The following is a 72,089-nucleotide window of genomic DNA, read 5'->3' on the forward strand; positions in this document are numbered from 1 at the left end:
TTTTCTATTCTTTAGACCAATCCCTCACTACTTTCAGGCTCTTTTATGCACTTTGTTTCATAAAGCTCTTATGGCCTCTCTCTAAATATTGTTTTGTTTTTATTGTCCTTAGTATTTCTCCCATCCAACAGGACTCTGATTTATCTGATTTTTGTCTGTATTTCTTCATTAGTATGTAAAGTAAATGAAAGCAGAGATTTAATGAGTCATATTCAATAGATACTTAGTGAATCAAAACTTTTTTTATAAGAAATGATTGTGATTTTCATTTTGTGTTTCAGATGTCTTCTTTTCTGCTCTAGTCCTCCTGTTTCTCAGAGGATTGTTGGTTTGGGAGTCCTGTATTGTGTGCTGGCCTGGATGATTTACTAAACTTTGTATCATGGCTGGGAAATGGGTTGCTGATCTGGGAGACAAATATCAAAAGGAGAAAAGCTTTATTGGGCTGCTTATTTAATCTTAGAAGCCTTAGCACCCCCAAATAGTCTGATTCATTTAATTCTAACAGATCTTTGGTTATTTTTTTTCTACACGGTGTGATTTTAAGCAATTGTGCTTCATCCTTGAATATACACAAAATGTCAGATCCATTGGCTTTTTCAAGTTGGACCAGAATTACATAATTAACTAGTCTTTAGGAGATTGGGAATGCCAAGAAACCTACAGAGCCTGAGAAACTCCATGGAGCACGTGCCTTTTTAAAATCTGTATCTAATTTCTTCTTTTTTATATTCCTGCTTAATTAGGGCCATATACTGCTGTGAAGCTCCAATCCTATTGACACAGCTGGGATTATCAGAGGAACTGAAATACTGCAGCCATCCAGCAGTTTATTCTATATTCAAACAAATAAAGCAAATTTCTTTGGAATAGCTTATCAAAGAGAAATTGCTTAAGGAAGTGTTGGAGTCACTTAGTACTGTGATGCCCTTGTCTCCATTATTAGGAAATGACAGGGACTGGCTCTATGATTAGATCTCATTTACCATCCCATTTTCTGCTCATAACTGTTTTATAATCCATGTGCAGTAACAAACTCTGGTGTATTTTAATACTATGCCTCTTCACAGTCTCTTCACACAAATGAAATCATCTTTTTATTTAGTCTATATGGGAACCCCACTGAAGAATAGCAGTGTGGGGACAGTAGGACTAATCGAGAGTAGATGGTCTCTATATGTGAGACAAAGTCTTGAATTGTTATTTATCAATAAAGCAATAATATTGTATTGTATTAAGTTTAGTAAGTGGACCCTATCTAATCTAATTTTTCCAATTTTTTATTGCTTCAAGCTGAACATGAATAAAAGGATACAAGAATATTATGCTACTATGTTATATTTCATTACCTTATTTTCTGTTAAAAACCACACCACAACCTCTCAGTTCCTTTACTTCCCTCTCATAGGAAACTAGATTAACAATGTTTTATAGTCATTAGGGCACTTATTTCCAAACAGTAAATCAGACCTCTCCCATTGAAACTTACATAAGAAAAGCCTCAGTTATATTATATTCAGAGGAATACATTTTCTTTTATATATCTAATATATGATGGCTTGGTATGGATTTTAGATGTGTGCAATTAAGGATATAATGCACATTATTTCACTATATATGTAGTTTAATAATTTCCTCACAAACTTATGAATATTGTGAATTATCATCAAATCCTCATATTGTGGAATAAAAAGTCATTGTTCACCACAAATACTTTGAAAAACATAACAGAATTGTATCTAAACAGTTAATTTATATTTTATACTTACAGGTTAAAAGGATAATTAAAAGAAGTGAGGTGAACAGAGAAGAGTCTTGTTGGCTAAGTAAAGACAGTGTGCAACAATAGAATACTTAAAAGCAGTGAATAATAAAGGAAAAACAATCTTGGACTGAAGAGAAACTGAGAGGAACAAAGGAAGGAAAAACAAAGCAAGAGATTGTTGATTGAATGCAGATTGGGTCACTGGGCCTATTTCTGTGCTAGATGTGCTGCATTCAAAGAATGATCATTATGATCCCACCACCAGACACAACAACTAGGCACTATGTTACATATAAAATGATGCTTAAAAACTGCTCTTGCCTCCTAAGAGAGGGTTAAACCATTTCTTACTAAAGGCTTGCTGATTCCTTTTGAAAAAGTTCATCAGTACTTCAAAACAACAACAATAACAGCAACATCTAATTTGCATCTGCACCCATGCACATTATGCATAAACCTGATTTTCTGTTTTTCAATCATTTGACGCAAACTTTTTGAGTTTTTACCCCAAAGTGCCATTGGATTATATTACTCTTTTTGTCAAAAGCATTAAATGGCTCAGATGTTCTTCAGAACAAACTTTCATCTCTTTATTGATGTTGTTTGTGAGGTATTGCAGAAAGTGATTCAAGCCTTTCTTTCAAGTCATGTGTTCTTCATTTCCCAATGCCAACTTCACACATTTCTACTTAGAGATCCCAAAGATACAATATACATCTGAGCTGAGGTCCCTACTAAAGAGTTTTATTTTACTCAGAATCTGAGCAATAGACAAAATGTCTTTCCTCTTCTACTATCTTTTGTCTTTGTATATCATATCATATCAGTGCACATGTGACTTTCTTTATGTTTCTTTCTTCATTCTGTAGACAGAAAGTTCTGCATATATTAAATTTAGAGATGTGTGGCATCTACCTCTGCTCTATATAAAAAGCTAATATTATGAACCTTAAGATCAGATAAACGTGAGTTTGCTATCTTGCTCTACCACTAAATCCTGTGTCATCAGGGGATCCCTGGGTGGCGCAGCGGTTTGGTGCCTGCCTTTGGCCCAGGGCGTGATCCTGGAGACCAGGGATCGAATCCCACATTGGGCTCCCAGTGCATGGAGCCTGCTTCTCCCTCTGCCTATGTCTCTGCCTCTCTCTCTCTCTCTGTGTGTGTGACTATCATAAATAAATAAAAAAAATAATAATGAAAAAAATCCTGTGTCATCAGGCAAGTTAATTAACCTTTCAGATATTGCTTTATCCTCTTGCCGTCATCAGAGAGTTGTGGGTTTTTTAAAAGATTTTATTTATTTATTCATGAGAGATAGAGAGAGAGAGAGGGAGGGAGAGAGAGAGAGAGGAAGAGAGACAGAGGCAGAAACACAGGCAGAGGGAGAAGCAGGCTCCATGCAAGGAGCCCAGTGTGGGACTTGATCCGAGGTCTCCAGGATCACACCCTGGGTTGAAGGCAGCGCTAAACTGCTAAGCCACTGAGGCTGCCCCAGAGAGTTGTTCTAATATAGAATATATTAATTCTTATGAATTCCTCATCAAACTGTCATTCTGTGTATGTTCATTAAATCATAATTACCTTTGCACATATCTTATCACACTTTTTTTTTTATACTTCCAGTAATCCCACTGCTACTTACTTGCAATTATTTCAAAAAATATTCTCTCTTCCTTACTAGATTGTTGGTTCTTTATTGGTAAACTATATATTTAATTTTTTATATTTAATTTTTTATTGAATGAGTAAACAATAGATGTTTGCACACAGGTGGAATCCATAAGATTCTCACAAGTGATTGAAAACTTGAATAGAGTAGATCCACTGGAGTCTTGCAAAAGTCCCTAACTAGAATATTTGTATTGCTCTAAATGTCTCACATTTACTTTGGATCATCACAGTTACTATTTAACTTAACATTTACAATTCCCTGTATTGAATATAAGAGATATATTACTCTAATTTTACAGATAATATAAAATAGAAGTTGCAGGTCAACTCTCTATCTAAAGGACTTCAAAGTAACAAAACTTCTAATATGTAGCTTTTGAAGGAGATGTAATTCCAGCTTACTGAACTTCAGAAGGACAGTTTGATAAATATACCATCTTCCTTCAACTTACCTTCTAGATGTTTCTAGGAAGACATGGAACTACTTACTAAGCAACTGAAAACGTTTAAATTTCTAGAGAAAACCCATGTAAGACATTCTTCCTAGTCATCTGTGATTTCAACTTGCAATCCCTCCAGGATATCCAGTCCCTAGTCTTTAATTATAGTAATGTACATCATCACCTACTTTTTTCTCCTAAGTCCTTATATAAAATTAGTTCTCTACTTTGAAAATGTGAATATTAATACTATTTGAGATCAAAATAAAATGCACTTACTTTCTAGATTATAGTATAACCTCTATTTCTCCCTGTATCTCTTCCCTCATTCATATATTTGACTCTATTTGAAATCTTTTTTTGAAATTATTTTTGTAATTTCAAAGTATGTCACTACTAACTCCATAAGATTAAATGACAAACAGGCAGACAGTTTTCTGATTCTAAAATAAAATGAATAGAGATACTCATTGAGATTTGGGCTTGATTACCACTAAGTAGAACTCCGTTAAAATTCGCTAATTATTTCCAAATTTATTATTCAAGTGATTCCATTTGGGGAGTCATTTGACTAGAGATTTCTACACTGGAGATTTCAACACAATTTTAATTTCTTTCCTTTATTTGAACATTTGCTATTTGCGGTTACTCTATTTGGATTCTATTACTGGTTATCTCTGGATTATCTCCAAATACTAGTACTTGGTTAATTTTTCCTTTGTGGATAATTAGACTCCTCCAGATTTTCAGACTTGTCCTTCCATTTGTTTTTGTTTTTGTTATTTTGGTTCACGTTTATAATCACTGATATACATCTTCATTTAATACATCTTCATTTAATATTGTTTTCTAAATTCCAGGTGCTACCAAATGTTCCTATTTGTATTGTTTTGATATTCCTTTCACATCTTAAATTTATCATGTCCAGTCCTAAGCCATTACTTTCCTATGAACCTACTATTCACTTAATGTTGACTTCAGCTTCTAGGTAATGCTTAGTCTTGTTGCTGGGTCGTAGGGCAGGTCTATTTTTAACTCTTTGAGGAACATCCACACAGTTTTCCAGAGTGGCTGCATCAGTTCACATTCCCACCAACAGTGCAAGAGGGTTCCCTTTTCTCCGAATCCTCTCCAACATTTGTTGTTTCCTGCCACCCCACCCCAAAGATTCAGATGCAATGAAATGCTGGGACACCTGCACCCCGATGTTTCTAGCAGCAATGTCCACAATAGCCAAACTGTGGAAGGAGCCTCGGGGTCCATCGAAAGACGAATGGATAAAGAAGATGTGGTTTATGTATACAATGGAATATTACTCAGCCATTAGAAACGACAAATACCCACCATTTGCTTCAATGTGGATGGAACTGGAGGGTATTATGCTGAGTGCAGTAAGTCAATCGGAGAAGGACAAACAGTGTATGTTCTCATTCATTTGGGGAATATAAATAATAGTGAAAGGGAATATAAGGGAAGGGAGAAGAAATGTGTGGGAAATATAAGGAAGGGAGACAGAACATAAAGACTCCTAACTCTGGGAAACGAACTAGGGGTGATGGAAGGGGAGGAGGGCGGGGGGTGGGGGTGAATGGGTGACGGGCACTGAGGGGGGCACTTGACGGGAGAGCACTGGGTATTATTCTGTACGTTGGCAAATTGAACACTAATAAAAAATTAATTTATTAAAAAGATGCTTCATCCTGTTAATGATGTTCTCCACTTAGGAGTTATATAGGATAGAAAGAAACAATATCCTAGAAGGAAGATGTCTGAAATTTCAAAAATTTCATCCAATTGTATGCAGGAATATTTGGCAGGATTTTATATTTTCACTAGCTATGCAAAGAGAAAGAGCATTTTCCTTCATTACCTTGTCAAAATCATTTGTTTTTGCTTTTTTTTTTTTTTTTTGAGTTTTTGAACCTGGAGTGCCTGAGTAGCTCAATTGATTAAGTGGCACGGTTTTGATCAGGTCATGTTCTCAGAGTCCTGAGATAGAGCACTGTGTCTGGATCCTTGCTCAATGGAGAGTCTGCTTGAGATTCTCTCTCTCCCTCTCGCTCTGCCCCTGCTCCCACTTGTCATTTGTGCTCTCTTTATCTCTCTAAAATAAATAAAATAAATCTTTAAAAAGAAATTTGTGAACCTATTCGTAAGAAATGGTTTATCAGTCTTTCATTAATATGCATTTTTTATGGATTTAGACTGCTGTCTTGTATATTTACTGGCCATTCCAATATGCTTTTCAATGAATTGCATTAAAAGTCTTTAACATATCTCTTCTCGAAGCAAACTAATAGTATGATTTCATATTTTTATATAGATTTTCCAATTTTCACAAAATTATGTCTTGCATTGGACTCGTTCTACAGTGATTTATAATGCCATTTAATATTTTTCCTATCCCCATACATGGAATTATCTATTTGAAGTCATTATTTTAATTAATTAATTTATTACTGAATTACCTGTTTTTTTATTCTATGGCTTACAAATAATTCTTGATGTCATTAAAAATGTCATCTATTGTTTATTTTATTTTTAATTTAAGATTTATTAGGAAATGCTTATTTTATATTCCATTGCAAACTGCTTAAATCAAGACATTGTTATTAAAAATAAATAATTTGTGGTTAAATCACTTGCTTTGAGGAACCTGTTTTTTTTTTTTTTTGAGGAACCTGTTATTCATACCCATAAGCCAATTTGAAGTTATTTGCATGTTCTTATTTAGATATTTCTGAGAATTTACTTTTTTTTTTTTTTTTTTTTGTTAGGAGAATTTACTTTTGTTTAAGTGATCATGAACACAATTGCTCAATCCTAAAGGTAAATTAATTGATGCCAGGAGACTGCACCCAAAGATGCCAACATCCAACTATGTTATAAATGACAATTTGGAAAATTTTTATCTGCCCACATTCATTGCACCATTTAACATTATTTAGCCTCTGAAGTCTTGCATTCTATTTAACAGAGTGCTACTCTATTGTTATCTAATTTTTGTTTCTCTTATTCTTTTTTTAAAGATTTATTTATTTATTCATGAGAGACACAGTGAGAGGCAGAGACACCGGCAGAGGGAGAAGTAGGCTCCACACAGGGAGCCCGATGTAGGACTCGATTCTGGGTCTCCAGGATCACACCCTGAGCTGAAGGCGGCACTAAACCACTGAGACACTGGGGCTGCCCTATTTCTCTGATTCTTAATTAAAATAAAGCCTTCTCAATGATATGTAGAAATTTCTTAAACATTTTAGATTACATAATTTTGTTTGTTTTTTGGCATGTAGATTATCTTCTTTCAGTCTGTATCATTGTGTTAACTTTGGCCACGATGTCTTTTACAAGTATTCATAATTTTAACATAATTAAATATGATTTTCTTAATCTTTTGTTGAATAAATCTGTCCATTCCTTATAAGAAGTAGATTATTTTGTGTTATTTTCAAATAATTCGATAATATAACGTTCCTTATAGAATATTTTAAGCAATCAGGGGTCATTTTTCTGTATCTATTTCAATAGGACTATAAATTTATTTTTCTCCTTGTATTGAACAAGTTAATAGTCATTTTTGTACTTTTTAAAATATTTTATTTATTTATTCATGAGAGACACAAAGAGAGGCAGAGACATAGAGGGAAAAGCAGGGTCCCTGTGGGGAGCCTGATGCAGAACTCGATCCCAGGACCCTAGGATCATGACCTGAGCCAAAGGCAGGACACTCAACCACTGAGCCACCCAGGTACCCCAGTTTTTGTACTTTTAATATATAATTTCTCCTTTATCAGATTTTAAGATTCTATATACTCTGAGTTGAGTTTTGAGATCAATAGTTTCCAAATGGTTTATTTGTATATAGTTATGATTTACCACTAATTAATATTAGATCTGTAAAATAAATATTAAAATATATTCCTGAAGAGAATCAACATTGTTGTAATATTGTGGTGCCATCCTTGAACACAGAATATATATTCTAATCATTTTTCATGTCCTTTATTTTATCCATATAGGATATGTTTTGTATTTTAAGTCACATTAAAATACGTATTTTATAATTACTTTTCATTGTGACTAGTATTTTATTTTCCCTAAATCACCATTGTTGATGTAGCAGAAATGCTAAGGAATTTTGTAGACTGATCTTGATGAATTTTCTTTTTAGGTTAATAAAAGTATCTGTTGATGTTAATTTTTCTAGTTAGATGATTATTTCTTTGAAAAACAGCAGTTTTTGCTCTATCTATATGAACCTTAGTTTTTAAAAATATATTATTTATTTGAGAGTGAGAGGGGAAGAGCACAGAAGCAGGGGGTAGTGACAGAGGCAGAGGAAGAAGTGGATTCCTCTGATCAATGCGTCAGATGTGGGGCTCAATCCAAGGACCCTGGGATTATGACCTGAGCTGAAGGCAAACGCTCAACTAGCTGAGCCACCCAGGCATCCCAGGGTGTTGAGTTTTATATGTTCTTCATATATTTTGGATGCTAACCCTTTATCAGAAGTGTCATTTGCAAATATCATCTCCCATTCTGCAGATTGCCTTTTAGGTTTGTTGATTATTTCCATTGCTGTTCAGAAGATTTTTATTTTGATGAAGTCCTTATAGCTTATTTTTGCCTTTGTTTCCTTAATTTCAGGAGACATATCTGGAAAGAAGTTGCTGTGCCTGATGTCAAAGATGTCGTTGCCTGTGTTATCCTCTAGGATTTTGATGGATTCGTATCTCACATTTATTTATTTTTATTTTTTTTTAAATTTTTTATTTTATTATTTATGATAGTCACACACACACAGAGAGAGAGAGAGAGAGAGAGAGAGAGAGAGAGAGAGAGAGAGAGAGAGAGGCAGAGACATAGGCAGAGGGAGAGGGAGAAGCAGGCTCCATGCACCGGGAGCCCGACGTGGGATTCGATCCTGCTTCTCCAGGATCGCGCCCTGGGCCAAAGGCAGGCGCTAAACCACTAGCGCCACCCACGGATCCCTCGTATCTCACATTTAGACCTTTTATTAATTTTGAATGTGTTTTTGTGTATGCTGTAAGAAATTGGTCCAGTTTCATTCTTCTGTATGTTACTGCCCAGTTTTCTCAACACCATTTCTCAAGACCATATACTGTCTTTTTCCATTGGATATTTTTTCCTCCTTTGTCAAAGATTAGTTGACCATAAAGTTGTTGGTTCATTTCCAGCTTTTCTATTCTGCTCTATTGCTCTATTTGCTTACTTTGTGCCATTATCATATTGTCTTGATCACTACAGCTTTGTAATATAACTTGAATTCTGTACATGTGATGCCTACAGCTTTGCTTTTCATTTTCAAGGTTGCTTTTCAAGGTCTATGGTGGTTTCAAATAAATGTTAGGATTGTTTATTCTAGGTCTGTGAAAATTCTGGTGGCATTTTGATGGGTGTTGCACTAAATGCATAGATTGCACTGGTTAATTTTAATGATATTTGTTCTTCTAATCTATGAGCATATAATGTTTATTTTTTCCCATTTCTTTGTGTCTTTTTCAATTGCTTTCATCAGTGTTCATCACAGAACATACATTCAAACTTTTTGTTAAGGCTTATTCCTAAGTATCTTATAGTTTTTATGAGATTATAGATGGGAATGATTCTTGATTCCTCTTTCAGCTGCTTCATTTTGGGTGTGTAGAAATACAACAGATTTCTATACATTGATTTTGTATCCTGCAACTCTAAATCCATGTATCAGTTCTAGCAATGTTTTGGTGCAGTGTTTTGGGTTTTTTATATCCTGTCATTTACAAATAGTGAAAGTTTGACTTCTTGCCAATTTGGATGCCATTTATTTATTTATTTTTGTTTCTGACTATTGTGGCTACAACTTCCAATATTATGATGTATAACAATGGTGAGAGTGGATATTCCTGTTTTGTCCCTGACCATCAAAGAAAATTTCTCATTTGTTCCCCATTGAGGATGACATTAGCTATGGGATCTTTGTATATGGACTTTATTATGTTGAGATACATTCCCTTTAACATTCATTTTTCAAGGCTTTTATTATGAATGAATGTTATACTTTGTCAAATGCTTTTTTTGTATCTATTAAAAGTATCATATGTTTCTTATCCTTTCTTTTGTTAACCTGGTGTATCATGTTGATTGATTTGCAAATATTGAACCACTTTGCATTCCAGCAATAAATTGTATTGGATTATGGTGAATGATTCTTTTAATGTACCGCTAGATTCAATTTGCCAGTGTTTTGTTGAGAATTTTTGCATCCATGCACATCAGGATTATTGGCCTGTGGTTCTATTATTCAGTGGAGTCTTTGGATTTAGTTATCAGGGTAATGCTGACCTCATAGAATGAGTTTGGAAGTTCTCTTTTCATCTCTGTTTTTTTGGAACAGTCAGAGAAGAATCACTATTAATTCTTTTTATGTTTTTTAATTTTTATAAATTTATTTTTATTGGTGTTCAATTTGCCAACATATAGAATAACACCCAGCGCTCATCCTGTCAAGTGCCCACCTCAGTGCCCATCACCCAGTCACCCCCACCCCCCGCCCACCTCCCCTTCCACCACCCCTAGTTCGTTTCCCAGAGTTAGGAGACAGAACATGAAAGACTATTAATTCTTTTTCAAACGTTTGATAAAATTTGCCAGTGAAGCCATCCAGCTCTGTACTTTTATTTGTTAAGAAATTTTTGATTACTGATACAAAAAAAAAAAAAAAAAAAAAAAAAAAAAAAAAAAGAAATTTTTGATTACTGATTCAATTTCTTTACCAATTATTGGTCTGTTCAAGTTTTCTATGTTTTTTTGTTTCAGAAAAGCTGTAAAGCTTTAAATATTATTTAAATAATAATTATAAAATTATATTAATATTAAATATTATAATTTAAATATAAATGGATTATGCACCTAAGTGGCTCAGTGGTTGAGAATCTCCCTTTGGATAAGGGCTGATCTGGGGGTCTGGGATCGAGTCCCATATCAGGCTCACTGGAAGGAGCCTGCTTCTCCCTTTGCCTATGGCTCTGCCTCTCTCTCTCTCTCTGTAAATAATAAATCTTAATAAATAAAATCTTTAAAAAATATATTTTTTTTTCTTTATGGTCAGCATGGACTAAAGGGAATTATTCAGTAATGTATTAGCCTTTCTTTTTTTTAAGATTTTATTTATTTATTCTTGAGAGACACAGAGAGAGAGAGAGGCAGAGACACAGGCAGAGACAGAAGCAGGCCCCACGCAGGGAGCCCAATGTGGGACTCAGAGTGGGACTAGATCTTGGGACTCCATCCTGGGACTCAGTCCTGGGACTCCAGGATCACACCCTGGGCCAAAGGCAGGCGCTTAACCACTGAGAAACCTAGGTGTCCCTGGATTAGGCATTCTTAAAGACATGTTTGCCCTTTGCCCTCAGGTCCTGTGTTGTGATTTATAAGCCCTTCAAATGTCTTGCTTCATAAGTTTATTTGTTTTTCTTGGTCCTTGGTCCACTTGATATATTGTATCCCTTGGGTAATTTGGATCTGTAGCCCTTTTGTTGTGATAAAACATAACCATTGGCTAAAGGCTTTTCTGAATTCTGTGAATATTTCTAGCAAATTATTGAAACTGAGCATGGTTTGTGGGACCCTTAAACTTTCAGTTGGCATCAGAAGTGAAGATGGTCTTGAGATGTTCATATACCATATAGGAACAGACCTTTTATAAAATAAAAAAAGGTTTTTAGATTACTTGAATTTTGTGAAAATCAGGATGAAAAGTCTTTATTCCAAACTCAGTTTATTTATTACAAAATAAGTAGAGAGAAAATCCAAGGACTCAGAGAGTGAGGTCCTGAAGTATTCCCAGGCCACAATATCCAGTCCTAATAGATCATCCATACAGAAAAATAAGTAAGCAAATCAATAACATGAACATGAACATCACTGTAGACTAAATGTACTTAATGATCATATATAGAACATTCCACCCAAAAGCAGAAGAATATACATTTTTCTCAAACACACATGCAACATTCTCCAAGATAGATTATGTTAGGTTAAAGAACAAGTTTTAACAAATTTGAGAACATTGAAATCATATAAAATATATTTTTCTACCACAATAAAATAAAGCTAAAAATTAATAATAAAAGAAAAAAGTCAATATTTGGCAATTAATATACTCTTTTACAGTCAATAGGACAAAAATAATCAAATTTGCAATCAGTAAAATCTTGTAAAAATAAAAATGTAACAATAAGTAAAGACAAAAATGTAACACAACATAGTAAAACTTTTTTCTAAAGATTTTATTTATTTATTCATGAGAGATACAAAGACATAGGCAGAAGGAGAAGCAGGCTCCCTGGAGGGAGTTTGATACAGGACTTGATCCCTGGACTCTGGGGTCATGCCATGAGCTAAAGGCAAATGCTCAACCACTTAGTCACCCAGGCATCCCACAACATAGTAAAACTTATGTGACTCAGAAAAAGCAGTACTTAGAAGGAACTTTATAGTAATAATATCTATATTAAAAGACCTAAGTTTAGGCCTAGAGGCCAAGATAATGTTTTTTAAAGTACAAATTGAACCCAAAGTAGGGAGAAAACCATAGAAATGAAAGCACAAATAAATACTAGAAAAATAGACAACCTCATATATTTCTATTTTTTTTAATAAATTAATTTTTTTTGGTGTTCAATTTGTCAACATATAGAATAACACCCAGGGCTCATCCCGTTTTTTTTAAAGATTTTATTTATTTAAAAAGAAAGAGAGCACAAGTGGGGACAAGGTTGAGGGGCACTGAGAGAGGGAGAAGCAGGCTCCTCAGTGAGCAGAGAGCCTGACACCAGGCTTGATCACAGGACACTGGAATCATGACTCCAGCTGAAGGCAGATGCTTAACCGATTGAGCCACTCAGGCACCCTCATATATCTTTAAACCAGGGCATCATCTGTAAAATGTGGGAACATTATTATGCATGAGGTTATGGAAGAGTTGATAATGCATTGCAAGGCTTTGCACAATTCATGCCACTGTATGTTACATGTGGCTTAGAATATGTACAGTGACCATAATGCTAATAATAAATGCATGGACAACAGGCATTCAGAACCTCACATTTCATCCTTTCAGTCAGGAAGATGTAGATAATTTCTAGTACTTAATGGCATTATCATTAATCTCCCCTTCCTAAAGTGTGGGTGGATTGCCCACCTCTCCCTTTGACAGCAAATGTGGCCATGTGACTTATTTGGTAAAAAAAAAAAATGCACAGAAATGACTGGTAGTGATATAAGGAACTCATGTGCACTTTTCTACATTTTCCTTCTCCCTGTGACTGAGTTTTGACTATGGGATTCTGTTTTCCATTCTCAATTTTATGTCATTTTAAAACAATAAAAATACTGCCATGACTCTGTTTTCATATGTACATCAAAACTTTTTTTATATGAGTTCCATATCTTTGTTATTGTGATGTCAAAATGTATGTTTGGATCTCTTTTCAAATATATACCTTACTTTGTTTGCTATTAGAACCTATTTTCAAAGTGCATACTTGGATTGCTTTTTAATATTTTTATGTTTGTCTCCTTGAGAGTTCAAGGGTTTCCACTGTGGAGGTCAAAACCTCCTGCAAGGTGTCCAAGGACTACCTTAAATTCTATCCATATTAATGAAATAACTCACAAAGCTGATATTTTCAGGTCAGTAGTAGTAGTAGTTACTTGGTTTCTGATTGGAGAATATTCCCACTTTTTCTATTTGATTTTTCTTAAGAAAATGCTTAAAACTCATATTTCAATGAGACTATTATGTTCTTTTTTTAAAGTTTTTATTTATTTATTTATGAGACACACACACACAGAGGCAGAGACACAGGCAGAGGGAGAATCAGGCTCCATGCAGGGAGCCCGATGTGGGACTCGATTCCCGGTCCCCAGGATCAGGCGAAAAGCGGCGCTAAACCGCTGAGCCACCCGGGCTGCCCCAACTATTATTTTCAATGGATCTGTCAAATGAATCCAATTCAGAGAGCTCCCTGATGGCTTCCATTTAGCCTATGCTAGGAGCAAGAAGTAAATCTTCGTTGTATTAATATACTAAAACTTTGGAGTTGCTAATTTTTGCAGTACAAGCTACTAAATAATGGCTAATATTATTGACAATAAAGATAAATATTTTAATGACACTAACAGAAAGCAAAATAGCATTCTTTTTACTTGTCAGTGGTCTTAATGGATGCCCATGTGAAAGTGGGGAAAAACCATTTTCCATTCCTTAATCAACCTAGCAAATAACGTTTAAAGCATAATCAGGTAAATGTATCCTTAAGCCACTTGAACACATTTTTAGCAAAATTTTGGTGTGATAAGAAGTATAATGTATTTACATTTCCCTTGCCCTATGAACAAGCTATGTAAAATATTTCTGATCCTCTCATGCATGACTCCATACTCCTACCAAATTCACTTCTCTTTTCACAACTATACTGCATTCATATTTTATGGTATTCAAAAGAAACTATATTTTTTCATACTTATTTTTGAGTGATTGTGACCATTTCTTCTATACTACTGTTTAGTACTAGGTTTATAAATATTTAAATAGTAAACAAATACAAAACAGGGCTTAATATAAAATACTTCTAGAGATAACTTTTTTGGGGTATTTTTGGACTAAATTTTTAGGGAGTGCTTCTAATCTGTCAAAGCATAAATAGAGAGTTCTTATTTGTAATGCCAGATTCTTTACTCAGTGCAATATTCAGATAATCCAACATCTTCAGAAATGAAATTATATTGATAAATGATATATTTTAGTGACATTATAGATTAAATATATGTCAGTTATTTTTGTACAATTCCAATCAATTTCTCAATTTATTGCTGAAAACATGAATTTTATTCAATAGTTTAGAGTGAACCTCAGCAATTTCCTGTACATTTCCTGAATAAACATTCTCTTCATTTTATTAATGGCTTATTTTATTTGTTCATTTCTAAGACTGTAGATAATAGGGTTGAGGAGCGGAGGGATTATGGAATTAGAAAACAGAAAAGATCATGTCCTGCATTATGGAAGAGTTTTCAGATGGTCTCAGATATACAAAAAAGCCTGACAGACACCACAATGATGTGAGGGACAGAGGCAGAAAAAGCCTTTTTTCTGTCTGCTCCACTTGGAAATTTGAGAACAGTAGAAAATATGTGAATGTAAAACCTGATGATAAAGATGAAACAGCCAGAAGACGAGATCAGCATCTTATTGCAGAAAGTGCCAGAGCAGGAGAGCTTTAGAAGAGAGGGAATATCACAAGAAAAATGATGGATAACATTGGATTGACAAAAGGGGAGCCGGAATGTGTTGCCAGTGTGCACACCTGCAAAAATGAGACCACTGAGTATGGATGCCAGAGTCATTTGGATGCAGATTTGAGGGTTCATGATCACAGGGTAGTGAAGAGGTTGGCAGATAGCCACATGATAGTCATGGGCCATGATAGAAACAGAAGCTCCACATATACAAAGAAAACCACTAGCAAGACCTGAACTACACACCCAGCCTTTGAAATGGTGCTGCTGTTAAGCAGAGAATTGATACATGAGTTAGGAACTGTTACAAAAATGTAGCAGACCTCCAAGATGGACAGATTTCTAAGGAAGAAGTACATGGGTATGTGAAGACTCCTGTCAAGGGTGGTGACAGTAACAATGAGAACGTTCCCCATCAGAGTGACTACATACATTATAGAGAAGGTTATGGCATAAAAAACTTGTAGTTCCCATACATCAGAAAACTTTGTAGGAGAAATCCCATCATTATGGTGGAATTTGACATCATTATGGTGGGTAATACAATTTGTACCTGAAAAGTAAGAAGTGAAGTCCTGAGCTCAAGAAGAAACAAATTATGGAAATATAGTTCTTAAATATTTTAATCTTGATCCCTACCTAATTCTAATTTATATCGAAACCTGATTCTAATTTAGTTTTAAAAGAAAATTTAGTTGTCCTTCTTTAGTCTACATATTATTTTTTACATGGTATTATTATTTTTTCTAATAGCAATGTCTCAATTTCTTTTCTTTTGTATATTTTTTATTGGCGTTCCATTTGCCAACATATAGTATCACACCCAGTGCTCATCCCATCAAGGGCCCCCCTCAGGGCCCACCACCCAGTCACCCCATACCCCTGCCAACCTCCCCTTCCCACTACCCCTTGTTATTATTTTATTCTTACTGCAGTAATGGAGTGACAGTTCCAACCTATAATAAACATAAAAGTCCAATACATATTTCTACACATTTCCTTTGGAAGATGTGATTTTCTTATGGTTAATCAAATATAAATATAGGTATAGATTATATAAATACAGTGGTATTTGAATGAAATTTTGGAGATAATATTGCTGAACACTGGATAATTAGAATAAAATATTTGGTTGTTTTCAAATTTACATTTTTATTGGAGAGTACAGACAATATGAGGAAAAATAATTCTAGGAATAATGTTCTATGGATAATAGTGTCAAAATTTTCTGCTCCTGTGACAAAATATTAATATGAAACTTTACATACTCCAATACCTCAAATGGAGTATAATCTCATTAGCTGATACATTTAGCTCCACTGACTTTACTCCTAATTTTTTGTTACATATTTATACTTCAAATTATTTATTTTAGTCATTTCTCTCTTTATTTATTTATTTATTTATTTATTTATTTATTTATTTAATGAATTAATATTTTATTGGTGTTCAATTTACCAACATACAGAATAATACCTGGTGCTCATCCCATCAAGTGCCCCCCTCAGTGCCCGTCACCCATTCACCCCCACCCCCCCGCCCTCCTCCCCTTCCACCACCCCTAGTTCGTTTCCCCGAGTTAGGAGTCTTTTTCTTCTCCCTTCCCTTATATTCCCTTTCACTGTTATTTATATTCCCCAAATGAATGAGAACATACGCTGTTTGTCCTTCTCCGATTGACTTACTTCACTTAGCATAATACCCTCCAGTTCCATCTGCGTCGAGGCAAATGGTGTGTATTTGTCGTTTCTAATGGCTGAGTAATGGATAAAGAAGATGTGGTTTATGTATACAATGGAATATTACTCAGCCATTCTCTCTTCTTTTAAAGAGAGATTGAATGAGCCAAGTATTATTATTTCCTGAGTACCCCTTTAACCTACCCCTGTTCCTTCTTTATCATCTTTGATTTTCCAGCTTTTCATAACTTCTTTGATTCTACTAGCTGAAAAACAAAACAACAAAATTATAGCCCAATATCTTACAATACTAATTTAGTTTTTTTCTGTTAAATTACAGATTTTGTTTTTCTCTCTTTTATCTTCAGCTGTTGGGGCAGCCTAGGTGGCTCAGCAGTTTAGCGCCGCCTTCAGTCCAGGGTGTGATCCTGGAGACCCAGGATCTAGTCCCACTTCAGCCTCCCTACTTGGAGCCTGCTTCTCCCTCTGCCTGTGTCTCTGCCTCTCTCTCTCTCTCCCCGCTCTCTCTTTCTGTCTCTCTCTCCCATGAATAAATAAAATCTTTTTTAAAAAAGAAAAAATAATCTTCAGCTGTTCACCGCTTTTCTAAAATTTCTTCTTTTGATTCTACATCACTTAATAAATTGTTGGTCATTGCACCACACATTTATTGCTTATGTTATCAGTCCTCTGTTTTATTCATCATTGGATATATTAACCAACTTTCATCTTGACTTACCTGGGGTACCTATATTTACCTGGATCTCTTCTATTATTCTTTTTTTTAAAGATTTTATTTATTTACTCATGAGAGACACAGAGAGAGGGGCAGAGACATTGGCAGAGGAAGAAGCAGGCTCACTGCAGGGAGTCCAATGCAGGACTTGATCCCAGGACCCCAGATTCATGACCTGAGCCAATGGCAGTGGCTCAATCACTGAAACACCCAGGTGCGCCTGTCAGACATTTTCTAATTAAAATTTATACATCAGTTTTAAGTCTCTCAAAGGTAGTATTTGTTTCCTGTAAATATCCGTATTTTACAGACACAAAAATCCTGCCTAAGTTTACCAGCTGTTGTTTCATTGCAAAAACTGTTTCTCACATGTTTCTCAAACACAAGCTACATTAAAGAGACAGATGGGAATTGGCCAGTTCAATGCCTCTATAGGTTTCCAAAAGAATGCCTGTACACTCTTATAATAATGCACTAATTATAATTTTGCTTATGTAAGTTTTATATATGATTACATTAGGCATATATAGCATGTATCCAAAATTCGCTTATGGAATAGTCACTAGGACCTTGGCTCCAGAATGAATAGGTTTGAGAAATATCACCACCACTTACCAGGCCTGTGAAATTGGAAATATACTTCACCTAACATGTATTTCCTTTATCTGTAAAAACAGGATAATGATGTCAATGTTATAGTATTTTAAATAATATTTTTATTCAAATTTGTATACATCAAGAGTTTTGTGAATAAAAATAAAACAACTAAGTCCCTACTCCCATGAGTACTCCCATAAGTCCCTACTTCATCCTGTTAGGAGCTAAAATTTGATGAAAAATTAAATATTTCAGTTAATTTTAAGAGTTTTGATGAAAATTCATAGGATAATATGATATGTGAGAAAGTGTGTGATTTCAGGAAGTGATCTGGCATTGGTCAGTTAAATGAAATTATTTGGAAGCCAGTAAACAGCTATAGAAATAAAGACATATATTTTTACTTTCCCCACCAGACTTATGTTTTTCCATTTTCTTGTGCATAGAGAAACTCAGTATATATCTCATGAATTGATTTTATAAATAAGATTAACACTTACTTTTTCCAGACAAGATAATAGTTTGCATATTTTCTAGCTTGATTTTTCCCACTCATTGGTTTGATATTTTGTTAACATATAATTTGAGGATATGCAAACATTTGTTTCTATTTTTATTTTTTAAGATCTTATTTATTTATTCATGACACACAGAGAAAGAGAGAGGGAGGGAGAGAGAGGCAGAGACACAGGCAGAGGGAGAAGCAGGCTTCCTGCAGGGAGCCTGATGTGGGACTCATTCCCAGATACTGGGGTTGCGCCCCGAGCTGAAGGCAGATGCTCAACCACTGAGCAACCCAGTCATCATTTTTTTTATTTTTAATATTATTTTGTTTTATTTCATACAACTGTTCCATTATAATAAATCTAAACAATCCATATATTTTTTCTGTTGAAGACCACAAATTTTTAATCAGTCAAAATCTGAATATTGAAAAGTATTTGTATATTCACAGGTAGGACACATAAAATCTTTTCTAAAGGTGCGTGAGTGGCCCAGTGGTTGAGCATCTGCCTTTGGCTTGTGTCATGATCCTGGGGTCTTGGATTGAGTCCCACATTGGACCTCCCCACAGGGACTCTGCTTCTCCCTCAACCTATCTCTCTCTCTCTCTCTCTCTCTCTCTCTCTCTGTGTGTCTGTGTGTCTCTTATGAATAAATAAATAAAACCTTTTATAAAAAGAGAAAGCTTTCCTAAGTTAAATAGCCATTTGCCATCAGTAAACAACCTGTTTTTTTTCATAACTTACTTAAAAGACTTATGTGATCAGTTATTTTCAAGTTAGATTACTTACCCTACAAAGGTAAATACTTGTACATACTTCTCTCCATTTATAGTTAGATATTTGAGGACTTCTGAAAATGAACAACTTTCAAAAATAACAACACCTTAAATATTCATAAATGAACTAAAATTAGCAAAATGTTGACTACCTCAAGTTGAAGTCATTACATACTTGAAACATCAGTTTCTTACTTATGAAACAACCTTTTTTTTTTTTAATGACTTTCTGTACAAAGTAAGATACTTCCAAGAGTAGACAAATTTGGATAAAAAACAAACATTGGTTTATTGCACATTACATATTCAAAGCAATTCTTATCAAAATACCAGCAGCACTTTTCAAAGAGTTGTAACAACAATGCTAAAATCTATATGAAACCAGAAAAGACTCAGAATAGCCAAAATAATTTTGCAAAGGAAGACCAAAGCTGTAAATAACACAATTTTGGATTCAAGCTATATTACAAAGCTATAATCATCAAGACAGTATGGTACTGGCATAAAAGCAGACACATAGATCAGCAGAAGAGAATAGAGAACCCAGAAATGGCCTCTCAACTCTACGGTCAACTAATCTTCAACAAAGCAGGAAAGGAAAGTACTATAGTAAGTGACATAAATCAGTTAGAGAAACAAATGTGATACCATTTGATTCATATGTGGAATTTAAGAAACAAAACAAATGAGCAGAGGGGAAGAAAGAGAAGGGGGCAAGAAATAGACTCTTAACTATACAATACAAGCTGATGGTCACCAGAGGGGAGGTGGGTAGGGGGATTGGTTAAATAGGTGATACGGATTGAGGAGGGCACTTGTGATGAGCACTGGGTGTTATATGGAACTGTTGAATTCCGTATTATACTGGGTAGTATGTTATACTTTGTCAAATGCTTCTTATGCATCTATTAAAATGGTAAAATGGTTCTTATTCTTTCTCTTATTGATGTAATATATCATGTTTATTGTTTGCAAATATCAAAACACACTTGCTGCTCAGGAACAAATCCCATTTGATCATGGTGAATGATTTTTTAAAATGTATTGTTGAATTTAGTTGAAAATATTTTATAGAGAATTTTTGCATCCATGTTCATCAGGGACAGTGCCTTGAATTTCTCTTTTTTAGTAGTGTCTGCATCTGATTTTAGTATTGGAGTAATCTTGGATTCATAGAATGTATTTGGAAGTTTTTCTATCTTTTCTATTTTTTGGTGTAGGTTGAGAAGAATAGCTATTCTTTAAAACTATTAACTCTTCTTTAATAACTCTTTTTTAAATGTCTGGATGAATTCACCTATGATGACATCTGGTCCTGATCTTTTGTTTGTTGGGAGGTTTTTGATTATTGATTCCATAACTGCTGGTTATTGGTTTGTTCAAATTTATATTTCTTCCTGTTTTAGTTTTGTTTTGTTTTTATATGGTAGTAGGGATTCATCCATTTCTTCTTTATTGTCCAATTTGTTGGAATACAGTGTTTCAGAATATTCTCTAATAATTGTTTATATTTCTGTGGTGTTGGTTTTTATTTCTCCTTTTTATTTGTGATTTTTATTTCAGTCTATCTTTTTATCTTGAAAAGTCTGGTTAGAATTTATTGATTTTATTGATTTTTAAAAAGGCAAAACAGCTCCTGATTTCATTGCTATATTGTGTTTTCTTTTTTTGTTTTGTTTTGTTTTTATATCATCTATATCAGCTCTAATATTTTTTAATTTTTAATTTTTTTTATTGGAGGTCAGTTTGCCAACATATAGCATAACACCCAGTGCTCATCCCGCCAAGTGCCCCCATCAGTGCTGGTCACCCAGTCACCTCAACCCCCTGCCCACCTCCCTTTCCACTACCCCTTGTTCATTTCCCAGATTTAGGTGTCTCTCATGTTTTGTCACCCTCACTGATATTTTCACTCATTTTCTCACCTTTCCCCTTTATTCCCTTTCATTATTTTTTATATTCCTCAAAATGAATGAGACTATATATTTGTCCTTCTTCGATTGACTTACTTCACTCAGCATAATACCCTCCAGTTCCATCCACGTCGAAGCAAATGGTGGGTATTTGTCGTTTCTAATGGCTGAGTAACACTCCATTGTATACATAAACCACATCTTCTTTATCCATTCATCTTTCGATGGACACCGAGGCTCCTTCCACAGTTTGGCTATTGTGGACATTTTAGCTCTAATCTTTAATATTTTCTTTCTTCTGCTTTTTTAGGTTTGTTTGTTATTCCTTTTCTACCTCCTATTGCTATTTATTTCCTTTTTATTTTTTATTTTTTTTTAAATTTTTATTTATTTATGATAGTCACAGAGAGAGAGAGAGAGAGGCAGAGACACAGGCAGAGGGAGAAGCAGGCTCCATGCACTGGGAGTCTGATGTGGGATTCGATCCCGGGTCTCCAGGATCGCGCCCTAGGCCAAAGGCAGGCGCCAAACCGCTGCGCCACCCAGGGATCCCTTTATTTCCTTTTTATGACTGTTTTTATTGTACTCCAAAACATTTAGGCCTGATTTGTTTTTATTTTCATTTGTTTCCATAAAATTTTTTTATTTTTTCTTTTATTTCATGGTTGACCCATTCATTGTTTAGTAGCATATCTTTTAACCTCCGTATATTTGTGGTTTTCCCCTTTGGTGGTTTAGTTGACTTCTAGTTTCATTGTGTTGTGGTCAGAAAATATATATGGTATGTTATTGATCATTTTGATTTTGCTTAGGTTTGTTTTGTGCATTTTACATATCTGTAAAATGTTCCATGTGCACTTGAAAGTAATGTATATTCTGCTATTTTTGGATAGAATGTTCTGAATATCTCTGTTAAATCCATCTGTTTCAATGTGTCATCCAAAGTAATTTTTTCCTTGTTGAATTTTTGTTTGGTTTATCTGTATATTTACAATAGTATTAAAGTCCTCTACTATTGTTGTATTTTTATTAATTAGTTACTATTTGTTTATTATTAACTTTTATGTATTTGGGTGCCCGTATATTGGGTGCATAAATATTTACAATTTTTTTATCTTGGTGGATTATATTCTTTATTTTTATATATTGTCCTTTGTCTCTTCTTATAGTCTGTTTTAAAGTCTATTTTATCCCATATAATTGCTACTATGGCTTTCTTTTGACATCCATTAGCATGATAGATTGTTCTCCATCCCCTCACTTTCAATCTGCCTGTGTCTTTAGGTCTAAAATGATTTTCTTGGGGGCTACTGGGTGGCTCAGGCAATTGGGCATCTGTTTTTGGCTCAGGTTATAATCCCAGGATCCTGAGATTGAACTCCATGTTGCGCTCCTGGCTCAGAGGACAGCCTGCTTCTCCCTCTCCCCCCTCCCTTTTCCCTTGACATGCTCTCTCTCTTTCTCACCATCTCTCACTCTTTTTCTCTTTCAAATAAAACAAACAAACAAACAAACAAATTCACTCTCTTGTAGTCAGAATATAGGTAATTAGATAGGTCTTTTTTAAATCCATTCCGAAACCCTATGTTTTTGTTTTGTTTTGTTTTGTTTTGTTTTGTTTTATTTTTGAAAGAAAGAGAGAGGAGCAGACAGAGAGGAAGAGAAAGAAATTCAAGCAGGCTCCATGCCCAGTGTGGAGCCTGATGTGGGGCTTGATCTCATGACCCTGAGATCATGATCTGAGCTGAAATCAAGAGTTGGGTAATTAATTGACTGAGATATCCAGGAGCCCCTAACACCCTATATCTTTTGATAGGAGTATTTAGTCCATGTACATTCAAAGTAATTATTGATAGATTTGTACTTATTGCCATTTATTACTTGTTTTGTTGTTTCTAAAGACTTCCTCTGTTCCTTGTTTTTTTCTCATGCTTTGCTGATTTTTCTTGATGATATTGTTGGATTTCTTTCTCTTTATTCTTTGCATATTTTTGTTGGTTTTTGATATATAGATACCATTGGGTTTATATATAACTTCTCTACATAGGAGTCTGTATTAAGTTTATGATCATTTAATTTTGAACCCATCCTTTTCTACTCCCCACATTTTAAATATATGTTATTATGCTTTATATCTTTTTTTAGTTCCTTGACTGTTGTTTTTACAAAAATATTCATTTTTACTGTTATTGTGTCCTGTAACTATATTGTCATCTTTGGTCTCTACATTCAAAGTGTCCCCTTTAATAATTCTTGCAGGACTGGTTTACTGGTTATAAACTCCATTAATTTTTGTTTGTCTGGTAAACTCTTCATATCTCCTTCTATTCTAAATGATATCCCTGTTAGATAGAGTATTCTTGGCTGCATATTTTTCCCATTCAGCCCTTTGAATATATCATGTCATTTTCTTCTGGCTTGCAAAGTTTCTGTTGAAAAATCTGCTAGGGGCACCTGGATGGCTCAGTTGGTTGAGTGTCTACCTTTGGCTCAGGTCATGATCCCAGGGTCTTGGGATCAGGTTCCCTGCTCAGGGGGGAGTCTGCTTCTCCCTCTCCCCCTGTGTGCTCACTTTCTCTCATAAATAAATAAATAAATAAATAAATAAATAAATAAATAATCTTTAAAAAAAATGTCCTGCTAATCTTGTGGGTATTTGCTTGTAAGTTAGTGGGTTCTTTTGTATTTCTGCTTTAAAAAAAACTTTGGAACTATATTTTGCAAGTTTAACTACTATATGCCTTGGTTTGGGTCTGCTTTTGTAGAGTTTGATGGAAGTTATCTAGTCCTCCTTGATCTGGATGTCTGTTTCCTTTCTCAGATCAGGGAAGATGTCATCGGCTATTATTTCCTCAAAAGAATTTTCTTCCCACTTCTCTCTCTCTTCTTCTTTTCAGATAAATTTCTCTTTCTCCTCATTGTGTCTACTTTTCTGTGTCTGTTTCTCTGTTTCAAGAAAGCCATGTATTCTTTCTGCTCTGGAAAATAGTGACTTTATAAAAAAGAGACCCTGAGATCCTTGCAGTACAATGTCTCCTGTTCACTAGAACCTGGCACTTCAGGAAAGTATTCTATGTTTACTGCCTATGCCCTGCTGTTCTGTGTGACTCACCTCTCTTTCCAGTGTTGTCTTCTGCACTGACTATCTGCCTGTGGTGGATATGTCGACCACAGAAATTGGGAATTGGGCAGTGGTGTTAGCAAAATTTGTACTGGGCCACTAGTCCTATGTTGTATCCCCAAGTGCTGTGGCATCTGGAGACTGTGTGCAGGAGCTGCTTGGGGAATGAGGCTGGGCATGGTGCATGATAGCGGGTGGGGGTGCATCATTAGGTATGATATGGCAAATGGAAATTTGGTGAGGCAGTAGCTCTGTGCCTAATATTTGGGCAAGGCATGTGTGTGGCTTTAACAAAATTTTCTCTGAGCTCAGGGCTGAAATTATCAGGCTTGGAATGGGCAAATTCTTGGGAGAATCTGTGGTGGTGTTCACTGCTAGCTGGTTAGATAGTATGTGTCTGTGCAGCCCCACCTCTGGCAGATGGCCTTGTGTTTATGCTGGAGAAGAGAAGGGGAATGGTACCTATCAGCTCCCTCATTTTCAGAGAAGTCCCCCAATAAACTTTCAGATCAGTATGAAGATATCTGTCTCCCCTTTGCCTATGGTGTTGTTTAAATTAACATTTTTCTGTTGACTCTCCATGCAGGCTGCTGTTACTTATACATGGTGATGCAGCTATCATTTGTTCTCATGGCTTGCCCAATACTGAGTCAACTGACTTTTAAAGCTCCAGGACCCAAGTCCCATTGCTTTTACAATCTCACAGAATTCAGCCCCTCTGGTTTTTTTTTTATTTTTTTAAAGATGTATTTATTTATTCATGAGAGGCACAGACTGAGAGAAAGAGGCAGAGATACAGGCAGAGGGAGAAGCAGCCCCTCTGGTTTTTAAAGACACCTATTGTGGGGTTAGTTTTCCCCATATGAACTCCCTGTGTGAGGGCCCATTTCTCTGGCCTCTCCATGTGTGCATCTCCCTCCTTTCTGAGAGCAGTCTCCCTTGCACCTTTCTGACCTTCTTAATCTATCAGATGCAACTTCTCTATATTTAGTTGTGGAGTTAGTTCTGTCAGTTTTTGGATGGCTGCCTGTTTTATTGACTTCTATGTGGATAATATTTGGTTGTAAACATAGGATGGAATAAACTCAGTGTCCTTCTACTCTGCCATATTCCTAAGTTCCTAAATTTGCCTGTTCTTGTGTAGCTGTTTCTTCAAATAAGAGGTTAAAGTGACAAGCACATGAAAAGTTATTCAGCATCATTAGTCATTTAAAAAATGAAAATTGACAATGTAATGCCACTTTGCATCTGCTAGAATAGCTATAATATTGAGAATCAGAAAAATAATAACAACCTCTTACATTGATGGTGGAAATGTAAAATTTTGTAGCCAATTTTGGAAACAGTTTGGCAGTAATACAAAAAGTTGAAGTTATCATATGATTGAGTAATTCTACTGCCAGACATATACCCAGGAGATTGGAAAACATGTACATACAAAAATGTGAATGTTTGTAGTAGTATTATTCATAATAATGGAAAAGAAATATTTCAAATGTCTATCAGTTGCTCTGTGGATAAACAAAATGTGACCTAGCTTTGCAATGGGATATTATTTATTCCTATGAATGATACATCCATAAATACTGATACATACTTCAATATTAACTTTATAATCATTGTGCTAAGTGAAAGAAGCCAGCTACAAAAGACCATTAATATGTAAATTCCTAAATAAGCAAAACTGTAGAGAGAAAAAAACACTGTTATTTTAAAGGTTGGTGGAGGATGCAAAGGAAATCAATGTTAATGGGTGTGGATATTCTTTTGGAGAGATAAAAACCTTTGGAATTAGTCAATGTTGATGTTTGAGTACCTGTGAATCTATTACAAAAAATCACTGAATTGTACACATTAAACAGTTGATTTTCATGGTATATGAATTATATCTCAAAAAAATAAACCCAAACAAAAGCACTTTATTGAGAATATTCAACTTGTACCAAAATGTTGCCATTTTGATTAAAAAAAAAAGGTGCAAAAAATGTAACACAAGATGCATATCATTAAAGCGTAAAATCTAGTTTTAGCAAAAAGAAGCATACATTAATAGAGCAATAATATATTGAAAAATGGAGATTAGGTTAATGATAAAATATAGAGAAATTAAGATAAACCAAGTAAGCAGACAAAAGTTACTTTCAATTTTCAGGATGTGGATAATTCAGATACGCAAATTGCAATAAACTAATAACAATTTAGTTACATCAAAGTATGGAAACTCTATGGAACATTAAAATCATTGGAGAAAATAAAATAAAATAATAAAATAAAATAATCATTGTGAACATTTAGAGACCGTAAATTCTCTTAAGGAAACTTTAATTTCCTTTCTTAGGATAATATATAGGCTGTTATATTTTCAAAGCTGTATAAAAACCATGGCTGGCATATCCAGGAAATAATAATTTTCTAATATCTTCAAATTTATTCTAGTTATTACTATAAGGATAAGTGAGAATTAGAATCAATCACAATAAAAACGAAGAGTGTATAGTCTAACCAAATAGACATTTTCTATAAACTTCTTATAATAGCCATTTCTAATTTAAAGCTTAACAAAGTAGGAACTTCTAAGAACAATTTTATATGGCCTTAAAGCTTGATTGAAGGAGTTGATAATACTAACTACCCCCTGCTAAACGTTCGGGAATTAGGCTGAGAACAGTCAGGAACAAAACAGATAATACACAGGTCTGAGGAAAAGTATACTTGAAAACAAGTGTATATGATTAAATAATCCTTAAGCAATGAGGAAGCACAGCAAAAATCAATGGATGAACTCTATTTTTTTTCTTAGTTAAAACAAAGATAATCAGACTCCTACCAGGTTCAAAGTCAGGCATTCCAAAGTTAAGTACTCCTGGCTAACAACTACCGATATAACTGAAATTCACTGGAGATAAAATGATAATCTATGATTATTTCTAAATCCAACCTACTTTACCTGTAATTTTTACATTATATTATATCAAATAAAGCTATTTTAAAACTGAACAAAAAATGGAGGGAAAAAAGTCCAACTAGAAGAAAGATGTTGAGCAGAGTTGACATTCAAAGATATTTGATGAAGTTACATTAACTTTCCTTTCCTCAACAGTTTCTGAAGTCCCCTGGATACCTCTTTGTTGAGGAGGCTGTAGATGAGAGGGTTCAGCATGGGGGTGAGGATGGTGTAGAAGATAGATACTATCTTGTCATGGTCTGGTGTATGGTTAGAAGCTGGTCTCATATACATGAACATAGCAGCACCAGAGTACAGTCCAACCACAGTCACGTGGGAGGAGCAGGTGTTGAAGGCTTTGAGGTGACTTTCTCTAGAGCTCATGTGGAGGACAGCTTGAAGGACATATGAATGGGAAATAATGATCACAGACACTGGTAATATTAGCATCACCACACAGCAGAGGAAAAGCAGCCTTTCAAAAGCAGAGGTGTCTGTGCAAGATAGAGGGAAAAGGGCAGCAACATCACAGAAAAAGTGATGAATTTCCAGAGAGCTACAGAAAGACAGTGACAGGGCTGCTACTAGCACAATAATGCCATCAAAAAAGCCCAAGATCCAGGAAGTAACAGTCATGAGGACACAGAGTTCCTGATTCATGAGGATGGTGTATCAAAGTGGGTGGCATATAGTCACATAATGGTCATAGGCCATGACAACCAACAGGAAACATTCAGCTCCAAGCAGGGACACATAGAAGAATATCTGAGCTCCACAATTTGCCAGAGATATTGACTTGCTGCCAGACAAGTAGTTGAAGGCCATCCTGGGTACAATGGTGCAGATGAGCATGAGGTCCATGAGGGAGAGCTGGCTGAGGAGGAAGTGCATGGAGATGTGGAGATGGGTGTCCAGGTAGACAAGAAGAACCAGGACAGTGTTTCCCAAGAAGGCTATTGAAAAGATGCCCAAGACCAGTGAGAAAAAAAATATGTGAGTGGGACTGTAATCAAAGATTCTTAGCAGGATCAAGTCAAAGCTGATGGTCTGGTTTCTCCACACCATTTTAGGTAATTTGTGTTTTCTGGAATTTTCAGAGAAGACACAAGCTTATTTGTCTGCTTAATTTTCAAATGCATACTGTGACAATGCCCCCAGGTTGGTAGTGTACTAGATGCATGTGTACAACCCTGTCATCCAAACTTCAGTTGACTCTCATGTAGTCACTTTACTGACTTACCCACAGTTATAAGTCAGTAGAGAACCTAGTAGAAAAAGAGGTTATGCATTTCTGTTGCTAAATTTTATCAGTGTCCCTGATCAAAGGAAATTACCTCCTCACATTTATATAGTTTTGTCTTATCATGCCTCCTGGTTGTCTTCTCAATAACTACAGAATTCCTGCTCTCTTGATTCTCCCTATAATCCTATCTTCTTCCCATTGTGTCACACCAGCCCAGTGAAAGGGTGTATAGGATCAATATCATTACATGTGTAGAGGATTAATTAGAAGGATTTCCTTCCTTAATTAGCAGAAGGATTTATACTGCATATTTTAACTTTTTTACCTTAGACAAAGCTTTGGAGTCCCATCTTAATATAAACATCCATTAAACTACTTTCCCAAGAAATAAAAGGATATTTACTTCTCTTTTGAGAATAATTTTGCTTCTATCAACCTGTATGGAGAAGGGAGCCATCATTTTGTTGTTGTTTGTTTTCCTTTCTTGTTTGTTTTGAGAAATTGATTTCATATTGTTACACTTAGATAAGTTGAGTAGCATCATCTCTTGGGAACAAAAGAGAAACCCCTTTGTACACTTTAAAAACTTCACGGCAATGTGCTATTCTGGGGAGAAGGGGAGTGAGTTCCACCACAGTAAGTGAAGGCATCACTTACAAACCTATTGCAGTTCAAGATGGGTAGAAACAGGAATGTACTAGAATGTGGTACAGATAACACTGCAAAAATGAGCCACAATATGTATAGGAAATAGATCACAGAGCCAGAAGAACCTAACTCAATTTTATTTTTAAATGATTATCAAAGAAATGTTTTCTATGTAGCACCACAATTTACATGTGTTATATAAATTAATGTATACCTCTAAGGACAAAGCAAGTGCCTGAGAACTATCCTATAAGTTACATTTTAGTGGTATATGCCCTGTGCCTATCACAATATTCTACTTATGATGGGTAAATTAGTTTGAAATCTGTTTGCTGTTTAATTTTTCCTAGGAAATATTTTGCTTATATACTGATATTTGAAATGAACTTCTGTTAATTTTAACTAATCTTCTAAAAATAGGTAAAGTAATTAATAAAGACCTTTGGGATTATTTTAATGACACACAGAAATGGAATGACCTTATTTATTTTCACAGAATTAAAATGTTATACCAGGGGATCCCTTGGTGGCTCAATGGTTTAGTGCCGGCCTTCAGCCCAGGGCTCGATCCTAGTGTCCTGGGATCAAGTCCCACATCAGGGCCCCTGCATAGAGCGTGCTTCTCTCTCTGCCTGTGTCTCTGCCTCTCTCTCTCTCTCTCTCTGTGTGTCTCTCATGAATAAATAAATAAAGTCTCTTTTTTTAAAGAAAAGCCACCGGGGCTGCCCAATAAATAAAATCTTTAAAAACCCCTCAACTTAAAAAAAATATTATACTAGTATTTCAGGAAAATAATTTCATTCCCAGCTCTAATATTTTGACATAGAAAAGTGCCTTAAAGAATGACATATGCCAAGTATTGAAAAGGAGAATAACTCCTTTTAGATTACACATTTATTTATTTGCATAACTATTATGTATTTGGTATTTTACCTATTTTAATGATAAATATTATTGAGAAAATCCAAGCTTCCTACAATAAAAATATATAAAAATATTGATAACTATTTAAATATATAACAAATACAGTCTTGTTCCCAAGGTAGTCAACATAAAAGAATTGCTAACTTCTTTCTTTGTTCTCTGAATGTCAAAATAAGATTTACAGTTTCATAAGTGTCACCATATTATATGAAATTTCAAGAATTCTCACATCCTAGCTAGAGCATCTTGGTGATTCTCCATTCTTTCATGCCAACTGTTAATGGAAAATGAAGAAGACCAAGGGAAAAGAAAAAAATATTCTGAAGAAGAGAAGTTTCTTAAAGAAAAGGAAATGGAGTATAGGGAAGAGAAGTAGAGCTGACAACAACAAGGAAAAATTGTGGACAAATGGCTTGTGATAATTAGAGACTTTGAAATATTAATGGAAATGGAAGAAAGAGAGACAATAAAAATCACAGACTTAGTGGTAGGACCTAAGTGAGCACAGATATTTGGGAGGATTATCTACAACACTGGGTCTAGCTCTTCCTCTGGTGATATAGGCTGACCTGAAGGTCCCCATCCATGCATCCAAGAATATTCTATAGTTCCAGGTTTTAGGAGATTTTCACACACCGTACAATTTAGCTAAATCAAGGTTCATTAAATTATGTTTCACTTTTAATGTACAGCATTGGAAAATTTCATTAATTGATGTATTTTCTGAAGTATACAGAACATAAATAAGGAAAGTGGATTTGTTTTGAGTCAAATAATTCCTCCCAATAATTAAAAACTAAAAATTTGCACTAGGTGGTTTTTAAGGAGTGTTTCAGGTCTGATTTTTTATTAATTCTTTTTTAAAGCAGTATATACAGGTCATTGGATGGAACTGTTTCTGTGAAGACATTTTGAGGTGTATACCTAATAACTGGAAGATAATTATGGTCACCATAAAGGCTTAAATATTTTTAATTAATTTAACATAATGTAATCATAAGGAGAATGAGTCTCTTCTTTTTCTTCTCCCCTATTTTTGCATAAAGGAGAATGAGAGCCCAGATGTGTGAAGGAATGGTTTGGGTCTCTTCTGAGTTGTTTAGTATATATTACACTGGGGGGTTTGCCATTTCAGTATTTTGTTTTCTCAATCATCTATTCTCTGGAAAAAAATGACAATATGGAAAAACTCACCTCAAAAAAAATGAACAAGAGGCTAAATTACCAACTGCCAGGGACCTAATCAGTATGGACATAAGTAAGATGTTGGAACTACAGTTTACAGTAATGATTATAAAAATACTAGCTGGGGTTGAGAAAGCATAGAAGACACCAAAGAAACCCTTCTGGAGAAATAAAAGTACTAAAATCTAATCAATTCAAAATTAAAAAGGCTATTAATGAGATGCAATAAAAAATGAAAGGTCTAACTGCTAGAATAAGTAAGGCAGAAGAGAGAATTAGTGATACAGAAGACAAAATGATAGAAATAAAGAAGCTGAGAAAGAGAGAGATAAAAAACTACTGGATCATGGGGAGGAAAATTCAAGAGATAAGTGTCACCCTAAAGTCAAACAATATTAGAATAATTTGGTTGCCAGAAGAAGAGGAAAGGAGGGGGCAGAAAGTATATTGGAGCAAATTATAGTATAGAACTTCCCTAATCCAGGGAAGGAACAGGTGATCAAGTACAGGAGGCACAAAAAATCCCCTTAAAATCAATAAAAATAGCAACACTTCAACATATAACAGTGAAGCTTGCAAATCTCAAAGACAAAGACAAAATCCTGAAAGCATTTCAGGACAAGTGGTCCATAATCTACAAGGGTAGAGCTATTAGACTTGCAGCAGACCTATACATAGAAACTTGGCAGCCCAGAAAGGAGTGACATGATATATTCAGGGTGCTAAATGAGAAAAATATCCAACCAAGAATACTTTATCCAGCTAGGGTGTCATTCAAAATAGAAGGAGAGATAAAAAGCTTCCATGATGGATCCCTGGATGGCTCAGCGGTTTAGCGCCTGCCTTGGGTCCAGGGCATGATCCTGGAGTCCTGGGATCGAGTCCCATGTTGGGCTCCCTGCTTGGAGCCTGCTTCTCCTTCTGCCTGTGTCTCTGTCTCTCTCTCTCTCTCTCTCTGTCTCTGTCTCTCTGTCTCTCTCACTCATGAATAAATAAAATCTTAAAAAAAAGCTTCCATGACAAACAGAAACAATATATATGCCAACACTGCAAGGTCTCCATTCAAAGTTTTGAAATGAAAGTCTTTCAGTCCAGAAGACTCCAAACTCAACCAAATGTCAAAATCCCTTGGGTGTTTAAAATGGATGTCTTGGGACACCTGGGTGGCTCAGCGGTTGAGTGGCTGTCTTTGGTCCAGGGCATGATCCAAGAGTCCTGGGATCAAGTCTCGCATCAGCTCCCTGCATGGAGTCTGCTTCTTCCTCTGCCTCTCTCTCTCTGTCGCTCATGAATAAATAAAATATTTTTTAAAAATAAATAAAAGAAGACATAGAAATGTTTAATAGAGCCATGAAAAAAATGTTCCACATCACTTGTCATCACGGAAATACAAATGAAAACCACAATGAAATACAACCTCACACCTTTCAGAATGGCTAAAATTAACAAGTCAGGAAACAGATGTTGGTAAGGATCTGGAGAAAGGGGAACCATCTTTCACTGTTGTTGGGAATACAAGGTGGTACAGCCACTCTGGAAAGCATTATGGAAGTTCCTCAAAAAGTTGAAAATAGAGTTACCCCATGACCCAGCAATTTCATTACCAAGGATGACCACAAATATACAAATGTAGTTATTCAAAGGGGCACTTTGAACCCCAATGTTTATAGCAACAACGTCCAACAATAGCCAAACAATGAAAAGATCCAAGATGTCCACTGACAGATGAATTGATAAAAAAGAGGTGGTATACATATACAGTGGAATATTACTCAGTCATCAATAAATGAAACCTTGCCATCTACAGTGGCATCAATAGAACTCAAGGGGTTATGGTACGTGATATAAGACAATTAGAGAAAGATAATTATCATATGATCTCACTTGTAGTGGAATTTAAGAAACAAAGCAGAGGACTATAGATGAGGAGAGGAAAAAATAAAACAAGATGAAATCAGAGAGGGAGACAAACCCTAAGAGACTCTTAATAACAGGAACCAAACTGAGGGTTTTAGAGGGGAGGAAAGGTGGAGATATGGGGTAACTGGGCAATGGACATTAAGAAGGGCATGAGATGTGATGAGCACTGGGTATTATATATAATACCCAATGGTCATTGATCTTCACTCTGAAATCCTAATAAACTATATTTAATTAATTAAATTTATTGATTTTTATTTTTTAATAAATAATAATTAATTGAATTTAAATTTAAAAAGAACCAGTGTAAAGTAACACATGGGTGATGAAAGTGGAGGAGTATCTGGACCAGGGTCATGGAAGACACAGATTGCTCCAAGCCAATTCAGGTTCACATATCATCCAGTACTTTTTTTAAAAAATAATTTATTTATTTATGAGAGAGAGAGAGAGAGAGAGAGAGAGAGAGAGAGAGAGAGAGAAAGAGAGGCACAGACACAGGCAGAGGGAGAAGCAGGCTCCATGCAGGTGCCTGACATGGGACTCAATACGGGTCTCAGGGATCACACCCTGGGCTGTAGGTGGCGCTAAACCGCTGCGCCACTGGAGCTGCCCTCATCCAGTGCTGCTTAACCAAGATAGATGTCAAATCACATATGGAAAATTTTTCACCTGCATGTGTCCAAGCCCTATACTTTAGAAAATTGAATCTTATAGGACTAGGATAGGACCTCATCTGTGTAATGAGATAATATTTTCCAAGTTTCTGCTCTGCTTCTCTGATTAATAGGATCAGAAGATCAACTTGTAGTGAGAGACAAAATCCTAGATGTAAATTTCATAACCACTTTAGGATTGTATCTCCATGTTAGTTGGAATTTGCTTGGTTTGTACTCATGCTTACCTGTTTATAAAACTATATATAAGTGAAATTCAAGATAAATATCAGGCCTTTATTAAATCCTAATTCAAAGAACACATTCAAATACGAGTCTCATTCTATTACCCGATGATGTAATTTATTCGTGCCTAGCACAACATGGGAACAATAAAAACAACCTATTGGATTTACTCTATTTTGGGAAGAATAAAGGTTCTCAAATATGGTTTTACTACTCTTTCTTTTATTTTCCCCTTAATTTCACTTTTTCACCAAACTACTTGACTTTCAAACTTAAGACTTGTCAATCCCATTTACAACTGCACCCAAAAGCATAAGATGCATAGGAATAAACCTAACCAAAGAGGTAAAGGATCTATACCCTAAATACTACAGAACACTTCTGAAAGAAATGGAGGAAGATGCAAAGAGATGGAAAAATATTCCATGCTCATGGATTGGCAGAATTAATATTGTGAAAATGTCAATGTTACCCAGGACAATTCACATGTTTAATGCAATCCCTGTCAAAATACCATGAACTTTCTTCAGAGAGTTGGAACAAATTATTTTAAGATTTGTGTGGAATCAGAAAAGACCCCGAGCCAGGGGAATATTACAGAAGAAAACCATAGCTGGGGGCATCACAATGCCAGATTTCAGGTTGTACTACAAAGCTGTGGTCATCAAGACCGTGTGGTACTGGCACAAAAACAGACACATAGATCAATGGAACAGAATAGAGAATCCAGAAGTGGACCCTCAACTTTATGGTCAAGTAATATTCGACAAAGCAGGAAAGACTATCCACTGGAAGAAAGACAGTCTCTTCAATAAATGGTGCTGGGAAAATTAGACATCCACATGCAGAAGAATTAAACTAGACCACTCTCTTGCACCATACACAAAGATAAGCTCAAAATGGATGAGAGATCTAAATGTGAGACAAGATCCCATCAAAATCCTAGAGGAGAACACAGCCAACACCCTTTTTGAACTTGGCCACAGTAACTTCTTGCAAGATAGATCCATGAAGCCAAGAGAAACAAAAGCAAATATGAATTATTGGGACTTCATCATGATAAGAAGCTTTTGCACAGCAAGAGAAACAGTCAACAAAACTAAAAGACAACCTACAGAACAGAAGATATTTGCAAATAACGTATCAGATAAAGGGCTAGTATCCAAGATCTAGAAAGAACTTATGAAACTTAACAGCAAAGAAACAAACAATCCAATCATGAAATGGGCAAAAGACATGAACAGAAATCTCACAGAGGAAGACATTCCTCTGTTGGACATGGACAACAAGCACATGAGAAAATGCTCCACATCCCTTGCCATCAGGGAAATATAAATCAAAACCACAATGAGTTACCACCTCACACCAGTGAAAATGGGGAAAATTAACAAGGCAGGAATCAACAAATGTTGGAGAGGATGCAGAGAAAGGGGACCCGTCTTGCACTGTTGGTGGGAATGTGAACTGGTGCAGCCACTCTGGAAAACTGTGTGGAGGTTCCTCAAAGAGTTAAAAATAGACCTGCCCTACCACCCAGCAATTGCACTGCTGGGGATTTACCCCAAAGATTCAGATGCAATGAAACGCCAGGACACCTGCACCCCGATGTTTCTAGCAGCAATGTCCACAATAGCCAAACTGTAGAAGAAACCTTAGTTTCCATCGAAAGATGAATGGATAAAGAAGATGTGGTCTATGTATACAATGGAATATTACTCAGCCATTAGAAACGACAAATACCCACCTTTTGCTTCAACGTGGATGGAACTGGAGGGTATTATGCTGAGTGAAGTAAGTCACTTGGAGAAGGACAAACATTATATGGTCTCATTCATTTTGGGTAATATAAAAAATAGTGAAAGGGGAAAGGAGAAAAAATGAGTGGGAAATATCAGAAAGGGAGACAGAACTTGAGAGACTCCTAACTCTTGGAAACGAACTAGGGGTGGTAGAAAGGGAGGTGCACGGGGGTTGGGGGTGACTGGGTGATGGGCACTGAGGGGGGCACTTGATGGGATGAGCACTGGGTGTTATTATATATGTTGGCAAATTGAACACCAATAAAAAATAAATTTATAAAAGAATTAAGACTTGTAGCATTACTATCAAGATGTTGAAGGACAGAAACTTTGGAAGTTTCCAAATGTCTTTGATGTTACTAAGGTAGAGAAGATTTGCTGTATTTCAGAGACTCTTACACTTAAAAGAGAAAAATGCCAAAGGCTGTGACTTTCCAATTCCCTAATTAGAAACTTTTGTCATCCATGTCTCTATAGTTGTAGACTATTGGGTTTGATATCAAGAGAATGTTATAGTTATTCATGTATTAAATTTTGCTGTTGGACAAATGTCTTATTTTTACTTTAATCTTTGCTGTACCTGTCTGCAAAATACATGGAATGGTATCTCTGTGTAAAGGATATTTTAAAGAATTAATTAAACTTTAATACTCTGCCAAAAAAATATATGCTGAATCCCATATACCTGGTCATTGTTATAAAATTGAGTTCTAAAAATAAGTTATACTATCCTACTTCTGAGTGTTCATGTATTTGTGTGTGTTTCTGTGTGAGTGTGTGTGTGCAGGGGTACATATGCATGTATTTCCATACATCTAAGAAATGAAAAAAAATTATACAATGTTCTATTACTGGATTATAGTCTCCATGGTGGTATCTCCAATGATTCAACTATTATGTTATAAGGAGAAATTTAGGGAAGAAGAAGAAGCATATTTTTTAAGTGAAATACAATTAGCCAACATAGTACATACTTAGTTTCCAATGTGTTGTTCAAGAATTCATCAGTTGCATACAACACCCAATGCTCATTACACTACATACCCAATATAGTTAGTATATCTGAAAATTTGCTATTTTAAATCTGCTCAAAACTGTCCCATTTAGATTTTTTTTAGTTCAATTTGCCAACATATAGCATTTCATCCAGTGCTCTTCCCGTCAAGACACCCTCAGTGCCCGTCACACCATCACCCCAACGCCCTGTCAACCTCCCTTTCCACTACTCCTTGTTCATTTCAAAGAGTTAGGAGTCTCTCAGGTTCTGTCATCCTTACTGATATTTTCACTCATTTTCTCTTCTTTCCCTTTTATTCCCTTTCACTATCTTTTATATTCCCCAAAATGAATGAGACCATATAATGTTTGTCCTTCTCCAATTGACTTACTTCACTCAGCATAATACCCTGCAGTTCCATCCACGTTGAAGCAAATGGTGGGTATTTGTCATTTCTAATGGCTGAGGAATATTCCATTGTATACATAAACCACATCTTCTTTATCCATTCATCTGTCAATGGACACCGAGGCTCCTTCCACAGTTTGGCTATTGCGGACATTGCTGCTATGAACATAAGGGTGCAGGTGTCCTGTCATTTCACTGAATCTGTATCTTTGGGGCAAATCCCCAGCAGTGTAATTGATGGGTCGTAGGGCAGGTCTATTTTTAACTCTTTGAGGAACCTCCACACAGTTTTCCAGAGTGGCTGCACCAGTTCACATTCCCAACAGTGTAAGAAGGTTCCCTTTTCTCCACATCCTCTCCAACATTTGTGGTTTCCAACCTTGTTAACTTCCCCATTCTCACTGGTGTGAGGTGGTATCTCATTGTGGTTTTGATTTGTATTTCTCTGATGGCAAATGATGCGGAACATTTCCTCATGTGCATGTTGGCCATGTCTATGTCTTCCTCTGTGAGATTTCTCTTCATGTCTTTTTCCCATTTCATGATTGGACTGTTTGTTTCTTTGGTGTTGAGTTTAAGAAGTTCTTTATAGATCTTGGATACTAGCCCTTTATCTGATACGTTATTTGCAAATATCTTCTCCTGTTCTGTAGGTTGTCTTTGAGTTTTGTTGACTTTTTCTTTTGCTGTGCAGAAGCTTTTTATCTTGATGAAGTCCCAATAATTCATTTTTGCTTTTGTTTCCCTTGCCTTCATAGATGTAACTTGCAAGAAATATCTGTGACTAAGTTCAAAAAGGATGTTGCCTGTGTTCTCCTCTAGGATTTTGATGGAATCTTGTCTCACATTTAGATCTTTCATGCATTTTGAGTTTATCTTGTGTATGGTGTAAGAAATTGGTATAGTTTCATTCTTCTGCATGTGGCTGTCCAATTTTCTCAGCACCATTTATTGAAGAGACTGTCCTTTTTCCAATGGATAGTCTTTCCTGTTTTGTCGAATATTAGATGACCTTAGAGTTGAGGGCCCATTTCTGGGTTCTCTATTCTGTTCCATTGATCTATGTGTCTGTTTTTGTGCAAGTACCATACCATCTTGATGATCACAGCTTTGTATTACAACTTGAATCCTGGCATTGTGATGCCCTGGCCTCGGCTTTCTTTTTCAATAATATCCTGGCTTTTGGGGGTCTTTTCTGATTCCACACAAATCTTAACATGATTTGTTCCAACTCTCTGAACAAAGTCCACAGTATTTGGATAATGATTGCACTAAATGTATAAATTTCCTTGGGTAGCATTGACATTTTCAAAATATTAATTCTTCCAATCTATGAGCATGGAATATACATCTCTTTGGGTCTTCCTCCATTTCTTTCAGAAGTGTTCTGTAGTTTTTAGAGTATAGATCCTTTACCTCATTGGTTAGGTTTATTCCTAGGTATTTATGCTTTTTGGTGCAAATGTAAATGGGATTGATTCCTTAATTTCTCTTTCTTCAGTCTCATTGTTAGTGTATAGAAATGCTACTGATTTCTGGGCATTGATTTGGTATCCTGTCACACTGCCAAATTACTGGATGAGTTCTACAATCTTGGGGTGGAGTCTTTTGGGTTTCCTGTGTACAGTATCATGTCATATACAAGGAGGGAGAGTTTGACTTCTTTGTCAATTTGAATACATTTCATTTCTATTTGTTGCCTGATTGCTGAAGCTAGGACTTCTAATACTTTGTTGAATAGCAGTGGTGAGAGTGGACATCCCTGTTGTGTTCCTGACCTTAGGGGAAAGGCTTTCAGGGTTTCCCTATTGAGAATGATATTTCCTGTGGGCTTTTCATAGATGGCTTTTAAGATGCTGTTGAATGTTCACTCTATTCCTGCGCTATGAAGAGTTTTGATCAGGAATGGATACTGAATTTTGTCAAATGCTTTCTTTGCATCCATTGAGAGGATCATATGGTTCTTGTTTTTCTCTTGTTGATATGATCTATCACATTGATTGCTTTACGAATGTTGAACCAGCCTTGCATCCTGGGGATAATTCCCACTTGGTCATGGTGAATAATCTTCTTATGTACTGTTGTACTCTATTGGCTAGTATCTTGTTGAGAATTTTTGCATCTGTGTTTATTAGGGATATTGGTGTATACTTTTTTTGTTGGGGTCTTTGTCTGGTTTTGGAATTAAAGTGAAGCTGGCCTCATAGAGCAAGTTTGGAAGTATTCCATCCCTTTCTATCTTTCAGAACAGCTTTAGTGGAATAGGTATTTTCTTCTTTATATGTTTCATAGAATTCCAGAGGGAAGCCATCTGGCCTTGGACTTTTGTGTCTTGGGAGGTGTTTGATGAGTTCTTCAATTTCCTCTCTATTGTTATCAGCCTGTTCAGGCTTTCTATTTATTCCTGTTCCAGTTTTGGTCATTTGTGGTTTTCTGGAAATCTGTCTATTTCTTCTAGATTGCCTAATTTATTGGTGTATATCTGCTTATAATATGTTTTTATTTGTATTGTGTTTTATTGTATTTTTATTTATTAAAGGATTTTATTTATTTATTCATGACAGAGAGAGAGAGAAAGAGGGAGAGAGAGAGAGAGAGAGAGAGAGAAACAGAGAGATACAGAGACAGGTAGAGGATGAAGCAGGCTCTGTGCAGGGAGCCTGCCGTCGGACTGAGTCCTGGTTCTCCAGGATCACTCCCTGGGCTAACAGCAGCGTTAAACCACTGGCCCACCAGGGCTATGCTCACAATATGTTTTTAAAATCGTTTGTATTTCCTGATATTGGTTGTGATACCTCCTTTTTCAATAGAAATTTTATTAGTTTGTGTATTTTCTCTTTTGTTTTTATTAAGGCTGACTAATGGTTTATACATCTTATCAATTCTTTCAAAGAGCTAAATCCTGGTTTTGTTGATATGTTCTACAGTTCTTCTGTTTCCTATCTCATTGAGCTCTGCCCGGATCTTTAACAACTCTCTTCTTATGCTTGGTGTAGGTTTTATTTGCTGTTCTTTCTCCAGTTCCTTTAGGTGTAAGGTTACCTTGTGTATTTTAGTTTTTTTCCAATTTTTAGAAGGATGTATGTATTGTGATGTATTTCCCTGTCAGAACTGCTTTTGCTGTATCCCAAAGGTTTTGAATGGTTGTATCTTCATTCCCATTAGTTTTTATGAATGTTTTTAATTCTTCTCTAGTTTCCTGGTTGACCCTTTCACCTTTTAGCAGGATTGTCTTTAACCTGCATATGCTTGAATTTCTTCCAAATTTCTTCTTGTGATTGAGTTCAAGTTTCAAGGCATTATGGTCTGAATATAGGCAGGGCACAATCTCAATCTTTTGGTATCTGTCGAGACATGAGAAGTGACCTTGTATGTGGTCTATTCTGGAGAAAGTTCCATGTGCACCTGAATAGAATGTGTATTTAGTTGCATTTGGATGCATAGTTCTGTAAATATCTGTGAAATCCATCTGGTTAGTGTATCATTTAAAGCTTTTGTATCTTTGGAGATATTGTGCTTAGAATATCTGTCTTTTGCAGAAAGCACTACATTGAAGTCTCCCAGTATTAGTGTATTATTATCTAAGTGTGTCTTTACTTTCCTTATTAATTGATTGATATACTTGGCAGTTCCCACATTAAGGGCATAAACATTCATGATTGTTAGGTCCTCTTGTTGGATAGATCCTTTAAGTATGATATAGTGTCCCTTTTCATTTCTTACTACAGTCTTGGAATAAACTTTAATTTATCTGATATGAGGATTGCTACCCCAGTTTTCTTTTGCTGACCATTTGAGTGGTAAATAGTTCTCTAATCTTTCTTTTTCAGGCTGTAGGTGTCCTTATATCTAAATGAGTCTCTTGTTGACTGCAAATAGAGGGGTCTTGCTTTTTGAAACCCTGCATTTTTTTATGGGATCAGTAAGCCCATTCACGTTCAGAGTAACTATCGAAAGATATAGATTTATGTCATCGTAATACCTGTTTTGTGTAATATTTCTTTGGGCTTCCTCTTTCTTTTACAGAGTTCCCCTTAATATTTCTTGCAGAGATGGCTTGGTGGTCACATATTTGTTCAGTTTCTGCCTATCTTGGAAGCTCTTTATCTCTCTTATTCTGAATGAGGGCCTTGCTGAATAGAGTATTCTTGGCTACATGTTCTTCTCATTTAGGACCCTGAATATATCCTGCCAGCCCTTTCTGGCCTGCCATGTCTCTGTGGAAACGTCTGCTGTTAAACAAATATTTCTCCCCATATACATGAGGGATCTCTTGTCTCTTGTTGCTTAAGGATTTTCTCTTTATCTTTGGAATTTGCAAGTTTCAATATTAAGTGTGGAGGTGTTGTACAATTTTTATTGATTTTAGAGGGGGTTCTCTCTATCTCTTGGATCTGAATGCCTATTTCCCTCCCCAGATTAGGGAGGTTCTCGGCTATGATTTGTTCAAGTATGTTTCTGATCCTTTCTCCCTTTTCGTGCCCTCTGTAACCCCAATTAAACATAGATTTTTCCTTCTGAGGTTGTCATTTATTTCCCTTAACCTTTCCTCATGATCTTTTAATTGTTTTTCTCTTTTATCCTCAGCTTCCTTCCTTGCCATCAACTTGTCTTCTATTTCACTGATTCTTTCTTCTACCTCATTAAACCTGGTTGTTAGGCCCTCCAGTTTGGATTGCATCTCATTTAATTGGATTTTAGTTTCGGCCTGATTAGATCTAAATTCTGCAGTCATGAAGTCTCTTGAATCCTTCATGCTTTTTTCCAGAGCCACCAGTAGGTTCATAATTGTGCTTCTGAATTGGCTTTCTGACATCAAATTGTAATCCAAAGCCTTTAATTCTGTGACAGAGACTACTGTTTCTGATTCTTTCTTTTATAGTGAGTTCTTCTTTCTAGTCATTTTGCTCAGTGCAGAGTAGCTAAAAATGAGTTGTACTGAAAAACGGAAGAAAACAAAAAACAAAAAACAAAACAAAAAAACAAAACAAAACAAGAAACAAACCAAACCAAACCAAACCAAAAAAAAACATGGAGGTTTTTTCCTCTGGTGTTATATGCCATAAATCCCTCATTACCCCCTCGAGTTTTCCAATGCTTCTCAGACAAGAACTTGCTCTTCTCCGTTTCTTCCAGCTTGTCTTCTGAGGGAGGGGCCTGCTGTGCTGATTCTCATGTGTGTGCACCTGGGGGAGCTGTCCCACCCCCTGCCAGGGGCTCTGCTCAGTTTGAGCTGTTTATCCTGTGAGGACCCTTGTTTCCTGGTGGCCCTGCTCCATCCTAGGCACAGGGTGACACCAGGAGGAACAACACTGGTGGTGGCCAGCTCTCCAGCCCTGGAGTCAGCTTCCACAGTAACTACCGCAGTCTCCCAGTTTGCACTGGCCTAGATGCTCCAGGGGTGGAGGGGGGGCGCTGATCTGGAGAGCTTGGGGGCCCCTGGCAGCATATTCCTTACTGTCCTGTGTCCTCCCTGTCTTTGCCTATCCCAGAGAAGTGCAGTATTCTGGTCTGTGTCCCCCATCCCCCTGGGATCTGGGGCTTGTGCTCCTGGAATTATGTTCCCGGGGCCATGGCTTCTGAAGGCAGCAGAGTGTAGCCTCCTCTGCCTGGAGCCACCACCTGAGCTTCTCCCAAGACCCCACCAGGTGCGTGCTCCAGTCTCTTACCAAGCTAGAGTCTGTGGCATGATCTCCCCCCGGGCACACTTCCTCTGTTAGTGACTCTGGGTGGCTGGAGGCTCCACTGCTCCTCCTGCGGTTTTGCTCAGGTTCCCTGCTGAGCGTCTTTCTATCCAGGAAGAATCCAGTGCAAATTTTTGATGTTCCTGCTTCTCCAAGGCTGGGCTTTCCTGTCCCAGTGGCTCTTGCCTCCTGGGCTTAGCCTAGCTCTTCTCAGGAAAGAATCCCCACTGGATTCTTTTTTTTTTTTATTTTTTTCTGCCTTCCTGCCTTGTTAGCTCAAACCCTTCTCTCTGTAGCATTCCAGCTGTTCTCTCTTTAAATGTCAGTTCAAATTCATAGGTTTTTCAGGATGATTTGAAAGTTATCTAGGTAATTTGGTGGGGACAGGTGACTTGGGGACCCTAGTCCTCCACCATTTGCCCCATCCCCCCACCATCTTTCCCCGCCCAGCTTTTATTTCCTTTTATGCCACTTTATTTTTCTGTGCATGTTTTTGCTTTACAATCTTTCATTCTTTTTTCTCTTTACTGCTACAACTGATTTTAGGAAGACATTTCTTATAAAAATTCACACTGTATTTATTTAAAAATATATATTCTGTATTTCAAAACAATGATGTTTAAGCTATATTTGAAAATACATATTGCTATGGGGTTCTCTAGTTGTCCGTCTTTTGCTACTCATCCTATCTATGAACTTTATTTTTTGAAGATTTTATTTATTTATTCATGAGAGACACACAGAGAGAGAGAGGCAGAGACACAGGCAGAGGGAGAAGCAGGCTCCATGCAAGGAGCCTCATGCGGGACTCGATCCCAGGACTCCAGCATCACGCCCTGGACCAAAAGCAGGCGCTAAACTGCTGAGCCACTCAGGGATCCCCTATCTACAAACTTTAAATAGTAATTGACAAATTAAGTTAATTTGTGTGATGCCTCCTTCAGGGTTTTGAGGAATTAAGCCTCCATGTGAGAAATTCAGTTATATTCACATATCAATGTGAATTCTTCTTTCTCCATTCTAAATTCAAATACATGGAGATATTTTCTTCTGTGTAATATCAGCTTCTTTTCTTCAGAAAATCTTCATAACTTCTGGTGGACCATGGTAATTTTATATAGTTTTTTTTTTATCAGAATTGTGGATTGAGTTTTGTTTCTAGTGGTTTGGCATGGAAAAAGAGATCCTGAAGTGCCTGTTTATTCTGTTCTCTTGAGTAACTTCTCTGGATGAGCTGTAGTCTATTTACAGAAAAGCCCAAAGTGGACCGCATATTGATGCATTTCCAATTATTTATGTTCTTTGATGTTTAACAACCTATGATTACATGCAAGCCATGATCCAATTGCCAGGGAATGCTTATAATTATGCATAGCTTCCCCTGCATGATTGCTGTCTTTCTCTGCTCTGTTAGTTGAGAAAATTTGGGTCAGAGTTCTTTCCTTTCCTTTTTCATGAAACTGTACACCACTTCAATAATTATATGGGGGGAACGAAGGAATTCTTGACATGTAGCTTTTAATATATTTCCTCATTTCTTCTTCCTTCCTTCTATATTCTCTTAAACCATAAAAGTTTCAAATTTTACTCATTGGTTACCTTACAGTCTTGGCTTGGCTGATTAAAGATCAGCATATAGAAGTCAATACATATATGTAATATGTGTATTGAATAAAATGAAGGAAAAGTGGTAGAAACATGTTCCACATGTTGGAGCAATCACGTGTAAGATACACAGGAACATTTCTATCCAATAAAGAGAATCACTTCAAAAACAATAGTTTTGAAGGTTATAAAAGACATTAAGGAAAATATGAATAGATTGAGAAGTATGTGGGGAACTTCAAAAAATGCTAATTCTGCCCAAGTAAAAAGATTCATTTTTTGCCTGATATTGGGAGATGAGGTGCAGGGAAGAGTGAAGATAGAAAGATAGAAACTGAATGAATGATATCCCTCTGTATATGTTCTACATATATGATAACTATAGTCTACATATCATGGTGACTATAGTTAGTTCACAAAACCCTATTACATTCTGAAGATTTACTGAGAATGCAGATTTCAAGTATTCTCATACTACAGAATTATTGGTAAGTATTTGAAGTGACAATTATTTTAATTAGGTTGATTGTGGTGCTCATTTCGTAGTACAACCATAGATCAAAATGTCAAGTTGAATAACTTTAATACATGAAATTTTCATGTCTAATCATGCCCTAATAAAATTCAAAAATGGAGCTGACTTTAGCACTGGAAAATTCTGTCCACCATTCATTAACTTTATTACCTTGGACAATTGGCTTAGGAAGTTTTATTATGTAAAAAAAAAAAAAAACAGAACAAAACAAAAATTTAAAAATAAGAGTGCCTGGCACATGCAATGTTTGTGTCTGTAAGTTTACATACAAAATTGCCACAGTACCAATTACATAGGAGGCACTCAGTATGTTTTTGTCTTATTATTATGTCATTGAGAGGGAGCAGAAAGTTCCACAGAGTTCAAACTAAAACTTAAGGAAGGAGATATCATTATCTATCCAGAGTAAGTATTTTCAAAAAAAAAAAAAAAGGAAAGAAAAGAAAAGAAAGAAAAGAAAAAGAAAAAGGAAAAGGAAAGCTAATGCCATTTCTTTGTTTCTTTGTCCTGGGAGAGGAGATGGAAAACAATGCCAACTTCTATAATTAAAAACAAGGGAACGGAATCCTCAGAGGGCTAGAAAATTAATTTTCCATTTTTTTTTGCCATGGTTAGGCCAAGTAGGGATTATTTAAGAGTTATAATCCTTTTCATTTATACTGCTGCTTTGTGCTTACCAAGGAAGCTACAGAAGGTAAGCTTACAACAAAACAATTCACAACAGGTATGATTTCCATGTTCAGTGAGTGCTTCTAGAATTTATGTAAAACTATATTAATAATTTTCTGCTTAACAATATCTACAGATGAGAGCAGCCCGGGTGGCTCAGCAGTTTAGCACCACTTTTGGCCCAGGGTGTGATCCTGGAGACCCGGGATCAAGTCCCATATCGGGCTCCCTGCATGGAGCCTGCTTCTCCCTCTGCCTGTGTCTTTGCCTCTCTCTCTCTCTCTCTCTCTATATATATATATATATATATATATATATACATATATATATATATATATATATCCCCCTCCCTCTGTCTCTCATAAAAAAAAATAAAAAAACAATATCGATAGATGAGTATATTTTCATAGGTATATATATATATATATATATATTCATAGATATACTGTATCCATTTAATTAATGTTGATTCTCCAGGATGTTAAATAATATAATAATCAGAATTAGAATCATATATAAATGAGTGGTGTTATGAAGCTGTTGGGCTGATCTCATGAATACTATGAATAACTATTCTTAGATGTGCCTCTTGGTTCTAGTTCATTACTTTGTGTTTCAATTTGTTTAACAACAATAATATAGTTTCCAATTATATATCAGGTGCTCCTTTTTTTTTGGTTATAGAAATACAATGATATGCAAAATATGCAATTCTCCTGTCTGGTAACGTACTCTTTCATCTGAATTATATACTATTTAGACTCACACTAAGAGGTGATATAAATAATCAGGTAAGAATATTTGTACGTTAATGCCAAACTTTTGGTGAACATGGAAGTTGGATGGAGATAATTGACTATATTTCTTAAGTGATATTCATGCTAAGCACCTTATGTCATTCATTCGTTTCATCTGTAAATATTATTTTGAAGAATGTGATATGATCTTGTATGTAGGGATAGGAGAATTATGGCAGGAGTTAAGTTACTTGCCTTAGCTCATAGATGAGCTGGATAAAAAAAAAAATCAATTTCTTTTCTTTTTTCATATAATGCTGGTATTCTTAAGTGAGAAAGAAATTGGTGGTGAATACAAGTGAGAAGACAAAAGTGGCAGATGAGAATAAGAACATTAATGCATCATTTGAAAGACAGGTTTAAACCTTATCCTCTTTTCTTTTAATGGGCCCATCTCACATTCATAGATGCTTTACCATTGTTATGTGCCCTCCTAACACTTTTATATATATTTTTGTTCTTTTATATAACTTCAAATTTCATAATAAATTTAATACATATAAAACATTTTTGCAAATTGTTTTTGCAAAAGCATTGCCAGTGTTTTTTGAAAATTAGCATAAGCCTATCTAATTATATAACCTTACTGGTCCTTGCTGGTGATAACCATTATTTCAGTACTGCTGCACTTCTTAAATAGTGCTCACTTTGGCAGCACATATACTTAAATAATATACCATCTGTATTAAACTTCATATCATAGGATTTGTGAATAAGTTACCTGCAATGTATTTTGTATCTGTTATTTCCATCTATTAATTCAACATTCTAGTACTGAGCTTCACTAATGATAGTGTAGTTTTCAGTTAGTGTAGCTAGCTATGAACCCTGTTATTGATTCTTTTTTAAAAAATTAAAGATTTTATTTATTTACTCATGATACACACACACACACACACACACACACACACACACAGAGGCAGAGACAGTCAGAGGGAGAAGCAGGCCTCATGCAGGAAGCGCAATGTGGGACTCGATCCTGGAACTGGGGGATTATACCCTGAGCCGGAGGAAGACACTCAACCAATGAGCCACACAGGCATCCCACCCTGTTACTGATTCTCATGCAGGTTGTATATTGTAATTGGAAACAGGTTTGCTATGGTCACTTTTGATCATGTGAGAATTTTTTTTAACTTTTTTCAATTGTTTTATTTCCTGACCATTTCTGTACAAAAGAATATAGCAGCCAGAACTGATGACACCAATATGTGTCCAGCATCATTTTTCTGTAATGCTTTACTTATCTTTTTGATCAAATCCTGGTAGTAAATATCTTTTTTCAATTATTTCACTCAATGATTCTTCTCTTAATTTCTGGGCATGACTTCCATGGTTTATGAGTTGTCTTTGTTATGGACCATTGTTACAGTACACCAAATCACCATGTCATGAAATCCAGCTACTCTTCTTTGAGACATCATGAGATGAAAATGCAGACATGCCCTTTCGGTAGATTAGTATTTGCAGGTCATGATCATTCATGTCTTGAAATACTTAAATACTTTTGAGTTTTTCTCTTACAGCATCATTCACAATTTGTATACATAATTACAACTTAAAGAAAGTGTATTTTACCACCTCCACGCTTAAAAAAATTCAATTCAAACTCATGAGACAGAATTCAAGGTTCTATCTTCTTCTACAGATTAATTTGCTCTTGCTACTCTTAGGTTACAGCTTCTTTGTTTGGTTTTGTTTTTGGCGTCCAAAAAAATGTGATGCACAAATGAGTAAATGTGCATTCCTATCCAATTGTTCTAATCATCAAACCTGTCTTTCTGTTTATGACATTTATTTACTACCTGGAATAACCCATCTTCATATATGAACTTTTCTCATGCATGCATAATTAGCTCATAAATGGAATTTTAAATCCTACAATGAACATGAAACATAAGTCTAATTTAGAAATCTCTGTTTTCCTTATATCTTCTATACATTTTACTTTTTTTTGCATGCAGGTTCCACTTTGTAGAATTTATATATGGGTAGCTCTTTCTTAAAGGGTGGTCTCTCTCTATTTTTTTTGTTACTTCCCCCAAGTCTTTAGTCAGATATCATCAGATGACTGAGGTCTTCCCTGGATTAGGACAGTTCAGTGTAATTGTAACATCTTCTTTTCAATTATTTTCCGTAGCTTCATAGAGTTTTGATATTTTTGTCACCATCTGATTACAATATGTTAGGCTAAGTGATATATATTTTTTTCTTTTTTTGAGTGCTGTTTTACTGCCAGTGCCCAATGCATAAATCTTCATAAGTATTGTTTAAATGTGTGAACCTTAAGCTTCTCTGAATTTCTGTTTTGTATGTAGTAATTTTTTTTATTTTTTATTGGAGTCCAATTTGCCAACATATAGCATAACACCCAGTGCTCATCCCATCAAGTGCTCACTTCAGTGCCCATCACCCAGTCACCACCCCCCTTGCCCATTTCCCTTTCTACCACCCCTTGTTCGTTTCCCAGAGTTAGGAGATATGAGATGTATTAGTTTCCTAGTGAAGCATAACAAGGTGTTACACGCTGGATGGTTTAAAATGACACAATTATATTCTCTCACAGTAATGGAGACTACTAGAGTTCTAAAATCAAGATATCAGCAGGGTTGGTTAATTCTGAGAGCTGTAAGAAAGATAATATGTTCCATGCCTCTTTCCTAGCTTCTGGTGATGACCAACAATCATTGAAATGTATTGATATATAAATATAACACTTGAGTCTCTGCCTCTATCATCACACATTATCCTTGTGTCCGTCTTCACATGGAAGTCTTTAAGGACATCAGTCACATTGGATTGGGGTTTTCTCTGTTCCAACATGATCTCATCTTAGCTAATTATTTTCTCTTTTTAAGATATATTTGCATATTTGAGATAGAGAGCATGGAGGTGGGGAAGATGAGGAGAGAGAGAGAGAGAGAGAGAGAGAGAGAGAGAGAGAGAGAGAGACTCAAGTAGACTCTGCATTTGGGGCTTTATTTCACAACCCTGAGATCAGGACCTGAGCTGAAACCAAGAGTCAGACAACTTAACCAACTGTGCCCTTAGCTAATTATTTTCAAGTAAGTTTACATTCTGAAATACTAGGACTTAAGACTCAACATCTCTTTTGGAGGAAACACAAGTCACTCTACCACATTGGGCTATACAAGAACAGAGCAAAGCTTTTATAGTTGTGTAATTAAAATATTTCCTCAGTTTGTCCACTTATTGCATAGAATATTTGCTATAAATTACAAATGAAACACTCTAAATTGCAAAGCAATTGACAAATGTAAAGATTTGATTAATCTGACAGTAAAATCACCTCGTATCATGAAAGCAAAGTTTCATATTGCACTCTTTTATCTCAGTTACTTTTTCTGCCACATGCTGAATGACGCTTACTTTCTCTATTGACTAACCTGTAAAGGATTCCTGATGTTTCAAGGCACTGTCTAATTGCTTTTGGGAATTTCCATTTTTGAAGACACACTATCAATTATATAAAACGTATATTATTATCTTAATTTTCAAAAGTTGTTTAGAAGCTGAGCTTAGGAATAATTCCACACTTGTATAAATTAGTACCAAGATAACATATTTTCCCCCTTTATTATGCTTCTTGTTTTTTGAAATTCCTAATAACATTGATGTCAGCATAATCACTGACCTATAGTTTGCCACAATCACATGCGTTGTAAGGCACTGAGTACATGTTCACCAAATTAATGAAGTGACATCACTTTTTGTTGTATTAGATAAAAAACACATTCCTCATGACATGGGACAATCAGACTTTTAACTCTGATTTCATCCTTCTGGGAATCTTCAATTACAGCCCCACTCACATCTTCCTCTTTTCTCTGGTTTTGGCCATCTTCACAGTGGCCTTCATGGGAAACACTGCTATGATTCTCCTCATCTACCTGGACACTCAGCTCCACACACCCATGTACTTCTTTCTCAGCCAACTGTCCCTCATGGACCTCATGCTCATCTGCAACACTGTACCCAAGATGGCTTTTAACCATCTATTTGTCTGGCAGCAATTCCATTTCTGTGGTAGAGTGTGCTACTCAAATTTTCCTCTATACATCACTACTTGGCTGTGAATGTTTCCTGTGGGCAGTAATGGCTTATGACTGCTATATTGCCATTTGCTACCCTCTAAGATATCCTAATCTTATGAGTCCTAAAATTTGTGGACTTATGGCTGCATCTTCCTGGATCCTGGGCTCTACTGATTGTATAATTGATGCTGTAGCTACATTTTTCTTCTATTGTGGGTCCCGGGAAATAGACCACTTCTTCTGTGGTTTTCCTTCCCTGCTCATCATCTCATGCAATGACACATCAACATTTGAAGAAGTTCTTTTCTACTGCTGTATAATAATGATTGTTTTCCCTGTAGTGATCATCATTGCTTCCTATACTCGTGTTATTGTGGCTGTCATTCACATAGCATCTGGAGAGGGTCACCGGAAAGCTTTTGCCACCTGCTCTTCTCACCTTATGGTGGTGGGAATGTATTATGGCACAGCTTTGTTCATATACCTGTGGCCCACTTCTGATCGTTCCCCCACCCAGGAGAAGATGGTCTGTGTCTTCTACACCATCCTCACTCCCATGATGAATCCCCTCATCTACAGCATCCACAACAAGGAAGTGGCTAGAGCAGCCATGAAGGTGTTGGAGAAGGGCAAGTCTGGACAGTAAATTCCTTAATTATTTTCATGCTTTGCTAAGTTCTCTTTAGTGTCTCTCTTTTTTTCCAGTCAGTTTTTAAAAACAGCACTTATTTGTACATATTGTTGAAAAAGCACAGTCCTGGGCAACAACATAATTCTTATATTTTAATGAAGATTGTTTAAATATTCACTATTTTTATGTTTAATTCAGTTATAACCACATTTATGGCCATTTCTGGAATGAGGACATTATTGATTGACTGAAAGTTTCAGGAATTTTGTGGCATATATCCAGCTAACAAACAATGCTTCCTTTCCCCATGTTGTAAATCCAAAACTCTATCCGTCAATTCAGAGCCACTTTGGATGAAGATTTGGTACATCAGGCTTTTTAAACTTATGTAGTGTTTCTGTTTGATTTTTATTCTTATTTTTCATTCTTCCAGACATGCAGAATAAATCAATACAACACTTCAACCCAGATAATGTTTTAAAATCACACCCTTGGGATCCCTGGGTGGCGCAGCGGTTTAGCGCCTGCCTTTGGCCCAGGGCGCGATCCTGGAGACCCGGGATCGAATCCCACGTCGGGCTCCCGGTGCATGGAGCCTGCTTCTCCCTCTGCCTATGTCTCTGCCTCTCTCTCTCTCTGTGACTATCAAAAATAAAATAAAAATTTAAAAAAAAAATAAAATAAAATCACACCCTTAATTTTCTTCATCACAAAATGAAAATTTTATTAACAATCTCAGATTAAACCTCTTTTCAATTTGTCAATACCCACCTAGGCTCCATGCATTTACTCAACAAGGAAGTTGTTTTATTATTCAGATCCAAAGGAACTGAAAATTTACCAGTGTTAATTAGGTTGACACTTATAAAGTTAGTTTATTTTGTTAAAGATTTTATTTATTTATTTATTTATTTATTTATTTATTTATTTATTTATTTATGAGAGAGAGAGAGAGAGAGAGAGAGAGAGAGAGGTGGACATTAAGCAGAGGGAGAAGCAGCTCCATGCAGGGAGCCCGATGTGAACTCAATCCTGGGACTCTGGGATTACACCCTGAACCAAAGGCAGACGCTCAACCTCTGAGCCACCCAGGCATCCTGATACTTATACATTTTATTAATGATAATAGGTTATACTGAAATTCAGGATGCAATTAAATTTGTTTTCTGTTTTCTTTTATTTTATAAATTTTTGTTTATTTATGATAGTCACACACACATAGAGAGAGAGAGAGAGAGAGAGAGAGGCAGAGACAGAGGCAGAGGGAGGAGCAGGCTCCATGCACTGGGAGCCCGACGTGGGACTCGATCCCAGGTCTCCAGGATCACGCCCTGGGCCATAGGCAGGTGCCAAACCGCTGTGCCACCCAGGGATCCCTGTTTTCTGTTTTTTAAGAGTAATATATTATTCCATAGTAATAACTATAATAATTTTACAACTCTATCGCACTCATAATCACTTCCATGGAAATAATGCAATCCTCATTGTTTGTGCTTTATTGGACTGCTGAAGCACAAGTGATTCAAATGTACCTAATTGATAAATATTCACACCAGAACAGAATATGTTAATCTGGTCTTGAGGAGAAAGATACTGGCAGCCATTGTTACTGTGTGGTGAATTCTTACCTGTCCCCAGGGAGAGCACAATGTGTAATGGCCCAACCCTCCAGGTGGGAATCATAGCCAAAGATTTGTTCCACATAGCCATTAGGTTTCATTTGATGCTACCCAATAAATAACTGGGTGTCATAATCAATTAGTGCTAAATCAGTCACTATCCCTTAATATGACAAAATAACTTCACAACCCCAGTGGTATTCATCTCATGTTTCTCGTATATTAGGGTGATTGTTCTGCTTCCAACCTGGGATTCTTAAGGTGTTCAAGTATCCATAACCCAGAGTAAACCACACAAACCCATCCCAAATCTGAGTATAGTCACTCATTGCTCTGATGGTTATATTTCTGGTACTTTTTATTTTTTTTTTTTTAGTTTTTTTTTTATTTATTCATGAGAGACAGAGACATAGCCAGAGGGAGAAATAGGCTCACTGCAGGGAGCCTGATATAGGACTCAATCCCAGGACCCCGGGATCAAGTCCTGAGCCAAAGGCAAATGTTCAATCACTGAGTCACCCAGGCACCCCTCCAGTATCTTTTAAATAAGCAAATTGATGAGCTGTTTTTTTTTTTTTTAGTTTATCTGAGAGAAAAAAATGCCCTATCCAGTGTCTTTAATAATGTAAGCCACAGGCTAAGTTTCTGGGTCAGTATTGGCAACACCAGATGAATTAGCAGTATTATATTAGCTTGTTCTGCTGTAATGTACTGTTTTAAGGCCTTCCAGTCCCTTCCCTGGAGTGACAATACTTACACTCACAATTTTAATGAGGTTGCAAGGGGCAGCTTCTCATATACCCAACAGTTGTGTTGATTTATTTTAGATGCCCATCCTATTGCTGGACATCATAGAAGCAGCAGAAGTCTAAGGGTGAAAAGACACTTAGTAGGAATTTGTATGAGAAGGTTTTCCCCTTGTACAAAGATAACACCTGTGCCATACTCTTTAGAGGTTAATGTGGCTGCATCTTTGAGAATTTTAACTGTTATGAATATCATAAATATGGACTGACATAATAAGTGCTTATCATGAATAAGCACTGTTAGGCATGAAGAGATAGACTGAGGATGGGATATGTCAGACCAGGACCCCCATCTTCTCTCCTCTTTCAATGATGCATGCTTCATTTTATATAAAGTAAGTTTGCATAAGTTTGGCTTGCCTCAGGGCAATGGGATCCCAGTGGAGACTTAGCAGTTCCCCCTCACCCAGATGTGTGAATTAACTCACCCATCCTTTGGGGATGTTCAAGTGCAAATTGCAGTAGATAATTCATTTTCCAGGTGTAATGGGGCTTGGTGTTCTCAGTAGCACAGCACATTGATCCTTGGTGAGAGTTTTGACAATGGTTGTTTTTCATGACTTCCACACATTTATGGTGTTGGGTTCCTTGTCATAGGTCCCTAGACTAGCATACTGGGCACAGGCCCAAATGGTTGTCATTCAAATGTATTAAAGCTAGGGTTAATTTTGTTTTTTAATTTATTCATGAGGGACACAGAGATAAAGGCAGAGACATAGGCAGAGGAGAAGTAGGCTCCCTGTGGGGAGTCTGATATGAGACTTGATCCCAGGACCCCGGGATTATGTCCTGAGCCAAAAGCAGACACTTAACCACTGAGCCACCCAGATGTCCTGGGTTAATTCTTTAGTACGTGTGGCTAAGGTGGTTTTACCTGTTAACAATAAAATTTTGGGGGGATGCCTGGGTGGCTCAGTTGTTTAGCACCTGCCTTTGGCCATGGGGCAGGATCCTGGAGTCACAGGATCGAGTCCCACATCGGGTTCCCTGCGTGGAGCCTGCTTCTCCCTCTGCTTGTGTCTCTGCCTCTCTCTCTCTCTCTCTCTCTCTCTCTGTGTGTCTCATTAAAAATAAAAAACAAAAAATAAGAAATTAAGAAAAAGTGTAAACCCTCCCCCCCAAAAAACAATATAATTTGTTGCTTTAATATTTATTTTTCTTTTTACTAACCCTAGTAATTGTGGGTTAAAGGGAAGATGAAACCTCCATTCAATGTCACGCTCCTTTACCAAGATTTGCACATGATGACCTTTGAAATGTAACCTCCAATCACTAGCAATTTGACATTGGTATCCATACATAATACTCAATTTATTTAATCCCATACTGGTGGCAGCCTCATTCACACAGCATCAGAGAAAAGCTTGAGTTAGGCCAGATGCAGTGTTCACACAAACCGAGGCATATTTAGAATCCTTATTCAGAAGGAGAGGGCCAATATTACCAATTTGCCAATTCCTCTCCAGTTGGAAACTCCAAGATAGACCTCAAATTCTTTTGACAAGTGCACCCGGTGTTGTTTAGAGCACACAACAGTATGTTACTACGTTAATCAGGTCGCATCCCTGGCAATATGCCATCTCATTGGAGCACTGCAGTGGCCACTCTTTCTATGCACCCAATCCACTCTATCTATTGCAGGGTGAATAACTAAAGCTTCAGCTTCCTGATTGTCAGGGGTTATCAGTGCCTTATGAGCTGGGACGTGAAGAACAGTGAGATCTAGACCGTTCACCAAAGATTTGTAAATGGCAAATAATCATATATTTGTTCAACATATGTTAATATCATATGCCATGAAGAAGTCACAAATCAAAATAACAAGTCACCACCATACACCTATTAGAATGGTCAAAATCCAAAACAGTTGTCAGCAAATGGTGGTGCATATATGGAGCAACAAAATCTCTTATTCATTGTTGGTCAGAATTCAAACTAGTATAGCCACTCTGGAATACAGTCTAACAAGTTTCTTACAATGCTGAATATATTCTTACCATATGATTTGGCAATTATTTGCTTTGTCATTTACCCAAATTAGTTGAAAACTGATGCCCACCCAAAACCTGCATGCGAGTGTTTTTAACAGCTTTATTCATAGTAGTCAAAACTTGGAAGCAACTAAAGTGTCCTTCAATAGGTGAATAGATAGAGAAATTATGGCATATACATACAATGGAATATCATCCAGTGATAAAAAGGAATAAGTCATCAAGCCACAAAAAGACATGGAAGAATATTGAATGAATATTGCTAAAGGAAAGAAACAAATTTGAAAAGGCAAAATACTTTATAATTCCAACTAGATGTGAAGAAAGGGGACTACTCTTGAGGTGTTGGTGGGAATGTGAACTGGTGCAGCCACTCTGGAAAACTGTGTGGAGGTTCCTTAAAGAGTTAAAAATAGATCTGCCCTACGACCCAGCAATTGCACTGCTGGGGATTTACCCCAAAGATACAGATGCAGTGAAACGCCAGGACACCTGCACCCCAATGTTTATAGCAGCAATGTCTACAATAGCCAAACTGTGGAAGGAGCCTTGATGTCCTTCGACAGATGAATGGATAAAGAAGATGTGGTCTATGTATACAATGGAATATTACTCAGCCATTAAAAATGAGGAATACCCACCATTTGCTTTGACATGGATGGAACTGGAGGATATTATGCTGAGTGAGGTAAGTCAATCAGAGAATGACAGTCATCATACAGTTTCACTCATATGGGGAATATAAAAAATAGTGAAAGAGAATAAAGGGGAAAGGAGAGAAAATGAGTGGAAAAAATTAGAGAGGGTGATAAAACATGTAAGACTCCTAACTCTGGGAAATGAACAAAGGATTGTGGAAGGGCAGGCAGGCAAGGGGATGGGGTGACTGGGTGATGGGCAGTAAGGCGGGCACTTGACGGGATGAGCACTGGGTGTTATACTATATATTGGCAAATCAAACTTCAATAAATATATATGTATATTAAAAAATAAAAACATAAAAAATAATTATTCCAACTCTATAACATTCTAGAAAAGGCAGTACAAAGGTTAATGGTTGTCACAGGCTAGGAGAGGATAGGGATGAAGTACTGTAGAGGCAGTACAAAGATTAATGGTTGTCACAGGCTAGGAGAGGGAGGGATGAATAAGTGGAGCAAGGGTTATTTTTAGGGCAGTGAAAATATTTTATGTTTCCATTATGTCTATCTCTTCTTTATATCAAAAACATAATTATTATTAGTGAACATTCCAACTTGATCCTTTAAGTGTGGTAATTCAATTTAGACCTAAAATTATGTTAATTTGCCATAAATTTTATGGAGATGATGACTAAGCTCAAAGTACCCACTTGATTATTAATCAATTAGTTAATTACCAATTAACTTACTAATCATTAATATAATTATCTTTTTCATTTTTAAGCACTTTGCAAAATTCAGGGATCCAAGGAAGAAAATACATCGGTTGTGACATTAAGGAGCTTGAGTCTAGTGAAAGAGAAATGATATGTTCAGACAAACTATTACACATTGTAGAGTTGCTTGTTCAATATGATATATATAAAATATATATAATATATTTTATTTGTCTTAACCAGTATGTGACATGTTAAGCACTGTTATGGTGACTCTGTCCTAATAATGCAGTCAAGACTTTCAGGAAAACATTTATCTTTTTACTTTGACCCTTGAGATCGCACCTCATCTGACAAGAAGCCCCTCTACTTCCAGGCCAGTCATCTGCAGGCCAGTGTTGCTTTCTTTCCATTCCATTCAGAAATTGTCTCAGTACTTCAGCAGTTTACACATTAGCATTTCCTTTCAACACTTTGTTTTTGCTTACTTGTTTTTCTTTGAAAATAGTTGGGGGAGTTGCCATGGTGAAGTAATAAATAATTTAGCAACTCTAATAAGTTCCTCACTGGGGAAGACTTCTTACCTAAGAATATGCTTGATAGGCCAGAAGGAAATCATCATGATTGATCATGAGAATTTATCTTGTTTTTTTTTCTTGCTATATTCATAGTACCAGAGTTATAGACTTAGAACAAGCCCTGAATAACATAGAGATAATGATAAATATTCTAACTGAAAGGGAAGACTGAGAGGTGCATGTTGGCAAGAGTTAGGAAAACTATAATTAAAAAAAAAAATGACCAAGATTGGAGACGTTTGAGATGCAGGAGAACATAGAAGGAAGGAATAAGAAAAAAGAAAGAAGGAATTGCATTATTAGCTACACATTAAGAATTCCTAAGTTCTCACAAATAATTATTGAGGTAGCACATATTTATATTGGTAAGGTTTTTTGTTTTCCTGTTTTGTTTGTTTCTTTAATTTTTTATCGGATTTCAATTTGCCAACATACAGCATAACATGCAGTGCTCATCCTGCTAAGTGCCCCCTCAGTGGCCATCACCCAGTCACCCCCACCACCGCCTGCCCACCTCCCTTTCCACCACCCCTTGTTGTTTCCCAGAGTTAGGTGTCTCTCATGTTTTGTCCCCCTCACTGATATTTTCACTCATTTTCTCTCCTTTCCCTTTTATTCCCTTTCACTAATTTTTATATTCCCCAAATGAATGAGACCATATAATGTTTGTCCTTCTCCAATTGACTTATTATACTCAGCATAATACCCTCCAGTTCCATTCATGTTGAAGCAAATGGTGGGTATTTGTCGTTTCTAATGGCTGAGTAATATTCCATTGTATACATAGACTACATCTTCTTTATCCATGGACACCGAGGCTCCTTCCACAGTTTGGCTATTGTGGACATTGCTACTATAAACATTGGGATGCAGGTGTTCCAGAATTTCACTGCATCTGTATCTTTGGGGTAAATCCCCAGCAGTGCAATTGCTGGGTCGTAGGGCAGGTCTATTTTTAACTCTTTGAGGAACCTCCACACAGTTTTCCAGAGTGGCTGCACCAGTTCACATTCCCACCAACAGTGCAAGAGGGTTTCCCTTTTTCCACATCCTCTCCAACATTTGTTGCTTCCTGTCATGTTAATTTTCTCCATTCTCACTGGTGTGAGGTGGTATCTCATTGTGGATTTGATTTGTATTTCCCTGATGGCAAGTGATGCAGAGCATTTTCTCATGTGCTTGTTGGCCATGTCTATGTCTTCTTCTGTGAAATTTCTGTTCATGTCTTTTGCCCATTTCATGATTGGATTGTTTTTTTCTTCGCTGTTGAGTTTAATAAGTTCTTTCTAGATCTTGGATACTAGCTCTTTATCTGATACGTCATTTGCAAATATCTTCTCCCATTCTGTAGTTTGTCTTTCAGTTTTGTTGACTGTTCCTTTTGCTGTGCAGAAGCTTTTTATCTTGATTAAGTCCCAATAGTTCATTTTGATTTTGTTTCCCTTGCCTTTATGGATGTATCTTGCAAGAAGTTGCCGTGGCCAAGTTCAAGAAGGGTGTTGACTGTGTTCTTCTATAGGATTCTGATGGATTCTTGTCTCACATTTAGATCATTCATCCATTTTGAGTGTATCTTGTATGTGGTGTAAGAGAATGATCTTGTTCCATTCTTCTGCATGTGGATGTCCAATTTTCCCAGCACCATTTATTGAAGAGACTGTTTTTTTTTTTCCAGTCGATAGTCTTTCCTGCTTTGTTGAATATTAGTTAACCATATAGTTGAGGGTCCACTTCTGGATTCTCTATTCTGTCCCATTGATCTATGTGTCTGTTTTTGTGCCAGTACCACACTGTCTTGATGACCACAGCTTTGTAGTACAACCTGAAATCTGGCATTGTGATGCCCCCAGCCCTGTTTTTCTTTTTTAATATATTGGTAGTTAATGAAAAGGGAAAAATGAAAGAACTTTGACTCAAATTTCCTTAACTCTCGGATCAGAAGGAAGAGGACAATCATTGAAGGGAAGTTATATACCATTTTAAGTGTTTCCTGGCAATTAGAATGTGGGCTGGAACTAATCAAGGATGGTTAACTCTCAAAGGACATAAGAATTGGGAATGCTGATGTATGGAGTCCATTTTCGGCTTTTCTGTAAATAGACTGCAGCTCATCCAAGGTAAATCAACTAAGAGAATACAATAGGCAGACATCAGAATCTCTTTTGCCATGTCCAAACATGAGAAATAAGAGCAAACATGTATGAAAAGTCACTCAACCCATAAGTCCACTAGAAAACTATATGAAAATAAGATGGTTGACTAGCAGATTATGATGATTCTCTGAAGGAAAGAATTTGCCATTACATGTAAGGGAAAATATGTCCATATATAAGGACTTATAATGGAGAAAGAAGAATTCACATTCGTATGTGAGTATAACTGAATTTCTCAAATGGAAGCAAAATCCCTCAAAACCCTGAAGATAGTTCAACTTGGCATCACATATATTAATTTAATTGTTGAAATTACTTTAACAAGTTAATAGGGCTAGTAGCAGAATAGGAACAATTATAGAGCTACATTGGGAACTGCATAAATCATAAATGGTTTAAAAAGCAAATAAAATATTTACTAAAAGTTATAAAATAGAGTTGATTTTTTTGATAAATATATTTCTAAAATGGGTTCCAGAAGTTAGTGAAAAACAAAAAAATTCTAAAAAAAATGGCCACTGAAGAATAAATAACAAAATTACACACAAAAAGCACATTTTCTTCCTTCTTCTCTCTCTCTCTTTCTTTCTTTCTCTCTTTTCTTTCTTTCTTTCTTTCTTTCTTCTTTCTTTCTTGCTTTCTTCTTTCTTTCTTGCTTTCTTCTTTCTTTCTTTCTTTCTTTCTTTCTTTCTTTCTTTCTTTCTTTCTTTCTCTTTCTTTCTTTCTTTCTTTCTTTCTTTCTTTCTTTCTTTCTTTCTTTTTTCTCTTTCTTTTCTTTCTTTCTTCTCTCCTTCCTTCTTTTTCAGAACAGCAGACACCAGTGTATCCTATGTCAGAGTGTCTGCAAAGAAAACTGCTAATTCTTCCCATCCCCATATAAATATACTTCTTCATCAAGTGCTGTAGTTAATTTTTCCTTCATTTTGAATCTTTTGTCTTGCCTTGAACAATAGAATGTGGCAGAAGTAAAGCTTTGCTGGTTATTTCTATCCATTAGGAAACATGGAATGTTCCATATTTATTTTTTGAGCCATGAGTTAGCACATTAATAATTCCAGACTCTTTTCTGGTCATAGAAGTGAATTCTGCTCATTTCCCATTTATTACTACTTAGTGTAAAAGTGATTTCATCAGAGACATGAGACATTTGGGTGAATTCATCTCAGATCTTCAAGCCTATTCTATTTTTCTGGCTAACACCACATGAGGATAGATAAATCTGACCCAACTGAATCTCTTCCATTTACCTGACCACCCAAATTATGAGGAATACTGTGGTTGTTGTCCTAAGCCATTACATTCTGATGTGGTTTTTTTTCTTTTTTCACAGAATGAGACAAGTTAAATAGAAACTAAGCAGGAGAAGCAAACACATAACCTAATGCATTATAATATTGCTATCATTTTGCAGTATATAAATTCATGTTATAATTTTAATATATAAAATGAAATCCACTGTGAAAGGCAATAAAATGAATAACAATAACTGTCATCATTAAATGAATTCTTAAAAAGCTACAATCATAAACTTGTAAGAACTAACACTTTACTTTGAAATAAAACAATTTAAATTTGTTAAAAAATACAAGGAGACATTGCAAATAATCTATTATTAATATGAACTATAACATGCCTTCATGTAAAAACAGATGAAATAATTTAAAATGTATGATATAATATAAAAGTGAATCAAAGAAAATAGGGACACCTGGGTGGCTCTGTTGGTTATGTGTCTGCCTCCCTCTCAGTTCCTGATCCTGTAGTCCTGGGATGGAGCCAGACATTGGGCTCTCTGCTCAGCAGGGAGTCTACTCCCTTTCCCTCTGTCAGTTCCCTTTATTCCCTTTACTCATTCTCTCTTTCTCTATTTCTCTCCCTCTCTCTCTCTCATAAATAAATAAATAAAGTCTCAAAAAAGAAAGTATAAAATACACTAATTATTATTTTAAACTAACCATATTTTATTTTATTTCTAAACTGATCATTATTTTAAATTCTTGTAACATTCACAGAGATTGTCTTGTTTTAGGCAAAAGAATGATACAAACATTAAAATTTTCTTTACAAGGTAGTCAAATTTATCAATAAAATTGATCAAACCAAGAAACTTAGAACATTGTAGATTGTTGATGATGATGATAATGATTACAAAAATGGATAGATTGATTATAGATGAATTTTGACATAGGTATAGATATATTATAGATAGTGGAGAGACACAGAGACAGACTCATTGTGTGACACATACCATGAGGAAGCAAGGGGTACATGACCTGTAAAAGGAAGTCATGTAAATAGAACCTTTGACAGAACTCATTTCCTTTGTTTATTATCTATTATCTATCTATCTATCTATCTATCTATCTATCTATCTATCTATCTATCTATCTATGACTCTTTACCTCTAGTAGAGACCAGGCAATCCTCAGTACCCACAGTGGCTGGACAAGGAAATACATTGCTCTTACAATTTGGTTTCCTGTATATTCTATCACAGACCAAAAATCCACCTGGAATCAGGGAAAAATACTTCTTAGGGCCTCCCAACTGGGACAGAGAGGCAAAAAAAAGAGGATAATAGTTATGGAAAATTAAAAAAATAATTAATTAATTAATAACAAAATAAAACAAATATTTTCTCCCCCCAAAAACCTTAGATTTGTATTTTTCTGTAGAGAGTGTGGAAGTGGAGCAGGTGAAAGACAAAAGTCTTGATGGTGACTATCAATCCTTCAAGGAAAAGGCTATTAACTTCTATATTTTATTTTATTTTTTAAAGATTCATTTATTTATTCACAGAGAGGCAGAGACACAGGCAGAGGAAGAAGCAAGCCCCATGCAGGGAGCCTGATGTAGGCCTTGATCCCAGGACTCCAGGATCAATCCCTGAGCCAAAGGGAGACACTCAACCGCCAAACCACCACCACCCAGGCATTCCACAAATAACTTTGAGTAAAAACCTTTGGAATGTTGTTGTGAATGTATTTAAGACAATTTGGTAATGCTGATCTTTTTTCCTTATTTTTGGAACATAACCAAAGGGTTTACTATTTACAAACCCCGTAGAATATTTTAAAAATGAATATAATTGATATATAATACTTGTATAATTTTAAGTTATAAAAAGAAATAATTTGGTATACATATATATTGCTAAATATTTACCACAGTAGAGTTAGTTAACACACACTTTAACTCACAACTCTCATTTGTTGTTGTCATTGTTATGCTGAGAACATTAAAGCTGTAATCTTATAGCAACTTTTGAGTATACAATGCAGCATTGTTAATTATTGTTGCCATGCTGCATGTTAGATCCTCAAAGTTTATTTATCATAAAACTGAAAATTTATTTATACTTTGACCAATACCTTCTCATTTTCCCAGTTATTCAGCCCTTGGAAACCATTATCTACTCTCTATTTTTATACATTCATGTTTTCAGATTCCACATGTAAGTGAAATCATACAATATTTGTTGTTCTTTGACATATTTCACTTGATATATATTCAGAGTCCATCTGTGTTGTCACAAATGGAAGTTTTTCTTCATTTTTATAAATGAATACTATTTCAGTGTGTGTGTGTGTGTGTGTGTGTGTATACGCACCAATTTTCTTTATCCGTTTATCCTTCGTGGACACATAGGTTTTTTTCCATGTCTTTTTTTTTTTAGATTTTATTTATTTGTTCATGACAGAGAGAGAGAGAGAGGTGGAGACATAGGCAGAGGGACAAGCAGGCTCCATGCAGGGAGCCCGATGTGGGATTTGATCCCAGGACCCTGGTAGATCATCACCTGAGCCAAAGGCAGACATGCAACTGCTGAGCCACCCAGACATCCCAATACCACATTTTAATATTATTAAAGTTGGAAAATTATTTTAAATATTTTGCATGTTTCATTTCTCTCTCTTGTTGAAAAGATTTTATTTATTCAGGAGACACAGAAAGAGAAAGAGAGAGAGAGAGAGAGAGAGAGAGAGAGGGGCATTAGAAGAGAGAGAAACAGGTTCTCTGTGGGCAGCCTAAAGTGAGATTCTATCCCAGGACTTTAGGGATCACGACCTCACTTGAAGGCAGATGCTCAATGACTGGGCCACCCACGTGCCCTGTATGTTTCATCTGTTTTTTGTGAACAAGGTAAAATCTGTCCAGGTGTTATTTTTATTTGTTTTTGGTATATTTTTTATTGGAGTTCTATTTGCCAACATAGAGCATAACACCCAGTACTCAACCCTTCAAGTACCCCCCTCAGTGCCCATCACCCAATCACCCCATCCACCCGCCCAACTCCCCTTCCACTACCCCTTGTTTGTTTTCCAGAGTTAGGTGTCTCTCATGTTCTGTCATCCTCACTGATATTTCCCACTCATTTTGTCTCCTTTACCCTTTATTCCCTTTCACTATTTTTTTTAATATTCCCAAATGAATGAGACCATATACTGTTTGTCCTTCTCCTATTAACTTAGCATTTAGTCAATTATGCTGAGTGCCGATTTCACTCAGCATAATACCGTTCACTTCTACCCAAGATGAAGATTACTACCAAGGTGGTAATTTGTCGTTTCTAAAGGCTGAATAATATTCCATTGTGTGTGTGTGTATATATATATATATATATATATATATATATATATATATATACACACAACATCTTCTTTATCTATTCATCTTTCCATAGACACTATGGCTCTTTCCAGTTTGGCTATTGTGGACATTGCTGAGATAAACATTGGGGTGCAGGTGTCCTGGTGTTTCACTGCATCTGTATCTTTGGGGTAAATCCCCAGCAGTGCAATTCCTGGGTCATAGGTAGGTCTATTTTTAACTTTTTGAGGAACCTCCACACAGTTTTCCAGAGTGGCTGTGCCCATTCACATTCCCGCCAACAGTGCAAGAGGGTTCCCCTTTCTCCACATCCTCTCCAACATTTGTTGTTGCCTGCCTTGTTAATAATATTCACCATACTCACTGGTGTGAGGTGGTATCTCATTGTGGTTTTGATTTGTATTTCCCTGATGGCAAGTGATGCAGAGCATTTTCTCACGTGCTTGTTGGCCATGTCTATGTCTTCCTCTGTGAGATTTCTGTTCATGTCTTTTGCCCATTTCATGATTGGATTGTTTGTTTCTTTGATGTTGAGTTTAAGAAGTTCTTTATAGATCTTGGAAACTAGCCCTTTATCTGATGGATCATTTGCAACTATCTTCTCCCATTCTGTAGGTTGTCTTTTAGTTTTGTTGACTGATTCTTTTGCTGTGCAGAAGCTTTTATCTTGATTAAAGTCCCAATAATTCATTTTTACTTTTTTTCTCTTGCCTTCATAGATGTATCTTGCAAGAATTTGCTGTAGCCAAGTATAAAAAGGGTGTTACCTGTGTTCTACTCTAGGATTTCAATGGATTGTTTTCTCACAGTTAGATCTTTCATCCATTTTGAGTTTATCTTTGTGTATGGTATAAGGGAATGGTCTACTTTCATTGTTCTGCACATGGGTCTCCAATTTTCCCAGCACCATTTATTGAAGAGACTGTCCTTTTCCCAGTGCATAGTGTTTCCTGCTTTGCCTAATATTAGTTGACCATAGAATTGAGGGCCCATTTCTGGGTTGTCAATTATGTTCCATTGATCTATGTGTTTTTGTGCTAGTGCCATACTATCTTGATGATCACAGTTTTGTAGTACAACTTGAAATCCAGCATTGTGATGCCCCCGGCTCTGATTTTCTTTTTCCATATCCCCCTGGCTATTCAGGGTCCTTTGTGATTCCACACAAACCTTAAGATGATTTGTTCCAACTCTCTGAATAAAATACATGGTATTTCAATACGAATTGCATTAAATGTGTAAATTGCCCTGGGTAACATTGACATTTTCACAATACTAATTCTTCCAATCCATGAGTATGAAATATTTTTCCATTTCTTTGTGTCTTCCTACATTTCTTTCAAAAGTGTTCTGTAGTTTTTAGGGTACAGATATTTTAGCTCTTTGGTTAGGTTTATTCCTAAGTATCTTAAGCTTTTGGGTGCAATTGTAAATGGGATTGACTCCTTAATTTCTCTTTTATCAGTTTCATTGTTAGTGTATAGAAATGCCACTGATTTCTGGGCATTGATTTTGCATCCTGCTACACTACCTAATTGCTGTATGAGTTCTAGCAATCTTGGGGTGGAGTCTTTTGGGTTTTCTATGTATAATATCATGCCAACTGCAATGAGGGAGAGTTTGACTTCTTTTTTGCCAATTTGAATGCGTTTCATTTATTTTTATTGACTGATTGCTGAGGCTAGGACTTCTAGTACTATGTTGAATAGAGGGTGAGAGGGGACGTCCTTGTCACATTACTGATCTTAGGGGAAAGACTCCCAGTGTTTCCCCATTGAAAATGATATTTGCTGTGAGCTTTTCATTGATGGCTTTCAAGACGATGACAAATGTTCCCTCTACCCCTACACTCTGAAGAGTTTTGATCAGGAATGGATGCTGTATTTTGTCAAATGCTTTCTCTGCATCTGTTGAGAGCACCCTATGGTTCTTGTTTTTTCTTTGTCTTGATATGATCTATCACATTGATTGCTTTATGAATGTTGAACCAGCCTTGCATCCTAGGGATAAATCCCACTTGACATGGTGAATAATCTTAATGTAGTTTGGATCCTGTTGACTAGTATCTTGTTGAGAATTTTTGCATCTGTGCTCATCAGGGATATTGGTCTATAATTCTCCTTTTTGGTGGGGTCTTTAGTTTTGAAATTAAGGTGATGCTGGCTTCATAGAACGAGTTTGGAAGAGTTCCATACCTTTCTATCTTTCAGAACAGCTTTAGTAGAATAGGTATTGTTTCTTCTTTAAACTTTTGATAGACTTCCCCTGGGAAGCCATCTGGCCTCGGACTTTTATGTTTTGGGAGGTTTTTGATGACTGCTTGCATTTCCTCACTGGTTATTGGCCTCTTCAGGTTTTATATTTCTTCCTGTTCCAGTTTTGGTCATGTGGTTTTCAAAAATCCGTCCATTTCTTCTAGATTGCCTAAGTTATTGTCATATAGCTGCTCACAATAAGTTTTTAAAATCGTTTGTATTTCCTTGGTATAGGTTGTGATCTCTCCGTTTTCATTCATGATTTTATAAATTTGAGTCTTTTCTCTTTTTTTTACTAAGACTGGATAATGGTTTATCTATCTTATTAATCTTCAAAGAACCAACTCCTGGTTTTGTTGATTTGTTTTACAGTTATTCTGTTCTCTATCTCATTGAGTTCTGCTCAGATCATTATTAACTCTCTTCTGCTTGGTGTAGGTTTTATTTGCTGTTCTTTCTCCAGTTCCTTTAGGTGTAAGGTTAGCTTGTGATTTGAGATTTTTCCAATTTTTTGAGGGATGCTTGTATTGCAATATATTTATTTCTTAGGACTCCTTTTGCTGTATCCCAAAGATTTTGAATGGTTGTATCTTCATTCTCTTTAGTTTTCATGATTGTTTTTTTTTTACCTGTAAGTCTCCGCTTTTATTTTTTATTATTATTTTTTATTTTTTAAATTTATGATAGTCACAGAGAGAGAGAGACACACACACAGAGACACAGACAGAGGGAGAAGCAGGCTTCATGCCCCAGGAGCCCAACATAGGATTAGATCCCCGGTTTCCAGGATTGCGCCCTGGGCCAAAGGCAGGTGCCAAACCACTGTGCCACCCAGGGATACCTTCATGAATGTTTTTAATTCTTCTCTAATTTCCTGGTTGACCCTTTCATCTTTTACCAGGATACTCTTGAACCTCCATGTGTTTGAATTTCTTCCAAATTTTTCTTGTGATTGAGTTCAAGTTTCAAAGCATTTTGGTCTGAAAATTGCAGGGGACATCCCAATCTTTTGGAATCAGTTCAGACCTGATTTGTGACCCAGTATGTGGTCTATTCTGGAGAAAGTTCCATGTGCACTTGAGAAGAAGGTTTATTCAGTTGCGTTTGGACATAAAGTTCTGTAGATATCTGTGAAATCCATCTGGTCCAGTGTATCATTTAAAACTCTCGTTTCTTTGGAGATGTTGTGCTTAGAAGACCTATCGAGTGTAGAAAGCACTACATTGAAATCACCAGGTATAACTGTATTAGTATATAAGTATGTCTTAACTCTGGTTACTAATTGATATATTTTGCAGCTCCCACATTCGGGGAATATATATTGATGATTGTTAAGTCCTCGTTTTCGATAGATCCTTTAAGTATGATATAGTGTCCCTCCTCATCTCTCACTACAGTCTTCGGCCTAAATTTTAGTTTATCTGATTTAAGGATGGCTACTCTTGCTTTCTTTTTGGACCATTTGAATGGTAAATAGTTCTGCAACCTTTTATTTTCAGGCTGTAGGTGTCCTTCTGTCTAAAATGAGTTTCTTGTAGACAGCAAATAGATGGGTCCTGGTTTTTTTCCAGGCTGAAACTCTGCGTCTTTTGATGGGATCATTAAATCCATTCACATTCAGAGTTACTATTGAGAGATATGAATTTAGCATCATCATGATACCTATTCAGTCCCCGTTTTTGTGGATTGTTCCATTGGACTTCCTCTTAAAGAGGAATTTTAAGAGTCCCCCTTAAAGTTTCTTGCAGAGCTGGTTTGGTGGTCACATATTCTTTCAGTTCCTGCCTGTCTTGGAAGCTCTTTATGTCTCCTTCTATTCTGAATGAGAGCCTTGCTGGATAAAGTAGTCTTGGCTGCATTTTCTTCTCATTCAGGACCCTGAATATATCCTGCCAGCCCTTTCTGGCCTGCCAGGTCTCTGTGGAGAGGTCTGCTGTTAATTTAATATTTCTCCCCATATAAATTAGGGATCTCTTGTCTCTTGCTGCTTTAAGGATCTTTTCTTTATCTTTGGAATTTGCAAGCTTCACTATTAAATGTCAAGGTACTGAAAGGTTTTTATTGATTTTAGGGGGAATCTCTCTATTTCCTGGATATGAATGCCTGTTTCCCTTCCCTGATTAGGAAAGTTTTCAGCTATGATTTGTTCAAATACATATTTTGGCCATCTGTCCCTTTTGGCGCCCTGCGGAACCCCAATTAAACGTAGATTTTTCTTCCTCTGGTTGTCATTTCTTTCCCTTATTCTGTCCTTATGATCTTTTAATTGTTTCTCTCTTTTTTCCTCAGTTTCCCTCTTTGCCATCAACTTGTCTTCTATGTAACTCGCTCATTCCTCCACCCCGTTAACCCTCGTCGCTAGGACCTCTAGTTTGGATTGCATTTCATTTAATTGATTTTTAATTTCTGCCTGATTAGATCTAAATTCCACAGTCATGAAGTCTCTTGGGTCCTTTATGCTTTTTTCTAAAGCCACCAGTAGCTGTATAATAGTGCTTCTGAATTGGCTTTCTGACATTGAATTTTAATCCAAATTTTGTAACTCTGTGGGAGAGAGGACCATTTCTGATTCTTTCCTTTGAGGTGAGTTTTTTCTTCTAGTGTAAAGTGGCCAAAAAAAAAATGTATTGGGAAAAAAGAGAAAAAGGGAGAAGAGAAAGAAAAAAAAGAAAAAAAAGGAAGTTAAAAAAGAAGAGAAGAGGGATCCCTGGGTGGCACAGCAGTTTAGCACCTGCCTTTGGCCCAGGGTGCAATCCTGGAGACCCGGGATGGAATCCCACGTCGGGCTCCTGGTGCATGGAGCCTGCTTCTCCCTCTGCCTATGTCTCTGCCTCTCTCTCTCTCTCTCTCTCTCTCTCTCTCTGTGACTATCATAAATAAAAAAAAAAGTTAGAGAAGAAAAATGGGGGGGGGGGTGGAAGCAAACAAATCAAAAAACGAAAAACAATGGGGAGTATCTTCTAATTCCGTGTACTGCAAGTCCCTCTACTTCCCCTGGAACTCTCCAGTGCTGCTGGGTCAATAATTTGTTTTTCTCCTGTCGGTCTAGCTGGTCTTCCGGGGGAAGGGCCTGCTGTGCTGATTTTCAGGTGTTAGCACTTGGGGGAGCAGCTCAGCCCCCAGCCTGGTGCAGGGCTCAGTGAAGGTTGTTTAAACTGTTTATCCTATGAGTTCACTGTGAAGCTCAGTGGGGGGTTGTTTATCCTGTGAGACCCCAGGAGGAAAAACAGCAGTAGTAGTGGTAAGCTCCCCAGCCCTGGAGTCAGCTCCTGCAGTAACTACAGGGCTCTCAGTCTGCAGGGGCCTGGATGCTCCGGGGGTGAGGGCCGCTGGTCTGCTTAGCTAGAGGCCACCCGGAGGCTGGAGCGTCCTTGCTGTCCTGGGCCCTCCTGGCTTCTGCCTGTCCCGGGGGGAGGCCAGATCCTGGGCTGTGTCCCGGCGCCCTGTGCTCTGTGTGCTGTTGGAATCACGCTCCTGGCTGCGCAACCCCCTCCCCACGGAGCCCCCACCAGAACCGCCCCGGAGCTGTTCCCGGGATTGCACAGCCCCCTCCACGGAGCCTCTGCCCAAGCCGCCTCTGAGCTGCTCCTTGGCCCTGCTTGGCGAGTGCTGCAGCCCTTTAGGGAGCTCGGCCACTGGGTGTGGGGCGCGCTCTCCCCAGGGGGCAGGTGTCTGTTAGTGTCCCAGGAAGGCTGAGGGCATCCCCGCCCTCCTGGGATCCTGCTCCAACTTCCTGCCAGCGCCTTTCTGTCCGGGAGGAATGCTGAAGCTCCTGCTTCTCCAGGCGGGTCTTTCCTGTCCTGGGGATACTCGCTGCAGCCTCAGCCCAGCTCCTCGTGGGGCCCCTCCCCTTTGGATGCCTTTTGTTTCTTTATTTCTTCCCGCCCCCAGTCTTCCTACTTTGATAGGAGTGCGAACTCTTCTCCTTGTAGCATTCTAGCTGTTCTCTCTTTAAATCACATTATATGTTCTCATTCTTTTGGGGAATATAAATAATAGTGAAAGGGAATATAAGGGAAGGGAGAAGAAATGGGTAGGAAATATCAGAAAGGGAGACAGAACGTAAAGACTCCTAACTCTGGGAAATGAACTAGGGGTGGTGGAAGGGGAGGAGGGCGGGGGTTGGGGTGAATGGGTGAGGGGCACTGAGGGGGGTCTTGATGGGATGAGCACTGGGTGTTATTCTGTATCCTTCATCCATGAAGGCAAGAGAAACAAAAGCAAAAATTAATTATTGGGACTTCATCAAGATGAGGAGGTTTTGCACAGCAACAGAAACAGTCAACAAAACTAAAATACAACCTACAGAATGGGAGAAGATATTTGCAAATGATGAATCAGATAAAGGGCAGGATACAACAAATGTTGGAGAGGATGTGGAGAAAGGGAAACCCTCCTGCACTGTTGGTGGGAATGTGAACTGGTGCAGTCACTCTGGAAAACCGTGTGGAGGTTCCTCAAAGAGTTAAAAATAGATCTGCCCTAGATCCAGCAATTGCTGGGGATTTACCCCAAAGATACAAATGCAGTGAAATGCCAGGACACCTGCACCCCGATATTTCTAGCAGCAATGTCCACAATAGCCAAACTGGAAGGAGCCTCAGTGTCCATCGAAAGATGAATGGATAAAGAAGATGTGGTCTATGTATAACAATGGAAAATTCCTCAGCCATTAGAAACGACAAATACACACCATTTGCTTCAACGTGGATGGAACTGGAGGGTATTATGCTGAGTGAAATAATTGGAGAAGGCCAAACATATGGTCTCATTCATTTGTGGAATATAAAAAAATAGTGAAAGGGAATAAATGGGAAAATAGAGAAAGTGAGTGGGAAATATCAGAGAGGCAGACAGACATGAGAGACTTCCAACTCTGGGAAATAAACAAGGGGTGGTAGAAAGGGAGGTGGGCGGGAGGGTTGTGGTGACTGGAGGATGGGCACTGAGGGGATACTTGATGGGATGAGCACTGGTTGTTATGCTATATGTTGGCAATTTGAACTCCAATAAAAAAAAAATAGGGCAGCCCAGGTAGCCCAGGGGTTTAGGGCCGCCTGCAGCCCAATGTGTGATCCTGGAGAACCTGGGTCGAGTCCCACGTCGGGGTCCCCGCATGTAGACTGCTTCTCCCTCTGCCTGTGTTTCTGCCTTTCACTCTCTCTATGAATAAATAAATAAATATTTAAAAAAGAAAGAAAAAAATAAGAGTACACTTATTTTGATGAGCACTTATTAATGTATAGAATTGTTGAATCAACATAATAT

General features: G+C 36.7%; 2 protein-coding genes and 1 pseudogene across 2 annotated transcripts; 1 reads left to right on the forward strand and 2 right to left on the reverse strand.

Annotated features, from left to right (window-relative positions):
• Positions 1–14,770: 14,770 nt before the first annotated feature.
• LOC121474982 (olfactory receptor 14C36) lies at positions 14,771–15,703 on the reverse strand. The gene is given in 5 exon segments (XM_041728131.1): positions 14,771–14,911; positions 14,913–14,976; positions 14,978–15,368; positions 15,371–15,667; positions 15,670–15,703. Coding segments are annotated over 5 exon segments (927 nt in total).
• An 11,875-nt stretch (positions 15,704–27,578) lies between these two features.
• Positions 27,579–28,514, reverse strand: LOC121474445 (annotated as a pseudogene).
• Positions 28,515–50,526: 22,012 nt separating this feature from the next.
• LOC121474469 (olfactory receptor 2M3-like) lies at positions 50,527–51,466 on the forward strand. Its single transcript, XM_041727328.1, is given in 2 exon segments — positions 50,527–50,778; positions 50,780–51,466. Coding segments are annotated over 2 exon segments (939 nt in total).
• The last annotated feature ends 20,623 nt before the right edge of the window (positions 51,467–72,089 follow it).

This window comes from Vulpes lagopus, chromosome 13, assembly GCF_018345385.1.
Source record: "Vulpes lagopus strain Blue_001 chromosome 13, ASM1834538v1, whole genome shotgun sequence".
NCBI classification, from domain to species: domain Eukaryota; kingdom Metazoa; phylum Chordata; class Mammalia; order Carnivora; family Canidae; genus Vulpes; species Vulpes lagopus.